Raw genomic sequence first — 72,089 nt, forward strand, 5'->3', positions numbered from 1 at the left:
GTTTTTCCATTGTGGTCAAAGTACTTTGGAGAATTCAAACATAAGAAAAACAGTCTCAGGACACTTGGAGATCCTCACTTTTTTCATTTTTGTCTAATACAGTTTCACTGCATTGCTTCTATTGGCTTTATTTCTTCTCAACAATGAAAATCAAACAGAACTGTCTAGAATAAGTTATTCAAATGGTTCCTTTCAGACTTAAAAAGTTTAAATTCGTAAACTAGACAAGCACAAGAGAGCAACGTATCTTTAATACCTTGATCGCTTCTTCAAAAGTATTATAATTTTTTCTCATGGTATTGATGAGCTAGGCCAGAGCAAGTAAAGAACAAAACCATTAAAACCACTATCTGCACTGGCAATCATGTAGTTTAAGTGAAGAGGGTTAAATTATTAACTGAAGAAAATTCAGGCCACTAAGGTTCAAGCATTCATTAGCTATATTTCCCAGTGAAGTCTTTGGTGAAAACTATGTGTACAAAAAAAGACATAACAAGGTAGAAGATGGCAGAACCAGGAATTGGGATAACCTGATTATTTTCAAAGTCTTAGATACTTCTTTTCTCATATTCCAGCTCAGAAATTTTTCATGTTTCTATTTTTTTTGCAAACATACAACTCATTTTAAGATTTTTAGCACTATTTTTATTTTGTTTAAAGTGACATCCAGGTTGGATGGGGCTTTGAGCGACATGGTCTAGTGGAAGGTGTCCCTTCCCATGGCAATGGGATTGAAATTAGATGATCTTCAAGGTCCCCTCCAACCCAAACCATTCTATGACTGCAAAATATATTTTCATAAAGAAGAGGACCAGATCACTATAGAAGAAGATATATGAAAACCAAGATAGCTGTTACACCTCATGGGATAAAGTAACAGAGTTATGATCCTTGAGTTCCCAAGATCTACAGGTTCAGTCAGCCATGTGTAAGCATCTCAGATATGGAAGCAACCTTGGCCAATGTCTGAATGCTCAGTTGCTGTACCTCATACTACAGGGTGTGGTAGTATATCAGTGTTGAAAATCATCTATGTCCTGAGGCAATACTTTTGAATAAATAGTGGGAAACAAAGTGGATTAAGTTTTAGAAAACATCTGAAAATATCCTGAAGCTATTTTTCTTCCTTCTGAATGCTCAGTCCTTTAAGGGGAGGTGGCTCTTCTTTGCTAGGTGGAGTCAAGTATCATTTTTCATTTAGTCCATACATTACCATACATTAAAATCCTGTTCATTCCCTAACTTCATCTTTCACGAATAAAAACAAACTAATAAAACTCCCTGGAAGAACTCACTGTGCAAATAAACTATTTCACTATTACAGAGGCTTATATCATCACTTAGAAATAAGTGTATGTACTTATAATTGAACTTATTAAAATAAAAGATCTTGTTACAGATTTACTTCACACACCCTTTTCCAAAGAACATACAAATTTGTTTCACTCCCAAGAGGCTGCTCTTGGGCAGACTTTTTTATTATTATAAGGATGCCAGTACAAAAACGCAAAGTCTCTACAATTTGGATTTGATAACTTTGCAATTCCTAGATTACTGTTGTCCTTACACTTTGTAAAATCTGTAGCACTAATCTAGGTACCCACTTTTCCTCTGAACCCCAAAGGCTTCACAAGTAGGTTTTATAAAAACATGACATGTTATAAGCCACCGGTGTGAGACTGCAGCTGGCAGTATAGATACCAAAATAATGGTAAATTATCTTAGAGCTCACATGACAAAAAGTTTGCTGGCACAGCTATGTTATCTAATGGGACAGTGTATGAAGGTGAAATCATAAATGCCAGAACTATGTATAACAGTTTCACACCATACGTTCTCCTGTAAAAGAATATGGGATATTGTCTCAACATTTCCATGACCTGAACATGTGATTTGAAATTGAAAATTAGATATTGGGACATCACACTTTATAAATGAAAGGGATTTCAAACAGGGCCCTGCATAGCAAAATTTGGGGACCTGTTTAAATGATTTGAAGAAATCTGGATGTCTATAATTTGCTGAAGATGGAAAAGAGGAAAGAGTAAAATGCACTGTTGAGGGTGGTAATGCAAAAATGGCAAACTTCAAATCAGTGGATGTGTCACAGACAACAAAGGAAATTACTTTCTGTCCAGTGAGACCTTGGACGAAGAACTCTGTCTAGTTTAGGCACAACACAACACATGAAAGATGTTGACAAATTAGAGTACAAAGAGGAACAATAAGACTGATAGAAAGTTTAGAAAATATGAACTTTGAAGACGGGTTGAAGGAGCTATGTTTGTTTAGTCTAGAGCAGGCTGAGGGTAGATATAACAGTCTTCACAATGCCTTTTGTAAAGAAGATAGCTCTTCTCATCTGCAAGGGAAAGAAAAATAAGATTTATATTGTGTATTTTCATAATAGTAGGGTAATGAAGCACCAGAATCTGTTATGGAAGGAGAATCTCCTTCACTGCAGCTTTTTAAAAACATTAGATAAATATCTTTTGCTATATGGTATCCTAATTATGTTCATTTCTGCCTCTGTGCACCAGGGCTTCACTGGGTTCTTGGTGATCCCTTGAACTTGCATGCTTTCAAGATTTCATTTGACATAATAGAATGGTGTAAGCTATGAAGGGATGAAAAGACATCCATCTGTAAATGTCACAGAGCAAAGTGGATATAAACCAAGGGAGATGGTGATTCAGACTCTTTCATGTCTAGCACTCCAACCACTAAGTAAAAGGGCATTATATGATTTGGTTGTGTTCTGTTGGGACAAACCATGCTTAGATCACTGGAGTGAGAGGTAGGGGAAACCTGTTTTCTGACAATTTTGTAAGAGTACAGCTGCTTCTTTGGCACTGTCAGTGCTGATGTGTATGTGACCAGTGCCAAAACCGTAAGCGTACATGGGATTTAATCAGGCTGAAGTGTTGAGAAGAGATTTTGAATGGCGGCTATACCAAAACACAGGATAGATGCTTAGTAAGGAATCCCATATCCTACAGTGACTGAATGGGCTTTGGTCTACCCAAGCTAAACAATATAAAATCTTTTTGGAAGATTTAGCTTTTTCATTGTATTATTACTGCAATTTTGCTGAGCTCAGACAAGCCTAGTGCTTCTGAATGAAATGAGATATGACAGCAGAAGAGACAGACACTATTTCCTTATCTGCACAAGCACAGTATGAACCACAGTGGCAATACTACTGCTAAAAGATTTTTCTCAGTTTTGAGAGAGGATAGTTTAGTCTTCAGCCTGAAGCAGAAACAATTACTTACAGAGACTGATGATTCTGATAAGGATGTCTGTCCACTAGGAAGTGAGATTGAAAGGAGTGCAGGCTAACAAACAGTTGTGACTAACATCTCAGACAGAATTTAAATCCAATATTTAGAAAAGAAATCTAACATCCACTGCCTGTTACTGGTCTGTTCAGCAATTCATTTCCTTTCTAAAACAATTTTTATAAGCAGAATTGTGTTATACACACAGTTTTATTTCAACAGAAGTAACGCTCTAATTTTAACTGAAAAATGCAACTACTTCCTGATTTTTACAGTACTTTTCAGGAAGAATCAGATTCAACAGTGAGTCAAACATGACACAAGCTCATCCGGTAATCTTTCTTGTTACGTATTTCTGCTGGCTCACATCTCTTTTCCATCTGTCAGACCTCAATGACAATAATTCAAAATGCTAAAGTATGGGCTACATGGATGAATGAGTATGTCAGATACTAGACACCTGACATCAAAGCTCTGGCCCTCCAAACTCCTGCTTATGACCTGCGTAAAGCATTCTGAAGTCCATAAATGCTTATGATTTTGGCCATTACATTCTGTTGACTAGATATTCTTCTTGTGATACAACTATAGCTACTGTATCACAGGAAGCTCAAAACTTCTCTATCATTTAAGTTCCTTCTCTATCATTTAAGCATGCTAACAAGACATTCTTTGGCTTATTTTGTTTGACATCTCAATCAAGAAAACAGCTTCAAACTTTCTTAATAAGTCATTATTTCCAAAAAGAATAGCTGAAAGATGTTTCTCATCCTAAACATGAGGCACTGGTACTTTTGGGGAAGAACCGGTAGAAAATGGGGCAACTATGCCCCCAGTAGACCAATAAGACTGTGAAATCACATGGAATCTCTGTGGCTTAATGGTTTGGGTACTCCTTTAGCATAAACTTATAGGCACCACTGCTAAATATCTGTACTTATCCTAAAGTCCCAGATAAATATATGTGGGCTTTGCAGTTCCAGAAGAAGGTTCTTATTGGAAGAAAAGTCTTGTTTTGGAAGAGGAAGGACACCACTAAAACAGTGGGGTAATTACCCTATTCCTCCCTTTGCTGTGTCTCAGCTGCATTAAAACTACAATGACCCCAGTGCTGTAAACTTCCATTACACCTCCAACTGGCGTTGTTGATTTACCTAGATTGGCCTTTCAGCTTTGGATACTGTGGTTTGATGCTGATGAAAACTCAAGCAAACACTCTAAACACTGAATGATGACTGCTTTTTTCAGTGGTTGTGGTATTACACCAGTAACACTGTGAAGTTTACAAAGATTAAATCAACCATTCCATAGTATCAAATCCATAATAGGAGCAATACATTGTCTTCATCAAAATATACATCCAAAAATCTAGACTAGTCACAGCTTTCTTGTGTTTAGTTGGTAGAGTTCATGCTACTGTACTAATTTTACCAGCTGAGAGATTTGTTGTCATTGAGTTTGGTGTCCTATTTCAGGTATAAACCAAGAAATATACCCTAGAAATATACCCATTTTTAGCCACTGAGTTTATCACCTTCATTGCCAAAGAAAATATTTTCAAAACTGAAAAACACACAGGCTTTATTTTCATACTTGTTAAAAAAATTTCCACTGCTTACACAAACACAAACACACCCGTGAGCACAAATCCTCAGTGAGGTAATGGCAAAGCTAGGAAGCAAGTCTGCAAGAACTGAGACCTGCTTATGTGGATAAAAACATATGAAATTTACAGGCTGGTGGCTGGCTGCTATCTTTCACAGGTGCTGGACATAATTTAGCAATATATATATATTAATTACTGCATTCAGTTTTTATTTTGGTTGCTTTTATTCACCATATATGCCTATCAGAAGCCTTTGATCTTAACTACAATCTTCTAATTACTCTTACTAAGCTCCTTTAATTCTAATGGATATCCATATTTGTGCCTGACAGTAGGAAAACAAAAGAGAACACTGTGGCTATGGTTTGCAACCATCATATTTGTCCTTATGTGACATAAAGGAAAATGTGGTCCTGGTTCTGTTAGTAAGAATAGTCTGTCTACTACTATAAGCACTATTTCCAAATCATTTTTGATCAAAAAAAAAATACTGTCTTCTTAGTGAAAAGGGTAAATGTATAAAATATTGGGGAAATAGAGTATTTAGTATTATTTTCAGTTTTAGAGATGTGCAGCTTTTTGCCTTAAAATAGAACTAGTGACTTAATGAGGGCAGAGGAGTGAAGAGTGGGAAACTCCTTTCTTTACCCTTCTGTTTTCACTGAAAATTTACTCTTTTCCATTAAGTTCTAACCTGATAATCTTACAATTCCAAAGGTACCCTCAGACAAAATGGCTATTACCCTGTCTAGAAAAGGAGATGGTTTAAAGAAGATTTTGCCTGCGTGTTTCATAAGAATGGATTTCTGAGAATGACTTAATGGAAAAATTCTGTGGACTTAGGAGCCATTTTGAGTTACAAAATGATACCAGTACTGATTATATTTGTCCATGGAAAATGTTGCCCTACGTCACAAGGCCTAAAGCAAGGCAAAACAAAACACACCTTTTTTAACAGAGAACTAGGAAGCTGGTTGTGAGAATAAGAGCTTAAGTAATTGAGTTTCTACCCACTCACATAAACAGCTTTTGGGATCTCTACCAATATTACCTAGATTAGACACCACACAGAAGAGGAATCTCTGATGCCTGCAAAGAGAACCAAAAATTGCACTTAAAAGGTATTAAAATAAATTCCATGACATGGACGTTTATGTACTTTTGGCTCTGCCCCAAAAATTGGCCCTGTAGAAATAAGACCACAATTTCCTTCTCTAAACAGCTATAACCCAATAGCAAATGTGACATAATTATTAAGAATTAGAAACAATAGCTAATGAGAGATGTGCACCACAGGAAAAAGTCACGGCATACTGAAGCTTCTAAGAAAGTAAGAGAGCCACTAGTGAGAACTTGTAAGGAACATTTTAAAAAGCACCAACAAACAAACAAAATAAATGACCATCATAGATGCCACGGCATGGACCAGAGAAATCAGTATTTCACAGAAGCTACAGAAATTCAGAGCTTAATTTTGTCCTTCCATTCAATAGGCTAGGCACCTTTCACTTAGGCTATTCCGAAGGTGGCCTTTTCCATGAGCATTTTGCGAAGGCAGACACATGCAGTCATTTTCCCTGAGATCTCAAGAATGATATCCTAAAAATGCTTGCTGTGATTAAAGACATTATCTCTACAGTTCCATGGGAAAGTAAATGGTTAGGAAATTGGGAGACAAAAGCTGTATTGCCACTTATATGTATCTGGTTGGTTTTGTGTCTACAGGAAAACAATACATTTTGACTTAAGAATATGTTGAATAAAAGGTAACACAGTCCTGAACCTAGCATACAGTGCTTTATCTGCCTCAGAGAAAATAATTTTTTTTTTAAATTAAGAACATTGGTGGTAAGTTTAGGATAGTGTAATTTGAAAATTATTTTTAGGATAACCTCTGGCTTTCTATGAAATCTATAATGATAGCACTAGACTAAAGGATTGTGAGCCTAATATGAATAAACAGAGAGCACATTAAAGAACAGCTGATTAAGCAAACACGAGATCTATTTAAAACTACATATACAATCAAAAACTGGCAGCAATTTATCTGTCTATAGCATGTCAGATAATTTCTAGGTTAAAACCAAAATGAAGGACCAGAATTCCTATGACAGCAAAATTCTTCATTATACTCCACTGTAACATAGTAATTTTTGGAATTATTATTGCATAGAGTAAATATTCTCCTATCTATCAGGGTTTCAAACTCATCAGTGAAGAGGCCTGTTTCAATGCCAAATAGAAGTAATGGAAAAACTAGGAGTGCCGTCAGTGAGAATTGAAAAAGTCCTTGGAGAAGGAAGTCTGTTGTGAATAAGGTTCCTTCCTTATGGTATGGGTTTCCTTTGACAAATGCATATGTCCACAGATAAAACTGTTTTTATAAGCAATGTTAACTGCTGTGGGCCTTAGTGAAGCAGACAAACTGAAGTCCTACATTACACGCTTTGCTCTGTGGCAAAAGTATAAGTACTACATGTAAAGTATTGGACTCAAAATTGCTTGCTCAGGGCCTTTTTGTAACATTCTTGAAAGAAATGGTGAGAAGAGAGATAATAAATATTTAGAACTTAAATGTGTCATTTGAATATCAAAGTAGAATACCAGGGAGAAAGTTGGAACAGATAATGTAAATCTTGCCAGTGTTTTCTACAGGAAAGATACCAGAACTGTTCAAGGTCATTAATTTCATATACATATACTGAAATAATTTTAGGTTCATTCTTTCCAAAATTATGCTTTCTTCAATCCCACAATACAACTGGTATTATCAGTTTGGTACTGAAGCAGTAGAATGGAATTGATGACACAGTAGGAGCCTTGTCTAAACCAAATGAGTCCACGTAATCAATTTTTTTAGCTAACACAGATTTTCCTGCCTCTCTGGTAATCCTTGCTATTCAGGCTATGTTCCTTTCTTAAGGAAAGAGATATTCCTTACACATTAAAAAAGGAAAAAAAAGAAAACCAACAAAACATAAAATGACTAATGCTTCTTTAAGCTTATAGTGGTTCTAAGCAGTAACTTAAATGAGAGGCTATTAGTTCATCTGTGACTGAAAACCAAAACCAGATGGATTATCTTGTTAGAGTTCTCACAAAATATAACTATGAGTTATAGTCATGGTTGGGAATGCATTTATTTTTCAGTTGCCTTCTTTTAAGCTTTTCATTCAGCTGTTTCATTACACTAGGCTTTTAGAAAATTGTTGCATTTAATCTCTTCTAAAAAGTCTTATTGAGTAAAACGAAAGAACAGATGTTATTTTCATATGTAAAAAATGTAGCTAAATGATGAAACAAGTTTGCGAGGGACAATTCATGAACCCTATGTGTTCTACCACTCTCTTCTGTCAAAGAGAAGCCAAATTTGAAATATAGTTAAAACAAAAAGAGATATTAATTTTATGTTAAATCCACATTCTTCTTTTTGAGTTTTTGCATGAATTTAGGACTAATGAATGAATATAACAGTGGCTGCTGCTCATTGGTCTCTGTGTATACACAACCATGCTTAGCAAAACAAATGCACCAAATGAATTTAGCATGAAGATACCAACAGTGTGAATTTTAAGGGGCACTAACGGGAAAGGGGCAGTTAGATGTCCTGCTTTGTCAGGACAGTATAATTTGACACATCCTAAGGAACACAATTTTACATACATATGGAAGCTTTAACTGGAAAATTGTATTAATTTCAGCTCATGATACACTTCGGTGCATTATAACAAGCTTCTGCATGGAGAGTACTGGCAGAAGTGTGCTTTTGAGTCCCCCTCCTGTTCAGACTGGAAAGGCCTCCATTTCTGTCAGGAAGGGAGTGGATTTATCAGGTCATTTGGCAAGTTTTAAGACTCCTCTAGCTCCTCTCAAACCTCTTTCATAGAATTATAGAATCATTAAGATTGGAAAAGACCTCCAAGATCATCTGCTCCAACCATTCCCCTACCACCAATGTCAGCCACTAAACCATGTCCCTAAGCACCACGTCCAACCTTTCCTTAAATATCCCCAGGGATGGTGACTCCACCACCTCCTTGGGCAACCTGTTCCAATGCCTGACTGCTTTTTCTGAGAAGAAATGTCTCCTCATTTCCAACCTAAACCTCCCCTGCTGCAACTTGAGGCCATTCCCTCTAGTCCTATCGTTAGTTATCTGTGAGAAGAAAATGAATCTGATAAGCAATATGGATATTCAGTCTCTGGCAGAAATTCATGAAAAGCTACATCAGGCTTTGTCATATGAACATCTTTCCAATACACAATATGTCTCAACCACAGTGGAAGAAATATCAGCTACTAGGGTAATTAGGGTAGTTGCCATGCCTGTTTGGCCTTTGCTATTGGTTTGCATACTGATGCTAACAACTAGTGTCCAGCTACAGAACTCTGCAGCTAGCAAGCTGAATCAAACCTAATTTTTCTCGTTATTATAAAACCTGAGTCTTGGATGCACAACTAGTGTGAACTTCATTGTTTTCTGGCGGGATGTCAATATGTATCTACAGGACTGAGATACCAAACAGCTATTAGATGAGAGTAAGTTTTGATTCTGACAAGCTTCACTTCTACTTAAAAAGGAATAATGATAGTTATGAGGACTCCCAGCTATTATAGATAGTTGAGCCAATTCCCATCAAAACACATGGAAAGACTGCCAGTGTCTTGTGAAAGGTGACCTAAATCCTTTTGAAGTTCTCAACTGAAACAAGACGTAATGCATATTTTTCCTATCAGCTAAACTCAAGGACTGAATTCAGCTGTCTAAATATTCTCCAGAGGGTCATGCTGCCATCCAGAGGGACCTTAACAGGCTGGAGAGGTGGGCTGACAAAAATCTCATGAAATTCAACAAAGCAAAATACAAAGTCCTGCACTATTATCAAATCTACACAAAAGCTTAGACTGCAGGTATCTAAAGCTGTTAAATCCCACCTGAGCAATGCCAACATGATCCTATGTGAACAACTCTTTCAGAACAGGAGAAAAAAACAAAATGTTTAGTTCATAAGTATGTTCTTTCTCAAAAGAACAGTTGAAGAAACTTCCATTTTATTTATTTCAAAGCTTAGAGATGAGCTAGTGTTAATAATATCTTCCACCCAAGACAAAATTAAAGCCACAGAAATCAGGTGGTCATAGAATGTAAGCAACAAGGGAGTCTGAGGAAATGACAATACAGAGAAATCACAGAGGGAATGAGAAACTATAAGCTGCGATCATGTACAGCAGGATTAAAGTCATGTATGATACTGCAGAAAAACTTCCAGCACTGAAGGTCACTGAAAGTTTTGTCTAATCCTTAAATAGGCAGACACATTTGATCAAATCCATTGAACCTTATACTCCATTGACTATACTGATAAAAAGAACTAAATGTTCTGCTCTTCTGTAACTCCCACAATGGTAAAAACAGCTAAAGAGTCTTTGGTTTATGGCTGACCACTGACACTGTGCTCAAGTTTTCATTTCTCTGCCAGTGCCTCCAGACTGCAATGTAAGGATTTTCTCTCCTCAGGGAACTCTCATGGTTCTCCAGCTCATATAATTTTCTGAATGTCCACCAAAATAACTAAAGCCGTGTCAGTTTAAGCATAGAATCACCTATCTAGGAGGGAGCTGACAGATTCAAAAGACAAACTTTTAATAGGATATCTAAGTTCCCTGTAAATTTTGTCTTTTGACTAGCTAACTCAGTCTGATCTTTCTTGTTGTGCCTTGAAAGCTGTATCTGCATTGTGGAGCTTGTACATAGTCTGCCAAATTTTAGCCTGCCTGCATAATAATGAGTGTAGTTATCAGCTGTTTGTTTAGAGGTTTCTTAAATTGTAAGGCATTTTCTTCAAGTCAGCCACTATACAAATTCAAGTTATGATCTTTCCAGATCATGCAAAGCAATGCAGGCTCAGAGTGGCTAAAATCCATATGGAAGCTGGGATCTCAGAACTGCCAGGTGCTGCAGTAAAACAGTGGTTTTTCAGAAGATAGCATCTTCTGAATGATGCAGGGTTGTGATTCTCGACAGGTTCAGCATCGAACTACTACCCGGTGTGCTTCAAAGAGGCCCTGTTCTGTTGTGAAAGATAAACCGGACTCTTGGTGACTTGTAGTCAATTAAAGATCTCATGGAACTTTTTGCAGGGAGGAAAGATGTTAACCTTTGTATCCTGGCCAAATTAAATGGTATTAATAAAGTCAAGTCCCCAACATTTTGGGTCTGGTTGTGCATTCCTCACTCATAGCTGGGTGCCAGGATCTCTCCTGGTATCCTTTGAATTCAAATGAGTTCCACGAACTTAAAGCTGCATAGGATTTGGCCCTAGAAGCAGTTCCCTTTCAGATCTGCTGTCATCTGTGCATTGGGAAATTCACCAGAAGCAGATGATTTTTTGTCTTGTTTTGGTTTTGATGCTGTCAGGTGGATGGGAGTTATTTGAACTCCAATGGAAGAAGTGGAAATAAAAAAGCAAGCTAAATCCCAATTGACTGCATCCATAAGCAGATGTTTTTAGAAAACTGCAATTAATAAGCCTGTACCAGAAAGCATCAATTACAATAGGAAAACAGATTGTTGGCACTTAGTGTATTCCAAGAAAATAGCACTATAAACAAGGAAAAAAGAAAACATTTTATGTTAGTGCTTCTAAATCATATTTACTTGCTAAATATTAATACCAGATGAGTTCTCATTTGTTGATCACATTTCAAAGTGATAAAGGCTTTCACCTCTCACCTCTCTCTTTTTTTTTTTTTTTTTTTTTTTTTCCTGTGAAACATTGCAAGATGTGGATTACTCAAAAGGGAAAGACAGGGAAGATAGGTTGGTTTATATATGAACAAGCAAAACTTGAAAATATCTTGAGTATGAAACGTAGGGACAAATACAGTCACAATTCAATGGATTGATGGAGCACAATAGGCAGACTTGACTGACTACTGTGGCAAAGTAACACTCGCACTAAGTGTTTGAGATACCAGTGTGAATATACACTGAAAACTCAACTTGTCCCTAAGCTGACATATACCTTTAGGAATATTTTTTTTCATTATTGTGTGGAATATTTTGCCATTCAAAAAACTTTTCAGCCTGCTATGAAACACTATACTATGAGATCATTACACAGAATTCTTGGGAAATTTAACTATAGATTGAAAAGGGACTGATCTATCTTCAACAAATAACATAATTTATTTGAGTGTTCATCACAGCTAAATCAGGGATATATAAGGTAAGTCACCTCTTCAAATGTGGGGAAAGAAGAGGGGGAGGAGATGGGGTAAGGAGGAAGATTCTTCAAGAAGCCAGATGAAAAGACAAAGGTGAGGTTAAAGAAAGTAGTTCTGCTGAGGCAACCTCTCAAGAACTTGGGGAAGTGAAAGTAGCTGTGATTAGATAGTGATTAGATAAGGAGTCAAGAGAAGTTGGTGTGGAAGAGGTGAAAAGAAGTTATGTCTCTGGAGACAGGATTAGGAATAAAAAGTGTGAATTTAAAGTCAGGAGAACAAGTGTATAATGAGAAGCCAGCAGTAGGAAAGGGTAGAGTAGTGTGCCTGGGGGAGTTAGTTAGAGGGAGCTGAGGGAGTCACACTGCAAAGTGGCAGCATTCTGCTCCAACAGCAAATACCTCTGAAATCCCACGTGGGAACAGTCTAAAATATTTCCCTTAACCCATGATGTTGCCTATAAATGAAATAAAGCCATTACTGCTTTAAGTTACTCTGTGATACATGGTATATGTAGTGCTCCCAAACATGGATCTTGCTGTAGACTACCATTTACTAGGATTTTGCAGAATGTAATTCTAATTCTTCAGTCTATTTAAAACAAACAAACAAAAACAAATACAAAATTAAAACATTGTCTTGCTCCCTCCTACACATGCATAAAAAACATTAATACACTGGAATTTTATAGCATAGGTTTATTTTAGGTAAGGTCTTACAGAAAGGGGCAGTAGGGAGACACCCATTTGTTAAAAAACTTGACTCTGAAGGACACTTATTTGCTAGTGTTAGGCTACTGAGCACAAACATTGTGTACTGGCATAAGCGTAAGTATTCAGAAGACTTTGCCACTCTTGTCCCACTGAGCTGAATATCCTAAATGCTAGACTATAGAAGCCGTCTGCCATCTGGACTTATGCATTTTTATGGTCAGAAATAATGGTGGGAGCTCTCAAAGACAATTGCCAATAGCTTGTCTAAAAATACAGTAGGAGATGCAGGCCAAAATCCATTCCAGATGAGAATGGTCAAGAATTCTGCCTCTTGCTTCTTGGATGAGTTCTCTGAGCAGAATATTGCTAAATAAAACATGAATACCAATCCTTGTCCTCCAGTGGTCCTTCTGAAGAGGAGCAGGCAAACATGTCCAAAGAGAACACTCAGGTGTCCAAGCACAGGAGCAAATTTACTCCTCAGTCTGTTTCACTGCAGTAATTGCCAGCCAGCAACATCACGCTTGGCCTATTCCTAAAATTTTCAGCTACCTCATCATGAGGAGTTCATCTCATCTGTGTTCCCCATGCCTTTGTGGCACAGTGTAATGCCAAGGACCACCTTTACAGACTTAGAAAGCTGAACCTACTAACAAAGGATTTGTGGATTAGTGTCATAAAGAACTGTATGAAGGACTCGGAGACTGAGTGAACACAAAGTTTTGTGACTCCTTGAGGAACAGAATGGCAGCTCAATGGAGATAAATTCATACGTTTGCGACCTGGCTGTTTCATTGCTGTTGTCCCTGAATAACAAGACACTGGCATATCCAAAAAAGAACCTGCTCTTCCAGCTGAGGCTCATCCCGCCACAAACATTTGCAGACAAAAGCTTCACGAGTCTGTGCACTGCTAAAAATGGAATTTTTGAATCCTTTTTTAATCTTGCAACAATGAACACCACATTATTTAATTTTCTTCTCAGATTTGATTTCAACTGCAAATACTGATATATTCATCTTGTTTTCTTCCATATGTAGTCACTGTTCTGACAACTCTGAAATGCAGCTGCACTATGACAAGTAAGGGATGAGAAAACAGGCATGCATGACTCTTTGACTAGTAAAATTTTCCAAAGACTGGGCCAGAAGCACACAGAAGTCCGGGGGATAGCACTAAATATGCATTCCCTTGGGTTTCTTGGAGTGGAGAGAAAGCAAGCATCTCTTCTTCCCTCCCCCTCCCCATCCTCCCCAATCAAAAAGACCCTTCGTTTTCAGCACTTCTCCAAATATATTTTGTGCACTGCAGTAATAAGATTCATTAATTTCATTAGGCAAGTAATTTCATTAGGTAATTATCTAACTTGGAGTGCCCTTCTTTTCTCTGGTCATCATCAAATATCTTTAACAGATTAGTCTACCTGGTTAAAGCACGTTGATAAAAATATTTGGTTGAGAATACCAATTAAAACATTTTTTTCATCAAGAAAATCTGTGGGAGATGTCAAGCACAGGGAAGATCTTGGCCTTGAATGGAAGAGGACTGTGAAGCAGACGTGAAAGAGCCCATCTCTGCCTTTCAGTGTGGCTCGGTAATGATGCACAGAATTTCAACAGGCAGCCATGCAGAGGGGGTGGCAAGCAGAAAGCCTTGTCAGGACTGCTAGTGAGTTTTCACAGATAACCATGCATGGAGATGAACCAGAGATATGTGATTAATGAGCTGGAATAACACGATCTTGATGAGTATTGCAGTTTGTGCTACAGTGTTTCTTCCCACTGCACACATCTGTCACAAACAGGCTCATGAAATCATTTGCTGTTTGCTTTATCTGCAGAGACATTCTTTGTGTGCTGACATCATATAAATCGTGCCAGGGTAAGCAAATAAAACCCTATGGCAAACAGCTTCATCTAACAGTGACACCTGTCTTCCTAACTTGCTTGGGCCAAGTATTTCACAGGGCTAAGCTGACAAAAATGCTCACAGGTCAGGTATGACAGTCTAACAACCGTCTCTTTGCAGTCCAGCCCTTTTGCTCAGAGTTAGGCTGGTGCACATTGTTGGAGACTTCCAATTTGAAGAGTTGCAGAGGTGGAAGGATGTATGTGAGCAAACTGCTGGTCCCAAATCGGTGCTATCTAGGGTGGGCAAGTGTCAGTTCAGCCTTGTCCTATTCTTCTCCAAGGATCTGTTGTAAGGCACAATAAATGAGAGGACACCATCCCTCTGGACTGATCTAGTAATACCGCACTTACGATCTTCTCTTCTTGAATCACTGTTCCCCATCGTTTCGGCCCCCATACCATGGCTTATGAGTTCTGCTAGTGGCTCTCTTTAGCTGTCATTCAGCCTTCACAGGGAAAAGTCAGGCACCACTCTAATTTTCCTCAGATGTTGACTTAGCCTTTAATTCCCCATAAGTACTTCTACTTATCTTCTAGGACTCTAAAGCTTCCAACTCTCATAATTTTACTGCAAATCTTGAAAATGTGGTGTTTCTCTTAAAACATTAACTCCTGCAGTAACTTGAGAGTCTCCATTCCATAATAAAACACTTTTTCCAGCCCTCACTTGATGGAGAGAAGCTCAAAAACATAACTTCTAGGCTTATAAAAAGAAACAGAATAAAGATTATTAATTTTCAAATTCATAATTAGAAAAGGGTCAGGAGTTTGGGAATTTGATGTTGGCAGTACTCCTAAACCCACCTTTCCTCATCAATCTTCCTTTGGACTGATTAATGAGATAAATTTGATGAGAAAAGCAGCCAGTTATATCGTGGCTTTTTGTGTACCCTAAGCAGGAAATATTCTTATGGCAAATCTAATATTTTCCAAGTGAGATTGAACCATTTGTCCATTCATGGATTAAGTAGAATAAAGATTTATTCATTAATTTAAACTACTTACCTTGATTTCTATAATTTATTCTAAATTTGTTTCTGTAATTAATTCTATAATTCTGTTTCAGTCTTCCAACCCTCATCCCTCTTGGCACCCATTTTGCAGACCCTCTCACAGAAGGATTGGCTGATATCCAGTGACATCGACACCATCCTGCTACAATGCCAAGTCATCATAAAAAGATCCATAAAATCTGCAGGCCCCTGAATCTTGTTACACTGTCAGGGAGGAAAAAAAGCAGTCACAGAAAACGGGATGGTATCAACAAGAAAAATTAGGGAAGAGAAGGGAAGGCAAAAGGAAATTAATTTTGTGATGCTTTAGATAATATTCATAGCTCTATATCTAATAACTAGTGATGCCAATAACAATAGCCACACAGAGAGTAAGTTCAATTAAGACATAGAATTGGCATATTTAAAACATAAACTCATTTACAGGAAGCCTTTTCTTGCTGAATAGAATTTCATATAATACACTTGCTATACCTCTCTTTACAGTGCATCCTCCTTTTGGCAAGATTCTCTAATCTTGCCAATCTTTCAAGGAGATAATACATGCCATCTGGAGGAAATGTTTCTCTTTCCCCCACAGTCCCATCTGTTATTTATTTCTCTTTGATCTCTCCCACCCCCAGCATTTTATCCTATGATCATCCCTAGACCTCAAACTCTCTTGAATGTGCTCGTTCACATAGCTGTACAACAATTTTCACTTTCAATCTCAATGTATTTCTATTTAGGTTTTGCCTTGTGGTTTTATCACACGACTGAAACTACTACCCTACAATAGTCTTAACTGATTTTTTTTTTTTTTATTCTCCAATTCTAACCTCTTTCTTCCTTTCTTCTTGAACCTCTGAGTCAGCTTCCTAATTTCTTTGTAGGGCTTCAGCTATCTGATTATATACTCTTTAATATGGCAGATTGTATGCATTAACATCAAAAACTCAGAAAAAAAAAAGTAAGAAGGCAATTCAACACTCTACCTAGTAAAGGCAGGGTCAGTTCTTTATAAAGAAGTTCTCAACGTCGGCTATCTAAGCTTTCTTATACAAAAGGTCTTAAAAAAATGGACATTCTACATCTCCACAAAAGTCAGTTCCAGTGCTTTGCTACCTTTTTATTTTAAAAGTTCTTCCTAATATCAGTCATAAACTCCTAGCAGCATTTTGAGCTTTTTTCCTGTCCTACACCAATGAACATGGAGAACAGCTTGTTACTCTCATCTTTCAGCAACCTTTTACATATTTAAAGACTCTTATCATGTCCCCTTTTTGTCTTCTTTTGTTTAGACTAAACAATTTCAGTTCTTTCAAGCTTAGCTTGTAAGACATATTTTAGATCCCTAATGATTTTAAAGTTCTGGAGTTGTTCTCCAACTGATTTCCCCCCCACACCCCCTCTTTTTTTCTTTTTTTTTTTTTAAAGTGGGAGATGCAAAACTGGCAGAGAATTCCAACTGAGACCTTATAATCAGTGAGGAAAAGAGAAAGATTTCTTTTGTTGTTGTTTTTAGTAAGAGGTACGAAGGATCTATGTATTTCAGTACGGTGGAGAGGTTTGATGGCTTTGATGTTTTTCACCCTCCATCATGTAGACTGATGGCCTCTCGTAAACTTGAAAACTTTTATGGAGAACTGTATTTAGCCTGTCATTCCCTGTTTTATAAATGGGTTGCTCATTACTTGTGCCAAACTGTAGTACTTTGCCCTTGTCATTATTGTATTGCATCATATTTATGGAGAACAATGCCTCCAATTTGAAAAAAAAAAAAACAAAACAAAACAAACAAACAACAAAAAACCACAACATTTTATGTGTCAATTTTTCTATTCTTTTATCTTATGGTCAACTGTAGATTTAATATGAATAGTGCTGGACTCAGGCTATGCCCCCATGGAAACCCTTGACACTACATCCCAGGTAGATAATGAAGGAAGGATGACTTTTTGGACAACAGAATTACCAGAAATTATACAGCATGAATTTTCACACGATTTAAATTTCACTATTGGCTTACAAAAATAGTATAATAAAACACAGTATCAAAAATATGAATGTATTTATTTAGGTACATTTATGACATCTACAGCTTTTATCCTCTCTACAATTCTATTTTTCAATTATAGAAGAAATCTGATTGGTGAGACATGATATGTTCTTAATTATAATGACTGTTGTATTCCACTTTATTGTCTTCTGGAGGTTTACAAGCTCACTTTATTTTCACTCTACTGTGAACAGCACTTCTAAGCTGCTTCTGAAAGTTCATTAAGTGCTTCCTAAGGTGAATTTTATTGGGCCTAGATGAATAGAAAACATCTAAAAGCGACTCTGTCATTTCTACTCAAATTCATTCCTCTTTCTTTAACACACATCAGCAGGATTTTGCAGGACACATGCATTCATAGAAACACATCAGATGGGATGAGGTTCGAAGCATTTTCTCAGCAGTGAAGCAGAACACAGAAAAACAAAACTCCATTTATATTTGTGTGTTTTCCTCCAATCCACTCTAGCTGTTTATTAGAAGAATAAGGCATTTCTGTGACTCATGATCATTTCCATTCGACTGCTGGTTCCACAAATTCAAATCACACACACAAATCTATGAACTAGAGGAGACTGTGGTGCGGTTCTGGCTATGTGTCTTGTCTGAAGAACCCACAAAAGCGTGGTTTGAATTGAAGATTTCTTTTTCTTTCAGATAGCCCCACACATGCTAAACTGATAGCAGTTGGTGTCACAGGATCTCTCTTTGGCGAGCTCATAGGAGGCAAGGCAGCAGCATTTTTAGAGAACTGCAAACTCACGTATTCTGGTGAGCAGTGCCTTTGCCATCAGTCTGCCCTGTCCTCCTAACCCCTCTCAGCTGCTAACTGAGCTTGCTTGTTGCATCTTCAAACCTGGTGCAATGTCTCTTACACTCTTTAAAGAGTGGCAGAGTGGCACAACCTGATGGCCGTATTCAAAAGGCTCTTCACACAACCCCTGGGCCCGACTAACGGAAGTCCCTATAGGAGGGTGTATGTGAAAAAGTCTGCATGTGACAACAGGTTTCATATTTGTTTTCATTTTGCTTCTGCACAAAACAAGGCTTCTAACACCTTATATAAGAAAAATGAATCTTCCAGGACAAATTAAAAAAATAACCACAACACAAAAAAACACCAAATTCAAGTCCTTGCTATTGACCGGAAAGATCAGATAATTGAGTCTGAGTTTTCTACATTTCAGAAGAAAATCTCCAAATTTTCATTCTTGGATATCCTGGAGCGGAAAGACAAAAGGGTCTTTTCTTTCCCTTTTTCATTCTCCATCCTTATCTCTTCAAACATATGCTTTGACCAGATCTACCTGTTTTCTTATACATACTGTCACACATCAAACAGCTCTTCCAAACACAAGTTTTCTTCATCTGGATACCCTTCATTTTTGTGAATCGGTGTTTTCTAACAGAAGTGACTTCTTTTTTTGCCCTAGACATCTCCTCAAATACACACCTACCTTTTCATTGCAGATCTTACATTTAATGATTAAAGTTTGAGATGGAATTCCCTCTCCTACAGTTAGAAAAAGACTTATTAAGACTGTGAAAGAATTTAAAGTGTATGATTTTTAGGCCAGTTCTGCTATTAACGGTCTGAATTTCCTCCCCTTAAGCATACCAACACAAACTGTTCTTTTGGCTAGAAATATTGAAGAACAGAGCAGGCTGTGGCATTTCCTTCAAATAATCCCATGTCTGTGCCAAAAGCCTACCTTTTTTTCTCTTGCACCAAGTGCAATGAGTTCAGACTAGCTGTCTCTCATGTTAAAGGAGAACAAGCAATTGATTTTTTAATTTGCTTTCAGGATACTTTGCAAAAGAATTGCTTGAATGCGTGATTTGGACTCATCAACACTTCCAAACATTATTTATTGGCATCAGTTTGAGCAGAACATAGAGAAGAAAAATGATGCTATGATTTTTAACTGCTGTTAGGGGATGGGAGAAAGAGAAAGAGATTGTCCTTAAAAGTATATTTCTAAGACACAGCTTGCCTGGCTGATGAAGGCAGCCGAGAAAGTTCTCGCTTTGTTTGAATTGATGTGTTTGTGGAAGTCTTATTTTTTTCCCCCACCCCTATTTTTCTCCTGCAATGTCCAGTCTTGAAAACAAACTGACAGATGTTCCATTGGATCAGCTTGTGAGACTTGCAATGTCAGGAGTGCAAACAGACTTTAGCTGTTTAGTTCGGGAAATGAAATGTGGACAATCTGATAAACAAACAGTGCTTATTACCCGAGCTTAAAGTGTGCTTTGGATTTCTTTTCAAAATACTAAAAGGAACTGAGAATGAATATTAAACATGTGCTCCTAATTTAGAGACCTAAATGGAGAGGTCAGAGTGGTCTTCAAATTACACAATTTGTATAGCGAGGTTATAATATAAGTGAATGTTTCTAAACTCTAACAATGTTAAGGAAACAGTAACAACAAATTTTAATGATATAGAAATTCACTCCAAAGAAGCTTCTAAGACTTAGGTATATGCAGAGATGAATTAGAATAATCGGATTTAGGAGAGTGTGTGGATTAGAATATGCTCTGATTTAAAATGAGAAAAAGAGGCAGACAGACAAACAGATGTTTAAATTAGCTGATACTTAACTATCCAGTTTGGGTTGGGACAAGCCAGAGTAGAAAATATTCTTATACTCAAGCCATTCAGTGTGCATTTAAATGCTTACTGGGTCATGCATTTAGAATTTGCCAACAACTAAATGGCACTTTCTTTACCAGCAGCATATAGATCCCTATTGCAGCGCTCTGATGAGGCATTATATCACTATTAATTCTGTGCAGTGTCACATGCTCTCTTACTTTGCAGCCATGACTATGAGGACTACACAGCACAGAAGACATCAGTATCCATGTCTCCGATACATATCCCAGGCTCCTGGATCATAGGAGTCTGGAACATAGGAGCCTAGGAACATATATATACCTGTCCTGCATATACACCAGGAGGGGAAAATAAACTGGCAAAATAGCACAGTTAATGACATAGAAAGCCAGCGGGGATTATTTTCCTAATCTGAGAAAAGGAATAAGAGGTTTTAGAATGCAGTAGGTAAATTTTGGAGCGAACTCATGGTGTTCTCTTAAGGGCAAGGCAACTACATGCTTTCTTGATCTTTGGGGTTTGCATGAAACCACAATTTGGCCCTTAAGGGAGAGGACCCTTTGAGTCATCAGTAATGTTTCCTTCATTGCTTTGGATTTGTATTGAGGCACCTCCCTTCCAGCTATGCAGTAAGCATCATTTTCACCAGACGGAAGTGATTCAGAACCCATGAAACAGTCATTTTTCCAAGTGATGGAGAACTCTTACTGAATGAATTATCATTTGAATAGGTTTTAATACCACTTTTGACTTTTTGCATGAATTAAAATTCAAGTGAAAGGCATTCAACAAGTAGTACTGAGCCATGAAACCTCTTACTCACTTTTCCAAAGAAGAGCACCCAGTACTTGACATAATATTTTTGTTATTATTATTTATTTTTTCTAGCCTTGCTCTCTGTGTCACTCTTTTTGAGGGAGAATAATAATTTTTGAAAGATGAAAAAAAATAGTAGCAGAGACTTAAATATCACTTACTGTTCTTGTTTTGTCTCCTATAATAAACAGGAGCCTAACACATACCCCTCAAAATATAACTAATGTTTAGCCTTAACAGTAGAAGCTTCTCTAAAAAACTGCATCTGTTTTATTTTGGCTATGACAACAGGCAAGAGAAAATACCTTTCAGATTTATTTTCATTCTAAGTTAATAATATGCAAACCAATAAGACATTTACATAAGATTCTGTGAATCTCTTTACACTCATCCAAGATCACAAACACATCAGCTGAGTTTGCTCTATTTCTCTGTCTGAATTTGTCCTGTATTTCCTATATGTTGTCTGAAGTCTCCAAGAATGACTACAGAAAGAGGCAACCAACAGGAATGTCAATACAGCTATGAAAGATTCCGTAGCCTAACAGCAATAGCTTACAGACTGCTATTTGTAATTTGAAACATTTTCCTCAACCTCTTCCTTGTAACTGTCATCATAAATAATGAAAATATTCATGTTTCTTACACACAGAGCCCTTGTTTCCTTCTGATCTATGTTTCAGACCTAACACTTTTAATTTTATGAGTCTCCTGCCTCCTTAAAGGGCAAGTTTGTATCAAAACATAGACATTTTTCATATTTTATGTACTGCTTTATAAGTAAAAGTAAATCTTACCTTTTCAAAAAAAAAATGACAAGATGTGTTCTACAACAAAGCTTTACAGTTTTCCCGCTCTGCTCTGCTCTGGTGCAATCTCACCTAGAGTACTATGTGCAGTTCTGAGCACCACAGTACACAAAGGATGTGAAACTGCCGGAGAGTGTCCAGAGGAGGGCTATGAAGATGGTGAAGGGCCTGGATGGAAAGCCATACAAGGAGCAGCTGAAGTCACTTGGTCTGTTCTGCCTGGAAAAGAGGAGGCTGAAGGGAGACCTCATCACGGTCTACAGCTTCCTCATGAGGGGGAGTGAAGGGGCAGGTGACAATCTATTCTCTTCAGTCACCAGTGACAGGACCTTGGGGAATGGTGTCAAGCTGCGGCAGGGGAGGTTCAGGATGGATATCAAGAAGAGGTTCTTCACTGAGAGGGTTGTTACGCACTGGAACAGGCTCCCCAGGGTTGTAGTCACGGCACAAAGCCTGATTGAGTTTAAGAAGTGTTTGGACTGTACACTTAGTCATATGGTCTGAATTCCTGGGTAGACCTGTGTGGTGCCAGGAGTTGGACTCAATGATCCTTATGGGTCCCTTCCAACTTGGGATATTCTATGATTCTATGAGTTTTCTTATCACAAGGCACTTAATGTCTTTAGCTATCACATTTAACATTTTTTTTTTCCCTGTAAGTTGGACTGCAGCTGTCTGGAGAATCCAGTCCTGAACCACTTCTGTCCGTATAACACAGGAAACAACAAAACACTAACTGTGGCTGGGGATTCTAGAGTCTGCCTACTGCATTCAAGGTCCTTAATTGGAAGACAGCAACAGCATTTCTTCCTCGGTATGACCCTATAGCCACATGCAGATGATCAATAAAGTGTAGTCATCTATTGCTGACTTACACGTGGTTCATGGGATCCCATCAGGAGATGTCCGAGGCACAGCCTTGCAGGGTTCAGTATGCTGTATCCCCAACATGAAGAGTGAACTGCAGCTAGAAGTGAAGAGTCTGTCATACCCAGTGAGTAGGGCTTGCTTATCATGTTCCGTGTGGTTTTTAGATGAGTTATGTTGGAAGTTTTTCTGCTTAAGTTAGGGTAAGGTTTCTAGCAGCCATAGGTAAATTAAGTAATTTGAAAGCTGCAACTAGCTACATGAGAGCATGTGTTTTGTTGGTAAGGATAGTGCACATCAATAAGTTTTACTCTGTCTATTACGAAAACTGTGTCAGCAGCTAGTTAACACAGCCTGGCAGGTACTCTCCCAAATGAGAATGATTCTGAACACTTTGTAGTAAAGGATAGCTGAAAAAAGAAAACAATCACCCAAGGATTAGGCCTTCGGCAATACTTCCCGTTAATATTACATTCTACAGAAGCTACCAAATCTTCTGTTGAGGTAAGTTACAATGGAGAGCCCCACAGATGCCCTTCGTTGGGGGAAGGTGTCCCGGACAACTTGCCATCACGCCATACAAGTGATCATCTGGCGGAACATCCAGCCGTGTCCCTCTCTGCTGCAGACGGGGATTCACATCCAACTACTACTGTGTTTGCCATCAAGGCAGGGGCTAAACCCCAACCACCCTTTTGTGGCAGTGGGGACAAGTTCTTATTAACGCTGCCAGTGTTAACGTCGAGCGTGAGGGGAGACACAATGGCTGGCTTCCTACCCCCTGCTCTTCAGGGAGCACAACCTCACGTGTACTCTCACACAGACACCCGCTTTCCCTCGACCTCCTGCCGCCTGAGGCTCGCTACAGCCGGGCTCCCCCTCACCCTTTCCCCACTTTAGGCTGGTGATTTCCCAGCAGGAGAGCAGCACGAGCCAAACTGAGGGGAGCGGACCTTCCCTGCTCTGCCCGCCCGCTGGGAGCCGTCCCTCCCCGGCCGGGGTGGGGCCTGGCGGTCACCGAGCTCCGGCGGCTGCCGCTGGAGGCGGCGGCGGCCCGGGGCACGTCCCCCATAAAACCCCCCTTGCTCCTCTCGGTCCTGCTTGTCCTCACTGCTTTCCCCGGCCACCTTGCGCGGCGGCTTGGCCATGGCTGGGCGCCTCAGCGCTGCCAGCTAGTGCCGGGGAGCAGCTGGGCGCCGCGCCTCGCACGGACGGAGCTGGTCTTCATCCCGCAGCCTCCTCCTCCTCTCCGCTTTTCGCTCCTCCTCGGGGCAATCAGGACTTTCCCACCCGTGTGTGCACCAAGCCCGACTTTCCCTTCCCTCACTGCACCGCGACTGCACTTTTTCCCCTCTCTCCTCCTCCTCCTTTTTCCTTCCCCTCGGGCCGGGCAGGCTCGCACCCCTTCTCCGCCGCCGAGGATGCGGGTGTCGCTGCTCAGCCCCTTGCTCCTGCTCTCCCTCGGCTGCAGCCGAGGCTCCGCCGAGCTCCCGGCGGCCCGAGCCAAGTGCCCGACCCGCTGCGATGTCTCCAAGTGCCCGAGCCCCAGCTGCCCCAGCGGCTACGTCCCCGACCGCTGCAACTGCTGCCTCATCTGCGCCGCGGGCGAGGGGGACTCGTGTGGCCGCAAGGAGGATCCCCCCTGCGGGGACAGCCTGGACTGCCGCTACCCCATGGGCAAGCGCTTCGCCAAGGGGGTCTGCCAGTGCAAGCTCAGCGCCCAGGTGTGTGGCAGCGACGGCCGCACCTACGACAACGTCTGCCAGCTGAAGGCGGTGAGCCGCAAGGCACTGCAGCACGGCCTGCCCGCTGTCGCCCAGGTCCAGAAGGGAGCCTGTGAATCGGGTAGGAGCATGGCGGGGTCTGCCTGGGGTGGGTGGTGTGGGGAGTGCTGCTTGACAGGCCATAATGAGGGGCTGGGGGCTGCAGGAGGGCTTCGAGGCTCCCCAGGGGCAAGGCGGCTCATCCTGCTGTCAGCATTCACTGTGGTGTGGTGTAGGGGTTTTTCGGTGCTCAGGTCCTCTCAGAAGGGATCAGATCCCCTTCCTCTATCCTCTGGATGGGCTTAGAGCATTAGGAAGGTTGCCCTGTGGCAGCACAGCCACAGGCACCTCAATGCTGTGCATGCTGCTGAGCATGAGACAAGCACGGTTTGTCGTGTGGCAGTGACCACAGGCGTTAGGCAATCAGGTCAGTCACCCCTTTTCAAGGCACGCTGTCCATGCTACAAGCTTGCTCTGATATTGCCAGCATCATGTTTACTTCATAGGCTTGGTGCTCATTATTGATGCTTCTCAATGGCATTGCCTCTGTGAGCTGTGCTGCAAAACCATGGTGCCATGTCCTGCACAGAGTGCAGAGCTGGAAATGACTCTGCTCTGGGATTGTCCCTGCGAATGTTATCAGAGGTTGCTTTGATTCACCTGACAGGTATCCTGGCAAGAAAGTGCCTGCTAAAGTGGTGTATCTCAGACAGTGCAAAAAAAAAAGCACCAGGTAGTACATAAAACATCTAAACATAGTTTCTTGTCTCTTTTATTTTCTTCTCACAAGATGTTTTACAGCTGGAGTCTTACGGAGTTTTAAGGGGAAAGGATGCCTGTAAACCTTCCTTGTGGTTTAAAATGATGACAGTCACGATATCAAGCAGTCTTCTGTTTTGCAATAACATACCAAGGCCTTTGCTTGACCTAGGATATTGTAATAATCAGCAGTAACTTCAGGCTATAACATCAGAAAGCTTAGTAATCACCTATGTTGGAGTTCTGTTGTTTTTTGTTACTAAATTTGGTCACTTTATATAAGGGTTAACATTGCTAGTTTCTTTTTCCATACTTCCTTGTATGTTATTTTTAAGGGTGTGCTTCTACTAGCTTTCTAATACTATTCCTAGAAAGAAAAGTCATATGAATAGTGGTGTTTTAAGTCATGTATTAGGGCATCCATTATGTCAGGTGAACCACCAACCGTTAGCAAACATAGATAGCAAACTTTCTAAAAGCTATTGGGAGGAGTTAGAGGGAAAAGGGCAAGCGTTGCTGGCCTTTTAAAACCTTTCTGTGAATAGGAGGGCTTTCATATATCCCACTTTTCTGAGAAAGCAAAGGGAGGCAGAAAGAGGGAGGGGGTAAAATGATATTCCTGAAGTTACTTCTTGGCTTGTCAGAGCCAAAAACTGCTCCACTGCTAGTTGGAGCTGTGATAATCAGTCTCTCCAGTGTTTAGCAATCAGAAACTTCTGTTTGTCTGTTCATTTTCTCACAAGCATCCGTTAGCTTTAGTACTCCTAATATTTGGTTGGAACTGATCCACTCAAAATAACAAGAATGTTTAACCAGAATGGGTGAGCTAGCCTGCATCTTAGGCTTACAGAGTGCTTGGGGTTTGGTACACATGACATTTTCTTTAAGGAATCCTCCTGAGTCTACTGTTTAATAGGCTTAGGAATTCAGAGCAGTAAGGTAGAGGTATGATTTTTTTTTTTTTTTCCAAGCAACTATTTTAGTGTTCACTTTATTTTGGCTTTATTTTTTGTCCCAGTAAACCACAGCTTAGATGAAGCATCTGGTTCTCTGTGAAGTTTTAATTTTTTTATTCAATTCTACAGCTGCACAAACTGAAGCTCAAAGAAACCAAGTGTCTTGCCCAAGGTCAAACTGAGTTGGTGGTTGAGCCAGGAATAGAACTCAATTATGTTCTGTGTGTTTTTTTTTTCTTTCTTTTTTTTTTTTTTTTAACAATAACATGCAATGGCTGTAATGAGAGGCTTTAGAAGAAAATCGACAGTTTAAAACTGCTGTTGAGTTTTCTCTATTTTCCCTGTTCATGAAAGCAATCTGGCCTCAGATGACTCAGAGGTTGGAGACCTAAACTAGTTACAAAGTAAATCCAATTTTAGTTAACCATACATACATTAAAACAATCTTAGATAATGGTAGCCTTACATAGCATGACTTAGGTTGTTTTCAGAACATGCAATGACTTGGAGAGCAGCTCTTGAAACTTCTGCTTCTGCCCATTTCTAGTTTCTTACCTTGATGCTAAATTAGATGCTGGTTCTGATAAACCAAGGTAAGCTAAAAAAATTTAGCCGTAGTTTCATGGTGACAGAAATCTGGTGAATGAATGCATTAAAAAAGGAGTAGTAGGTGCAGAAAGGGAGAAAGGTGTCTAGAATGGCAAAGCAAGTGATATTTCCAAAGCTTACAAACCTTAAATTTTGTTTTTTCCTTATTAAGGACCTGTATTAGCTTGAAGAACACCATGCTACATTGAGAGTTTTAGATGCAGGGAACTGCAAGGTGGTGGGCACTGCATGGAGATGCAGGAACTCTGTTATGGGTTTTCTTCAGTCTGCCTGTGTGCTGAAATGGTTTTTCATGCAATCAGCCTTATGCATCTGAGCAAACCCATGAACTTACTGAAGACACCAATGGAAATTGTATGCAGAACTTATGGACATATTTGAACTATATACTACATATAATTGTGTGTTTGTTTTTTCCTTGTTCAACACAAGGTACCTTATGATATGGTAGCCTTCTGAAACAGCTAGCTTTTACCTGCCTTTTGTCACGTTCTGTCACAAAGACAAAGCAGTATATGCTAGCATGTAAGTAATGGTATAAACATTGATGGAAGACAACCTCTGTAGTCAAAGACCCATTCTTACAGAGCTCTGTTTACCACTGTAGCAAATGGAAGTTTTAATGTCACATATCAGTCTATTAAAGGGTCAAACTCCTCACGCAAAGTGTTCATTAGGTCACCTGTGATTTATTGCCAAATTATGTCAGATTTTTTTTTCTTGCACAGAGGGTTGTTTATCAGCTCTCAATACAACATGCTCAGTACAGTTAATAAGTCTCTGCAATGTTATTTTGCTAATGGTTTCTTGGAAGGCAGGTCATATGTCAAACAATTTGGGTTTTCTCTCCTAGGATGCAGAAGCAAAGGGGAAAAAAAAAAGAATTTGAAAAATAAAGGTGTTGTTTCATCAGTGCAACAAGGAAAAAAAATAGAAAATATTTGAGGAAATAAATTCAATAAATTCCAGGTAACAAGACCCATTGGCCTTAATACTGATCTTTTGCAGGGTTCTGCCTGAGAAAGTCTGCCCTCTGCATTGTGAATTGAAGTCATAACTGAAGTCACTGTCAGAAAGCAGTCATGATATAAAACATTACCCATGTCAGTCAAATCTTTGCAAGCGAGGAGTCTAGAAGTTTCACTCCTGAAAAGAAACACTTGAAAATACAGTTAAAGTTTGAGCAGGGTCATTGCACACAGTTCTGCCTAGGGCATTTGGAGTGTGTAAGAGTGTAACCTTGAAGATGCAGAGGAATAACTGAGGACATCATTACTTGCATTTCTGAAAAACTGGCCCAGTAAGAGATACTGAGGTCTCCTAATGGTATTATTGTCATCAGAACTTTACACCTGCCTCCAGCTGTATTTAGGGAAATGCATTACAGGGTATTAGCTGGAAATAAACTCTAGTCACATTCCTTTACTGATTGTTTTCTTTATGTCTGAGTTTGGGTTTAGTTCCTGCAGGTGAGGATGAACATAGTACAATGTTTGGTATATATTCAGAGTGTAGCACTTCACTGTTTTCATAAAAGATATTTGTCAGGAAAGAGATGTTCTTGTGTCTCATCATGAGAGTCACTTGGGAAGAAGGAATAACAAGCCTCTGAAGTCAGTGATGAGGTGGTTAGGTGTCTGTGCTGGAAGGCATGTGCCAATCATTGTCTGGCTGTTGTGACTGCTGTACTGCACAAGAAAGCCACTTTGGTGTTGGTTCACCAAATTGTTTTCATCTGTGCAGAGTAGACATCCACTGTATAAGCAAGTTGCCTGAACCATAAAGTGGCATTAAACCCACCAAGGCTTTATGGTCAGTGCACAGCTATGCAACTTGATCTTAATGCTGAATTCATCAGAAAAGCTGCCCATGAACCTATGTTTCCAGCAGATGTTTCTGTTTTTTAAGCAGAGACATTATAATCTTTTATTTGTCTTTCATTTCTTGCCATGAAAGCATAGTAGGGACAGTGTTTATCCCTGGTGATCTGATCTGCCAGGTTGCAGTCCTCCCTTAGACATAATAATTTTGCTGAACATACAGATCCTTTCTGACGCTAGTTTTAGAAGGGTAATGGCAGAACAGCCTCAAAAGAATGGGTTTCCCAGGCTCACAAATTCCTAATGAATATAAATTTGTGGATTTTGATAAAATTTATTGTCTTTAAGAAGGCGTTGAATACAATTTGGTTTGATTCCACAGGGAACAAGTTGGCAGATATTCAGAAATTTTCAGTCTTCTGCAACTGTAAACAGTTCAAGTTTTATTGTCTTCAGTGGGATAATGACAATTTATTTCTACTAATTATTATTTTTTTCAATTCTTTTCGTACTAGCTAACTCCACAAATTTGTTGGAGTTGTTCCTGATTTACAGCAGTGCTAATGTGATTGGAGGGGGTCTATTGCCTCTGCAAGAAAATAGATATAAAGCTATTAAATAAACTCATAGGCTGTAGATAATGCTACTATCCAAATCTTCAGCTGATAATAATGGGCTCTTACCTGATGGTCACTTAGGTTTAGCCAATTGGATGTAAATCCATAGTAGTTGGAGTCCATAGAGCTGGAAACGCAAGATCAAATTTAACAGACTAGACTGAACATCTTTAACTTCAGTTCATACACTTATACCCAAATCTGGAATTTGAATTCTCCATGAGAGGTGCCTGAAAGCTTATCAAGATTATCAAGATTTAATGACTTGATTTAAATGGTCGGGTGATACTTCAGATCTGCTGAATCTGGTTGATTTGTGGGTATGGATTGGAAAAAAAATCTAGCTATGTTGATTAAGAAAGATGCAGAGAGCTAAAGACTTTGACAATATCAGTTTGTTTTTGTTTCAGGTACAACCTGCTCACAACACTTTTCATGTCTTGGCTGTTCTGCAGAGAGTTACTTGCATCATATTACGCCTTCTTGCCAAGATAAATTAGCTTTGACTGATGTGAGATGATCTTGAACATGCAGCAATAACATGGAGAAGAATGGATGCTATTAAGAGACCTTTAAAAAAATATGCAGCAAATCTCATTAGGTCAATAGGTCAAAAACCCTGAAGCTGCTGTAAACGTGGAGCTTTTACATTCTCAGTCCAGCAGAGGTCTGAGAGCTGCATGAAACTGAGAGACAGCAAGAATGTCTGGCGGGGGAGAGGAAGGAATAAGATGTGATTAGTTTTATGTTTTAGTAAGAACAGTAGCTAGTCCTTACCACCTAATGCAAATTAAAGGATAGATTAAAGGTCTGACATAAAACCCTGATTCTATTACTCCAGCTGTGACACTTCTTTGAGGATGACTTTATACAGCTTAGGCAATGCTGTATATTCATTCCCCCTTTTGTTTCTCAGGCTGCAATACCTGCCTTTTAAAGTAGATTGAAAACTTCTGATGAAAATCAGTGGCTTAACAACTGTGCAGCATGCTGCTATTGATTAGTAATAACCAACATAAATTCCCTTAAATCAGTCTATACATCTGAGACCAAGTATTAGTTGCCAGTTACTTCTTCCTGGTCCACAGTTTGAGCTTCTTTGGATGCCATCTAATGTGGCTAAAGCTTCTTGTCACTCCCAGCTTGCAGAAAATGATTCAAGAAAAGTCAGTTTCTATACAGGCATCTCAAGATTGGCAGTATTTAGCCCCCACCAGAAACTAACAGCTCATCTCTCATCAGGCCAGGAGATCTTCAGCTAGACTTTGAAGAAAAAGTTTGCTATTCTTGATCCTCCTTTGTTTGAAATTTCCCCTTCCTCCAAGGAAGGCAGGTTTGGATTCACCTTCAGGTCTGAGTGTTCATGTTTTCTGACCCCAGCACCAAGGTTCTGGACTTTACTCAGACTGAGAAATGCTTTCAGTATACTGTGGAAAAACGAGATTTGCTTCAGTTTTACTCTCTTCTCTTTTACTGCATCGTATTTTCTTCCACTCTTTCAATATTTACATTAATCCACTGTCTCGTTCAGATTTTATCTTTCTGCTTATCCCAAATTGTACCTGGAAAGCCACTGCCACCCATGATGATTGCATGGTGGTGGGTCAGGAGTGGTGTGAAGATGAGTTCTTTGGCAGGCTTCCTCCTCTGCTTTTGGCAGAGTGCAGTGCTGTGACAATTTGGCACGAGTGGAACAGTTCAGCACTCAATAGATACAAAGCATTGTAGTTGCCCTGACTCACATAGTACATCACTTCACTGATGTACACCAACTGAAAAAAGCTTTTCACAATGCTTTACCCCCCACTTCTCTGATAGCTCATCAGCTGAGGGTCTAGCCAACTGATTTTCATAGATGTGTAGCCATTTCTATTATAATAAATGTGATGATAATATTATATCCTGTCAGTGTACACTGCTGTGTGTGCAACCATTTAAAGTCATGTTAGTAGACTTCAAAGGATATACTGCGTAATCTGGCAAGCTGCTTCTGAGCTGAAGGTAAGATCAATCTTCAGTGCCCCAGAAAGCAAAATAAATAAGTGTATTGTGCTTACATGTGTCTGACCTCTGCAATTCCTGTTTGCAGTGTTTCTTTTAAACCAAATACTGAAAGAAGTATATTCAATTGGATGGAAGGATTTTTCAGAGTGCGTGAGAATGTACATAGAAATAATAGGCTGAATCTGCTGCTGCCAAGTTGTTCCATCTGTTTATACCGTACCATATAAATTTAGCTTGTAAATGTAAGCATGGTTTCTTTACCCTCAAAAGTAAATCCCATGTCCAGTAACAGGAAAAAGAACTCATGGACTTCTATGGAGAAATGCCTAATTGTGTTGATCTGGTTTCTTTAATGCTTTCTTCCTTCATACTGGTGGTGTGTCAGTTCCAAAGTTCCCTTCTTTGCTACAAGTCTCTAGATATTGTGGTAATGAAAAGAGTCTCACTTTCTGACTTTGCAGGTCCTTTAACACTTTATTGTGAAAGAATTCTGAAAGACTATGTGAACTATGACAGCTAGTTAATTAATCTTAGGAATTAATTCAAAGAATAGGTTAGATCAGTGAGATGTCTTTTTTCTTGTAAATAGGTTAAACTCCATGGTGCTGTAGTCTCATAACTCATAAACAACTTGAATACAAAGGTTTCGTGGTCAGTAATACATATGTAGATATGGATTGGTGAAAGTGACCTTTAAATTAAGAACTATGCAGCATACCAAAATGCGCGAGATCTCTTTATCAAACTTCTCTCCTTCTTTTCTGTGTATCTTTCCTTTTTGGGTGATTCCCCAGGCCCCCTTTCCTTTTAAAGACTTGGGTAAAGGGCATCTGAAGAAAGAAGTGTATACTTTAGAAAGACAGAATCTTTATCTGTACCCATTACTATGTTATGTCATCTAGAAATAAGCAAATCTAGTACTCCTGAAGACCAGGTGTTGACTTGGAGTACAAGACCTACTACTGTGAGGTCATTCTTCAGTAGGAGCTTCAGCTTAGAGCAAATCATGGTGGCACAAAGCATTGCTTCTAATGATCTGATGTCATTTAGAAATTACAATGTAGAGCCTCTCCTTCATCTGACCTACTTAGCAAAAAGGGTATTGTCTTATTAACATATCCAATTCTTTCTGCTAGTATAGGTCACCTACAGTCCAGCAGCCCAAGATATAAATTCAACTTCATAGCGGATGTGGTGGAAAAGATTGCACCTGCAGTTGTGCACATTGAACTTTTCCTCAGGTAATTCTTTTAATTCTTTGGTATGTAATTGCATTGTTTAATGAAGGTCTAAAGATTTTCCTTTTCCTCTGTTTGCAACCAAGTTAAATGGTGTGCTAACTTGTGAGTTCTTGACATTCACAAAAGAATCTGAAACATTACAGACGACTCATTTATTCAGAGAAGGAAGATACAAAGATTGTGAAATTGAGGTATCACATGAATAATACAATTCCCATTATGTGTTTTGCTCCTGTTTAGTAGATCTACTATATTGGTTTTAGAGTCTTTAAAGTACTTTACATAAAAAATAAGTCTATTTCATCTTTGGATGTCTCTTCAGCCTTAACTAAGATGTGCTGCTTATTAAATTATGTTTAATATCTCCAGAATTAAAAAAAAAAAAAAAAGTCCAGAAATAAGCTGAAAAAACATAGCACCTTGGTGTTTATTCCACTTTCAGTGAGACATAATGTCAGCTGGTTTTATTTTGTCAGGGAGAACACTAAGAGCCCTGTTGACCATCTCTAACCTATCTAAACACATGAATGATTTCTGTTGGGGAAAAATGATCTAAATTTGCTGACCAAGACATACCGATATTCAGTGTTACTCAAGCTGAGGAGCCAGGTTTGATGTTGAGTATTCAAGCCAACCAGCTGTCAGAACAAGTTACTGCAAATATTACAGATGTTCCATTACCTGAATATCTCTCTACCCAGGAGATATTTTTACAGGCTTTTTTGTTATGCAAAATCAAGATAATCAAATTTTCTGAGACCTTGCTTTATGCACATAGTCTTACTGGTCTTATGAGAGAACATTAAAATTGAATGTGTTTAAGATCTTTGCTTTCTATATGTAGTCAAGATTGTTTGTTCTTTCCCTATAAGTAAATGTTTGTCCAGCAGCCTGCTGGGTGCTAATTGTAGCACTGCCTTCTGCCTGGGATCGACTCCAATTCTTTACTGCTGAATAGCCCAGAATTTTCAAACAATTTCCTAATACGGATCACATCTTGGAAGAAGGAAGAATTTGTGGACCTTTTCTCATCTTCTGCAGCATTTTCCGTTCCCCTAACAAATTTAAGGTCATAACGTCAATTGTTCACAGAGAAAAGTCACAGTACTCTAAACAGTTTATAAAGTCTTAACTGTCTATATTGCAACAAATGTCATTCTCCACCAAATCTTACCCACTGTTAGTGTTTTTCATTTCTTTTGTCTTTTGTGTTCCTAGTCCTTTCAGTCTCCAGACATATTTTTTCCTGTCTTTCTACACTTGTGCTTCATGATTCCCTGAGAAGTCATCTCTTCCTTTGCTCCTCTGTCCAGCTGCAAGGTTCCTCTTTGTCCCTGGTCAGCTTTTTCCCATTAGAGGATAAGTCCATTTGTCAGCCTTACTATTTTCTGTCATCATTTTCTTCCCATATGGAAACAGCAATTAGTGGGTCAGATGGGCTCCTTCTCCTTCCATTTTTGTCACCTAGCCTCTCTGCAAGGAAACCTATAGGATTAGAAACCAAGGGAAAAGGATCGTGCCAGCTATCCAAAAAGCTCAGTTTCTATCTCCCTGGCTGACTACAATCAGTCTGCAAGAGATGCTTTCTCCATCAATGTATTTTTTGTTTGTTTGTTTTGTGGGGTTGTTGTTTGTTTTGGTAAGGGTTATAACATCCGTGATCAAATGCTTTGTTATTGGCTGAAAGATGGTAAGTGATTTCTGACATAATCATCTCTACATTATGTTTCCCTTATGAATTACAATTACTTGCTTCTTGCACAGGCACCCCCTCTTCGGTCGAAATGTCCCACTTTCCAGTGGATCAGGGTTTATTATGTCTGATTCTGGTTTAATTGTGACTAATGCCCACGTGGTGTCAAGTACCAACGCTATATCAGGGAGACAACAGTTGAAAGTGCAGCTACAGAATGGAGACACCTATGAAGCAACTATCAGAGACATTGACAAAAAATCTGACATTGCAACAATAAAGATTCACCCTAAGGTGAGTAGCATAAAGACCTTGATGAATTAATTTGGTAACTTTATCTCAATTTCATTTAGTGCAGACATATTGACTGGCGTATATGCTTAGGGATTCCTTGGGAATATAGAGACAACAATGTACTAAACAAACATTTTCTATTGGCCTGAAAAAAATTTCCTACCTTAGAATTAAATTACCTTGTCTTCTGTACTAGAAACTGCTTTTTTTTTGAAAAGGTGGTGGCTGGGGGAAATATAGTTCAGCTAGTATGTGGCCAGATTCTGCTGTCCTTACCTGAAGACACAGGACATCTTAGTTAATCATTCTAGCTTAGTGCCAGTACATGCTCTGGCAGGTAATGCAGGGGGAGTGGCAGGCTGATCTACAGCTGGTTTGTATGCTGTTTCCAGGAGGAGGAGGTAAAAATCTGCTGGAAAATGGGGAAATCTGGTTCAGAATCTTGTTAACATTTTTCTGGAATTACTGCTGCTAGCAGTTTGTTTCTGAAGACAGTTTAAGGCAGTAATGCCATGCTGTATACGAGTGGTATCTGATGTAAGTTTTGGGCATATGCTAGTGAGTTACATTAATGTAATGGAAAGTATGCGTTCCGAAGTACATGCTAGTTTATCTTTCTAAGCAAGTTACTATCAATATAAACTAATGGCTGTTTCTTTCTGTGTTTTATTTAAGAAAAAATTGCCAGTATTGTTACTGGGTCATTCTGCTGATCTGAGACCAGGAGAATTTGTGGTGGCAATTGGAAGCCCTTTTGCCTTACAGAACACTGTGACAACAGGTATTGTCAGCACTGCTCAGCGAGATGGCAAAGAACTTGGCTTGCGGGACTCTGATATGGATTACATTCAGACAGATGCTATTATCAATGTAAGTACTAGGTATAAGAGAAACTGGGCTTCACAGTCCTGGGACTTTTAAATCCCTCCCTTTTTAACAGATAAATCCACCAAATGAACTCTGTGTTTGAAATCAGTGATAGGCACTTATTTTTATGACTACACAGTGTCTGTTAGTTGCACTCAGGCATTAATGTCATAAAAGGGATGTTAAATAAAACGGACCTCTCTGAGTTTGTCCATGAAGATGTTACATATGACAGACCCATCTCACTCTGTAGATCTCGTGCAGTAAGACATGATTATATAGACCCACAGTAAATCAACACATTTCTCTCTGTGCTTGTTCAGCTGGTCTGGCCCAGCATACTGTAGAATAGAGCCAAAGTTTCTTTCATCTCCATCCATTAGAACCAGATGGAGCAGTCAAGTTGATATCATCTGCTTGAATTTAATGTGAGAACACCAAGGTAGGAACTTAAGGAAAAGGGTTTTTTTTTCTGTTGTTTTTCTTTAAAGAGACATGGGGGGAGGGAGGGTGTCTTCCTGTTTTGTTTTCCCTTTGAGCATCACATAATTCAAATAAAAGTCTAGATGTAAAAGAAATTAAACTTTGAAATACCGTACAGAGTTAAAGCCCCCTAGTGTTGCCTGTTGTATAGAAAAACATGAAAATAATACTCCTTCAGAGCTTCAGCTTGGAAAGATCCAAAGTGCTTTAGTGAAGTCCTTGGGTGTGCATATAACTCGTAGTGATTCTAAAATGAGCACTGCATGCATATCTGAGGTTTTACAGCTTAAATCTGTTATACATTAAAAGAAAAATACTTTCAGCATTTATTTGCTGGACCTCGATACCAAATTTCACATAAACACTAAGCATTATGACTCATTTACACATGCAAAGCTCCTGACAAATATGTATCGTCACAGAGCTATTGAGAGAAATTTTATGAAAAAAACAAGGTTAACTTTTTGTGCTAAGATATGACATAAAAATGAACTTTTTGAAAAAGGCTTTGTACGATTCAGAAGCTGAAGGTCCTAAGACATGTAATTAGAATTAGTTTCTTCAGTTGTAAAAAGAAGATAGGAAAACTTATGCAAAATGGTTTACTTGGAAGCACACACTGAATTGGTGGCAGAGGCAAAATTAGAACATGGGATTCTTGACTTCACGCCTGTGCACATTCCTCAAGATCAGACTGCTTCCTTGCATATAGTTAGGCATTCACTGCACTCAAAAGCTAGTGGACAAGTTTACACAAGGATAACAGTACATCAGATAATACTAGAGCAAATGGAATACTGATAGTAGAATAGGTAAGGAAAATGACAACGTGTAAGTTGCCATCGGAGAGCACAAAACATGAAGATAGTCCCTGGCATAGGGATGCTGTGTACTTAGCTAATGCACTAGTTTTCTCCTGAGAATGGGAGGAGTTTGAGTGCTGGTCTAGTCAGAGCATTCCTGTGGCTTAGCCAAGATGTTACTGTAGGAATGTGCATGCAGCTGCCTTCTGAGAAATGCTAGGACAGCAGGAGCGGGAGAAAACAGGACCGTAAGTTCCTAAATGGAGCTATATTGCATGTGCTAAAGTTCTTTCACTGAGCAGATCCTTCAAGCAGAGGACAAGTGGATCAAAGATGGTAGGCTGAGCAAGTCTGAAAAATGTCTCAGTTCTTTTGAGTCAGTGAGACCAAAAAAAAAGTAAGCGTGTAACCTCTGATCACTGAAAAGATACATTGTAAGAAACTGATCTCTTTGTTTAAACGTGAACTTTGAAGCTTATTTTAAAACGTTAATGTCTGTTTTACTGTTCTGAGAATCTATAAGGTTTGCTCAGTGCTATCTAAGTGTAAACAGTTTATATGGCTCACGTTGCTGTCATGCATCACTTAGCTTTTGTTTATTTTGAGTGGTAAGTTGCTGCTTTTGGCTGTTCAGTAGACCTACTTGAAAAGTCTGGCCTTGCTCAAAAATGAACTTGTTGAGCCAACATGAAGATGGACAAGGAAATTCTCCAACTCCCACTTCCTGTAGTCCTGTTGGATGTTTCCTTTGAAGGACATTAGGTATTAGGTCATTCCAGATTGTTCAGAGCTGCTATATGCTCTCCCTAGAGGGGAGTGCATCTCTGTGGCTAAATCAGTCCTTATGTAGAACCTGCCTCATAGGTGATTAAACTTGCAAAGCACTGTGTTCTCTTCCAGTGGAGAATGAGAGATTGACAGTGCTACAAACCAAAGTGATGAATAAAACTACTTAAAAATGGTGCATATGTTGAATGTACCTCCTTGAAATATAACTGTAACCAGCAATTACTTATTTCAAAACCTTGTTCTAACAGTATTTAGAATAATTGAAATACCCATTTTTAATCAGCAATTTAGTGATTCTTCTTTAAATTTAAGGCAGAACTATTTTGAGTTTTAAATTGCTGCTCCTAGCTTAATGCTGGTTATTGAAAAGAAAAAATAATAATAATAATCATAAGAGGTGTGAGCAGGTAGTGTAAAACCTACTTGCAATACCGATCACAGAAGATTACATCCTTCAATGCTGCCTAAGAAACGCCTTGTTCTCTTTCAATTGCTTACAAACAAAATACTACTTGAAATGCAATCTTTGTTTCCTACAGTGGAGCACATATTTATTGTTCCCTTATGTCATTTTTACAGTATGGCAACTCTGGAGGACCTCTAGTTAATCTGGTAAGTCCAGGTGACTTGTCTTTTTTAAGAACTAGTTTGAAATAAGTTGGAGAATATTTCTTTGTAAAGGTTCATAGACTATACCATCTTCCAGCCATCCAGCCTAATGGTGGGCAGATAACCTGAAGCTAATACAAGCAACACCAATTGAGCTTCAGTTCATACATCTTTGAGAAACATTCCATTGTTGGGTACAGGAAATTATACACAGCAATGAGGAAAATGGGTTCTGGTAGGAGCAGTTCTTTCATGCTCTGAAACCTGGGGTACAAGGCAAAGATGGAACTTGCTCAATCTACACAACTGCTTTTAAAATAGATTACTTAAAACCAACACTGATTTTGTAGGTCAGTGAATTCTGGCTGTAAGGATAGTTGTGACTCTGCTGCCTGCTTGGCAGAGAGGAAATCTTGATGAGTGGTTGGATGTACCTTGGATGAACAAACTGTACTGTAATCTCTCTGGCCATCACAGTTAAATGTGAAAGGGATTGTGAATCAGAGCCCAGATCCTCCCTTAGAAGTAATGTTTATTTCTTCAGTGATTACAACACTCTACAATCACTTACACCAGACTTTAAAATGAAAGGCTAGGTTGTGAGCTGAATTCTGTCACTTAGGAGCACATTAATTGAGTGCTGTCTCCCAACAGGATGGTGAAGTGATTGGAATTAACACCTTGAAGGTTACAGCTGGAATTTCCTTTGCTATTCCATCAGACCGCATCACTCAGTTCCTTACAGAGTCACTTGACAAACAAAATAAAGGTAAGGTCTGCAAGATACAGTGATGATGTTATCTTCCAGTTATTATCCTAACCTGAAGTTTGGGCGAAATGCAAAAAGGCACAGGTCTTGGATCCTACTGCTGAAAGAAGTAGCATTATTTTACCATATGGAACACCTTGAACTTGAAAATAGAAGACTTCTTCATAGAAGAGAGAGTGTTGCTTTACTATTAACAGCCCCAAAGAGTAGATATTACCTGTGAAAATCTGGGAAAAAGGAGCTCTGTAGTCACAAATGAGTCATGACAGTCTGAAACGATCTTGAGACCAGATGGTGACTCAGCAAGTCTTCTCTTTCACATTGTCCAAGCAAAAAGGAGATTAAGATGTACTGTGGACAATAACGAGCAAACTCATAAAATATTTATCCAACAATGGTTTGTAGTGTGCACATTATCTGTGGTTGATCTTTCTTTTGTCCTGGTCATCTATATCTGTGCTACGTGACTGAATATTGTGATAGATCCTCAGACCCATGGGGAAGAACAACTACGTGCTAGTTCACAGGAGAGGAAAAAAATATCTCAGAACCAAAGAACATATACTTCTAAATATATCAGCAACTGCAGTGCTCTGGGGTTTTCATATGTGCCTCATGTCTAACACTGTACTAGTAGGTGTCATAGTATGTGTTACACAGCCAAAGTTGATCTAGCAATACTTCATCCAGGCCAAACCTTCTTTTCTCTCGTTTGCCAACTTATCTGTCCACACCCTACTCATCTTGCTTCATGACTGCTGGCTGTTGCTTTTCTTGAATCTTTTTGATTTTAATCTCATCCTCCTCAGTTCATCCAGTTTCTGATGCCAGAACTGCTTCCCTGCACTGCTGTCTTCTATGTTCTGTCAGACACTTTTAATTCAGAAACTTCCCTTAGAGAATTCAAAGTTATGCATCTGCCTATATATTTGAGACCATCACTATTCTGACTGGGTTTCCTTCATTCAAGCTTTGCTACTTTCCCCAAATCAGGTTGCTTTCCCTTGTTGATTTGGAAAAAATTGTCAAAAATAGTTACTAACTATGTACTGAAAAGTGCATTTCAAAGTAGCTCTCATAATTTTACTTCAGTCAACAAGTCAAAAAAAAAAAGTTTCTTTACTCAGTTTACCAACTGTTCCATTTCTGTTGCCTTCTGACAGCAGCCGCCTATATTGTTGGTGATGCTGCCCTGCAGAATCAAACTGCTTGCTCCAAGACAAGGCAGAGTGATGGTGTACCCTGCAGGCTATTGAGGCTGAAATCCTACCACCTGCCAGCAAATTCTTGGTCACTGTGTATGGAAGGTGAAGGCTGGATATGCCACCACTGAAACAAGTCCTCTTGTTTCCTTAGGCACCCTCAGGCACCTTTGCTTCTCCAAAGTGGTGAACCTGCTAGGCCCAGCTAGAGGACCTAGATGGTGCTGTCTATGGACCCCTGAAAAAATATAGTGAAAGATTTAAGCTTAGATGTCACGTGACACTCATTATTTTTGATCCTTCTATTTACCCTGTGATGAAAGAAAAAGGATTCACACTAACTCTTAACATCAGCAAGCTTCACTGTCTGACATATGCTCTTGGCACAGGCAATTTTTACAATTTTTTTTATTTCTTACTTATTGAAGGACCTTGTACTTTCACTTCATGCATTTAGAGCCCTTGATGCACAGAGGAGGAGAACTTCTAGCAGATATTTTCATAATGTCTGAAATTTAGTTTGCATTTTTTAGGCATTTGGTAATAGTTTTAATTTTTGTTTTATAGACGTTATTTCTTGTCATAAAGAATTTATGTAAGCAGGATTTTTGGGATGTTTTTATCATGCTTTATTTTGCTCCAGTTACATTTCAGTAGTTTCAGTGGGATCCACCCTTATGGTACAATTAGGTCATAGAAATAAGTTTAAGGCTATTACCATCTTGCTGTAAATATCATATTGCCTGAAGATGATAAAATTCCCAGCGGAAACATCTCTTCAGAATCTTTTCAGATTCACTTTGGCCTATAGGAGATACTCAGGGTATTATTAAATAAGTCTGATTTGAGTCTTTTAAATCTCAGTTGATCAGTTAACTGCCAGTTTCATGTAGAAGGCATAAATTCTCGAAGTCTCATCCATTATATACCTGGAAATATACAAATATATAGTCTACCTAAGTACGGGGCAGAGGGGAAGTAGAAGAGAATGGCATTTGAATGAATTATCTAAACATTCTTTGTTACCAAATATATTGTATGGTCGATCCAAAATAATTTCTAATGTATTTTTACCAAAAACATACCGTGCTTTGTACAGGTCATGCTTACTGCTTGAAAGGTCTGGAACTTTGCTAATTTTGAATTCAAGTCATAATGTCAACCTACTTCCATAGTTACGAATTCATAAACTGGTGCATGAAATTAAGTGTTTCCATCTATGTCTCAATTTTAACCATGTGTTGTGTTTTTACATGTGGAAATCAGTCTATATATTTTGGCATCCACTGATTTATTATATATTTCTTATTTTTTACTTCAGTGCCTTTTGGTAGTGTCCAATAGGAATTTCTTCCTACTGAATTAATTAAGCTCTGCAGTTTATATTGAAGATACACTACACATAATTCAGCATTATAGTTTGGAGTTTTATTTCCTGTTTTTTTTTTTTTTGTCTGTGGAATATCTTTTGTAAATGCTTTCAGGACTGCTCATGCAACCTGCAAGATGATGTAAGTGTAGAAGTCGGAATTTTGTTTGCCATTTGAATAAAGAGTGCAGGTTTCGTTCCTACAGTCACATCTTGGTGATATCCTGGACCCACTGATATTAACTGCTCATGTGACAGATGTTCATGTCCATGAAGAGTCTGAGTGACTGACTCCTTAATTTAAATTTATCGGTTATTTTTGTCAGTTTATAAACATTTCTGTCTTCAGCCTGTTTATTGAGCTGGTTTGTATATCTATATACAATCTATATAGACCGTATATCTATATACAATCTATGTATATTGTTATAAGCATCAATTAAAAACAGTTTAATAGTAAAATAAATACTTTCCTTACTGTGCAACAGAAAGCTCCTTAAATAATGAACTGAATCTAGATACTTGATGTCAGCTGCTTGTCACTTTCTATTAACACAAAACAGATTTAATTTTAAGCTGATGGCTAAGGCTGGTTTACTTGACTTTGTACCACTGGAATCAGTGTTCAAGCTGACCAGGTGTTCACAAAAACTAAATGTGATTTGAATCTCTCCTTCTGCCATGCTCTGCTAAAACTCGACGCTGCAGTGATTTCACAATTGTTCAAACTGACTGTTGTAATATATTAACCTTCTTTTAACCTGTGCTGGGACTTAACCCTGGTGATGTGCTTATTAAATGTATGACCTCCCTTTATTCCAGTTCTCTCAGTTATTTTTCTTCTGCCTCATGATTGCACAAATTGACAAAATGATAGGTTTTGAGTCTTTTTATTTGCAGAGGAAATATATGACAGGTAGTTCCAGGTGCTGCATACTGTTTTGCAAATGTGACTCAATCGTGACCCATCACAAGGCCCCTTGGGATGATAAGACAGTACAACTGGTTGTCTGTGTCCATTCAGTCTCTGTTGATATTTCCAAAAAAAAAAAAAAAAGACAATTTTACTTGTTGTTCATGAAAACTTAGTGTAAGACTTTTGACTTGGCTTAAATTGGATGGACTTGTGCAAAACAAAAGGCTTGAAGCTTTCTTTACCTTCCTTACCTAACATGTTCTGGTTTACAAAATGACAGTGATTGGGAAGGGGAGGAATCTAGATTCTGCAGCTTAAATAACTTATGCCTCATAGCTTATTGTTGGTATTCTGCATTGCACAGGCAATGACTGACAGCAAAGTGTTCAATACAGACAGGAAACTGTCCCCAGAAAATCTGTCATCTATGTGATCTAAGGAAGTCTAAGGATGACAATTTCATCACTTAACTGTCCACATTGCAGAAAAGGGGGAGGGGAATTGTTTGTCAGGTATCGGAGTTACCATGTTTGTTGATTTATTTATTTATTTATTTTATAGTGGACATTTAAGTATTTGTATATGCTTGTGAAGCACTGTGAGTGTGCTAGTTCATGGCTGTGCCCAAGGCTTATGAGACTTCAGTTTTGAGTAATAGGACATCTTTGTGATACTTACACTAAAGCTGATTGTGATCTCATTAGTTTCACTAATACAATAAAATACATGAGACAGAACATTTCAGGGAAAAGCAGAGATGACGGTTACAGATATGACTGTCCAGAGTGTCATAAATTCCATGTTTTAGTACTCAACATTTTCACTGACATTAATGGGAATATTGGACATGCTTAATATTTAGGACTAATTCTTTTACTTGGGAATATTTTTCTTGGAAAGAATAAGAGTTAGAGGAGGCTCTACATCTCCTCTTCAATCTTTTTCCTCACATGAGAATATAGAGAAGCTCAAAGAAATTGTGGAGTAGTTATGCTGGAACAAGTAAGGGGAAATATTGTTTCATACCGGAGATAACTAACTACTGAAGCACTCACTTCAGGAAGTCATCAGACTGCATTTGTTCACAAAACAGCTGTGCAATATCATGACTGCTAAAAGGCAAATACAGAAATTTGGTGCTGTTCCTGAAGGAGTGAATTTGTACCATTTAAAAATCTGTAGAGTCCTGGGTAAGGTCTATGGTGTCATTTTGTTATTTTTTTTAACTTACTTTTCATTCTTTGGAGTAGAACTCGTGAACCTTTCAGTTGTGTCTTTATAAGGCTGTCTTTTCTCTGAAAGGTGGAAATTTTCCTTTCTTAAATCCCATTTCTACAATTTTAATGAGGATACTATATGATTAAATTGTTTTGACCAGTTTCAGATGAAATGGTAGTTGGTTATGAAATCTATTTACTGAAGTAGTATGATATTAAATCACTGAATTTTTCCTAAATTTCCTGAAGGAAAACTCTTAGAAAGCATAAATGAGTTTCTCTCATACTTGCTGGCAGAGAGCAGGATTGTCATTCCATATACCAAGGTTAAGCGAAAGAAAAGATGACCTCAGCGTAGATGTGTATGACTCGTTTTTAGATTTATGATACTTCCTGTTTTAATTGACAAGTACTTTAGGGGAAAAAATAGTTATTTTTTGCAGTATTTGTCTGAATTTCTTCAATATTTTTTATGTTATTTTCAGATAGCAAGAAGCGTTTCATTGGCATCCGAATGCTGACAATAACACCTGCGTAAGTATCTTGGAAAGGTAATTTATGACTGTGCATAGCATGTGTGGCAAGATACGTCCAGTTGTGGTTCAGAACTTCACCATTCAGCTTTTGCCATAAGTCTCCAGAGAATCGAGAAGTGTGTGGATTACACAATTAGCTTCTTGGAAGTCTGTTAACAATTTAATTGTATTGGTGAAATGTGTGTTCTCAGACTTGAAAAAGCTGTCTGATAAATACTGATAATGGTAAATGACTTATTGGAAGCTGAGGGAAATTAGGGAGGGCTTGAATACTTCCTTTCCTTCTTGACAAGGTTGTCTGGAGTGACACCAGGTTATTTAAACAAGCTGCTGCATTCAGGTGACTCTGAGTGCCAGTAGCAGATTAGCTGCCTGAAGGTTTGTTGATGTATTTTTCAGTGCCAGTAGAGGCTATATGATATGAGATTTTATGTCTAACCACTAATTGGGAAGAAAGTAGTTGCTAACATTCAAAACTATGCTTACATGTTAACAAAAGCAGGATATGGACACTTTCCTCCGTTGTTTTTTTTTTTTTTTTTTACTTTTTTCTTTCTCGTACTGCTTTGTGTCTTGCTGTTATTCGGACATATCCTGGGATTACAAATGAGGGTTCTTACACTTTTGTTCTTTCTCAGCAGTAGGCACGTTTCCAAAGTGGCAGTAGACTAAAAAATTAAACAAGACAATTTCCAGCTGGGGTTGTAGTAAAGCCATCTTTATTTATTGAGTTACACTCTTGCAATCCTCCCCAAAGAGTCAGATCCTCAGCTGGAACAAATCAGTGGAATGGCATTAACATCACTGGACTGCCACCAATAAAGAGGAACTCAGAATGTTTCTCTGTGTAGCTATGACATGAACACAATGTGAGATTTTACTGGTTTTGAGGTGTGTAATGAACCAGTGTAAGATGTCTCCAGGCCTATTTTCAGGAAAAGGCTATTTCACCACATGTGTTTGCTTTAGTCATGTAATTATGTTAGCTTCCTTAATAAAAAATAAAACAAAGTGAAGCTCTGTGCAGCCATTTCGGCTTTCTTTCAATCTGAGGGTTTTCATGACTGACAGCAGAGAAATCCATCATTAGTTAAAAATTCTCTGTTTCTGGAAGTGGGTTTTAACCCACACAGTACACAAAGCTGAAGCATCTCAGAAATTAGAGGATGTTTTTAATGCCTCTATTTTGCAGCTGGTTCCTGTCTTCTTTCTTTAAAAAGACAAGCACAACCCATTTTATATGTGAGAAAATTTGAGGAAGATGAAGTTTCCCTGGAAAACTCACAGTTCTAATCTCCTACATGATGACTGAAGTTGTCAAAAGCTATGTTGTTCTATGAATTTAGACTATCTTGTAAAATGTAAAAACGCAAAAACATTAGCAAATTTCTGCATCATTGCCTGTGTTAGCTCTTTTGGGCAGAAATGTCTTTTGCTTCTGTAGTGCATAGGACACAGTGCTACTATTTCTGTGCTGCATTCATTTTTAGTCACAAACATTTGAGAATAAATAAATTTGAGGTTATATATGAATTTTTGAGTGCTGCTGCTTTTGTAGTGGATTCAAATGCTATATAAATGTGTTCTTTTTAGCTTGGTGGAAGAATTGAAACACAATAATGCTGATTTTCCTGATGTCAGAAGTGGAATTTATGTACACGAGGTTGTTCCAAACTCACCTTCTCATAGGTATGTAGAGCACACTATTCTCTTCACCATAAACAAATTTCCAAATAGATATTAGTAGGTAGTATTCCTATTCATATTCAAGTACATCATTATAGCAGTCTTGATTTCTGTTTAAACAATTTAATATAGTGCCTGTGGGTTTAAAAAAAAATGTGCTAAGATTCTACTGCAATGAAATATTTTGATATCAGAACTATTCTAAATGACACCAGGCAGCATTGAATAGTGTGCAAATTTAAATAACACTGTACATTTAATGAACCAAATTTGTGTTTGAAAAGTATGTTGAATATTTATAAATAGAAAATTGGACTTAGTTTAAACAGGAAACAAGATAGCACTCACATAAGATACTGTCTGAACTATTGTCTGAGACAATGCTTTATCTTAGAGGAAAAGACTATTTTACAGAAAAGCTGGAAAATAAATAGCATTTCTATAAATTATTTCAGGAATGATTAAAAAGACGCAAAAGCCAATAAAAGTGGCTATTGTGGCAAGAGAAAAACAATTTGCCTATTGTTCAGTTGGTACACAACTGCTTTTCTTGAAATTTTGACAGTGTTTGATTTGCAATGCCTGACACTCTAGAGATAAAAACATATTCTTGTAAATGGATGGAGTAAGGGAGTCTTGGCTAAAAGTCTTTTCTATTTCTTCTCTGCTGTAGTTTTGATGAAGACAAAGAAAACTATACTACTTTAGCTGTTTTCTGTTTTAGAAGAAAATCCTCAATGAAATATTGTAAGATTAACTGCATTTAGCAGTACTACAGTTTATTCTGTTCCAGTCAGAAGGGTGAAATTCCCTTTCAGTGGAAACTAAAACACACAAAAATTCATTACATCAGCCATAGAGGTGGTGAGTTTTGGTACTTCTCTACACAGAAAGCAAGGCATACTTATTGTGTGTTTCTTCTGTCTTTGCAGAGGAGGGATCCAAGATGGAGATATTATTGTTAAAGTCAATGGGCGTCCTTTGATGACTTCCAGTGACCTGCAAGAGGCTGTGATGAATGAATCACCTCTACTACTTGAAGTCCGAAGAGGAAATGATGACTTGTTATTTAACATTGAGCCTGAAATTGTCATGTAAATAGAATTGAGGAAGCTCCCACCATAATTAAACTCACTTATTCTGGAACACTAGATACCTCCTTTACAGCTACAGTAATTATACTTCCTGTTGACTAATGACAAGGTGGACTAACTTAATTGCCTGAACCATTTCTGTACATAGTAGCTAGAATAAATTCAATTATGTCACATATTGCAGGTTTGACTTTCAAAGCAATTTAAGACACAGGTTCTGGGGTTGGGGAGGAGGAAAGTAAGTTTTGGGTAGCCAATGGAAACGGGGCCTACTTCCAGTTTGAGGAGATTTCAGAGCAGGTTTAATTCTTTGTTCTGAAAGATGAAAATACAACTGGAAGCTAGAAAACACACCAAAGGGGTAAATTATTCTTAAATTACAGTCATAGCTGCAGCAGAACCAAGCTATTGCAATTGAGCTTTTTTTATATATAACTTTTTCAATGTGAAACTACTATTGGCAAAGCTTGTATTTGTTCTTAGTGCTTGTATGCTACATGTCAATGCAGGTAGATTAAATCTGTAAATATCGAAAGGAACAAAAATGGTATCAGGCTATAGAGTGTTACACCTAGGTCATGCGATTTTGGAATATAGTAAATGATTCTTATAGAATTAATGCCTTATATAAATCAAAACAATGTGCTGAACAAAGTTAAGTTTGAGAAAGTGCACAGTTTTTTTAAAAAATTGATACAGATTAGTTTTGCATTTTACTGGTAAGCTTTGCTGTAAAATTGTTATACTACTTTTGGCTTGTACTGTGTAAGTTTCTACTGTAAGGAGATTAAAGTTTACACAAATAAAGTGTTGGTGTAAACCTCTTTTTAAACAAGTGTTTTCTACCTTCCCTATTCTATCAGACTGGAATAGACTCTCTCAAGCCAAAATTTTCTTGCGGAAAATTGGGCCCTGATGCTCTGAAACCCCTTTGCGACCCTATGGTATAATTATTCAGCCCGTATTTAGGCTATGTTTAGAAATGCTTTGTACACAAGTCATTTATTTACACTATTTTTTTCCCATATTTATGAATCATGCTTTGATGTAATTTAGAGACTATCTAGCTGGGTTCCTGTTATGCTCTATTCTGCAAATACGTGACAAGAAGCAGAACGGAAGCACTATTAAGCGCCAGCTAGAGCGTGTGAGATATATGTGTAATAAATACAGCACAGAAATTGCTGAAAGCTAAATCATGATCTCATGTTGAGGTTTAGGATACTTATCTTCTTTCTTAGTGAATATTGCTACCATTACCAAAGAGGGACAGCGAGTTTTTATCTGGAGCATTTTATACATCTAGCTGTGGTTTCTAGACTTCTATCTAGATAACTTGTGCCTTTAAGACATTTTTTAATCATTTTTTAATCATTTAATTTTAATCATTTTAATCATTTTAAATCATTTTTTAATTTTAAAATCCTTGGGGCAACTAGAAGCTCCTCTTTAGGTAGCCGTCAACTCTAGACGTGGGCTATACCAACTAACTTGTGACAAGTCTTGTGCCTTTGTGTTCGTATGATGGCAAGCATGTGGAAAAGAGAAATCTTCTTGTTACACACTGGCTATCTGTGACTGCAACTATACAGTTGAAAAATGGGTCATATTAATCCTGAAAGTGAATGTGTTTTTTCTTCCTTCTCATTATTGCCTATGTCTTTGGTAATGGCATGACACCCATGTTGTCACTAAAATGTGAGCTGTTGACCCTGTCAACAAATGAGTCTTTGTTATATCTGTAGAGTATTCACTGTTCAGGGGGATTAACTACGTTCCCATGAGTTACAAAATTTGCATCTAAGCTCGCAAAAAACATAAGTATGATGAATTTAAGATAACTGTGGCATGTAGAAGGATACTGTCACAGCTAAATTCAAGCCTATACATAAGTGTGTACCATGTTAGGACTACCATATTCTAGTTCATGAAGGATGTTGGACTGTTTGTATCCACTTATTAATATTAGACAAGTTTAAATATTTCCAACAGTTATTAATTTTTCAAATTTTTGATAGAGTATGTGGTAAGATCAACTGAGTGATTAGCCATTTCTGTGGTGCTTCTTGTAACAGAAGCCTTATGGCTTCCTGATAAAACAACAATGATTTTGAAATAAATTTCTTACAACTCTTGTTACAATAATACTGAACAGAGTCTGAAAGTGACAGAGCAATGTTAACATTTAAGCAGTGCACTCTATAGAGTGCCTTGGCCTTTCAGTCATCACACTACAGAGGAGAGGCACTACTCATCTAAAACTCTTGTGTTCCACCAACATTTCCCGTTTTTCAAAGCTCTGTCTGAAAATCTTGTGGAGCTTACACATCCAACAGTCTCAAGTGCCTTTGTATTGGGGGGGATTTTACTCTGATGAAATAAGTGTCAGATGTGGTTCTCTTAAGGAGAAAAAAAAAAGTCATTTCCTTTGGACACAATAGCGTCTGTGTCACTTCAGCTGTTGTGTGACCCTTTACTGCTGAGATATGAGAGCCTATTTTATTAATTGCCACTTGTTCCCTGAATTGCTCTGTCATAAGACAGAGTCAGCATCTACTGATGGCAGCAGTTAACGCTGGATCTATAATACAGCCTTATTATCTTTCTTTGTTTCTGGGCTAAGACCTTTGGAGTAAAAAATGGCAGTTGGTGTCTCTTTACAAAAAGAAATGTTCAGGCAACTTTTCTGCAGTATGCAATTACTGTCTGTCTCTCGTTTAAAAAAAAAAAAAAAGTTAAATAAATAAATAAGCTACAGAAGCCTGAGCTCAATCTTTCAAAGAAACTGTCAGCTACAGCTTTTCCTAGTCAAGTTTTAACTAGAAAGATGAAAATTTTGGTGTTAATTTGTCCAACAAGCCTTTTATTACCACAAAGATTTCTAAAGCCAATTCATTGTTTCTGCAAGGCCCAATGAGCAAAAGTAAGGAAGTAGAGAGATCAGTAATCACAGAATAACAGAATTGTAGGGGTTGGAAGGGACGTCCAGATATCGCTGGGTCCAACCCCCCTGCCAAAGCAGGTTCCCTAGAGCAGGTTGCCAAGGTAGGTGTCCAGACAGGCCTTGAATATCTCCAGAGAAGGAGACTCCACAACCTCCCTGGGCAGCCTGTTCCAGTGCTCCGTCACCCTCACCGTGAAGAAGTTCTTTTGCATGTTGGTTCCTCTGCTCCATTTTGTGGCCATTGCCCCTTGTCCTGTCCCCACAGATCACTGAAAAGAGGTAGGCCAACTCCCTCTGTCTCCCACATTTCAGGTATTTATAAACATTGATAAGATCCCCTTTCACTCTTCTTTTCTCAAGACTAAACAGACCCAGGTTTCTTAGCCTTTCCTCATAGGGGAGATGTTCCAGGCCCTGTATCATTTTTGTGGTCCTCTGCTGGACTCTTCCCTGTCCTTTTTGTACCGGGGAGCCCAGAACTGGACACGGTACTCCAGGTGAGGCCTGACCAGGGCAGAGTAGAGGGGGAGGATCACCTCCCTTGACCTGCTGGCCACGCTCGTTTTTTATGCACACCAGGATCCCATTAGCCCTCTTGGCCACAAGGACACACTGCTGGCTCATGACCAACCTGTCATCCACCAGGACCCCCAGGTCCTTCTTCTCAGAGCTCCTCTCCAGCAGGTCATCCCCCAGCCTGTACTGATACATGCAGTTATTCCCTCCCAGGCGCAGGACTCTACATTTGCTCTTATTCAATCTCATTTTGTTTCTTCCTGCCCAGCTCTCCAGCCTGTCCAGGTCTTGCTGAATGGCAGCACAGCCTTCTGGCATGTCGGCCACTCCTCCCAGCTTTGTGTCATCAGTGTACTTGCTGAGGGTGAACACTATTCCCTCATCAAGGTCGTCGATGAAGATGTTGAACAAGACCGGACCCAGCACCGACCCCTGGGGAACACCGCTAGTCACTGATCTCCAGCCAGACTATGTACCACTGATCACCACCCTCTGAGCTTGGCCAGTCAGCCAGTTCTCAACCTGCCTTACTGTCCACGCATCTATCCCACACTTTCTCAGTTTTGCTAGCAGGATGTCATGGGAGACAGTATCAAAAGCCTTGCTGAAAGGCAATCTGAAGGACACGAGCGTTTTGGGAAGTTTTTATGCTGCAGCCCAGCAAGGCCTACAAAGCACAGCACTGTAGCAGGCTAACCCCTGACTTCAAGCTCCCTCTCACCCACCCTGCTTACCTGTGGCTGCTGTGGGACTGAGGAAGTTAAAGACAACTTTCCAGGTTCAGTGTACATTAGAAGGCAGGAATGGGATGGTATCATGCATAAAACAGCGTTAGTAAATGGCAATGGTGGCTGTTACAAAGTATGCATGAAGTAGACAACAAGAATAAGAAAGAGCATGAAATAACAAGAAAAAAAATAGTCCCTGTAGGAGATAAATCTTTTAAAGACAAAAAATCTTTTATATAATTATATAGGCGTGACACTGGGCCAAGACTACTGTACAGCTGCCTCAACTAGGTATTTGAAGACCCCTCTCTGCAGGGTTGGCATCTTATTATTGTCTCAGTAACCTCATAGCAGTTTGGTTCAAGGGAGAGGTAACATCCCTAAACATGCACAATTCTTCCTGAGAGGAACAGGTGATAGAGAGAGAGACTGCAGTCAGTGGGGCACACACCTTCTCACTTTTCCTAAGCCCCATCCTCAGCAACAGCTCCTGTGGCTGATGTTTTCTGCCTATTTCCTCCTCCACTATACAAGTGCCCCGTTGCACTTGTACTTCTGATATCAGTTCAAAAATATGACGTCAATGGAGAGACAGGCTTTTTCTATTTGCAAGCAATGAAAAACAAGGGAGTGCCTTTTGCTTACAGAGGATTCTGTAGCTCTGTGAAGGAACTGACACGAAATGAGGTGCATGAGTTGCAGCTGGCTGCAGTTAAAAGGCAGGCAAGGAAAGCTGGTGATCTGCAGTCTGTAGCTATACATCACAATGCAGTCGTACCTGCTGCAGCTCCAGGAATTTTGGCCTCTGGGGATCTGAAAAATCTTGAAAAGGTTGCAGAAATATGAGCTACTGAGGAGCTTCAGTGGTCACAAAGGAAAATCAGTGCATGGCAGCTCTTCTGCAGAGCCTGTTCCTTGCTTGCTGTTCTGTATTTGTTCTGCACAACCACAGCCAGCCAGCAGTCCCTCCTTTCTATATACCTATTTTGACTGCTCCTGAACTGGCTCCTCTCTGCAAAGCTCTTCTGCATGACTTCTTCCACCATAGCTGTTCTGCACTTTCACATTTTGCCCTCTACAGCTGCTGCTGTGTTTATTTTCTCCACTGGTTTTGCACCAGCTATTCTGTAGCACCATATATCCCAGACAGTCATCTTACACTCTTTTAATTTTGTTTTGACTGCTTGTTTCTTGCTTGGGGGTTTGTTGGTTTACCAGAAATCCAGAATAAATAGGATTTATCTATTTATTTCTTCATAAGCTCTGAAGTCTGGAGTGCTTTGCTGAGCATTTCAGGTCTGTAACATAGTCTAGGGTAGTGGTTTGGTGATTTTTTATTTTTTTACATATATAAACTGAAGACACTACAGGATATAAAAGATGATGCTGTCTCTGTTCAGGCACTGCTAGCCAGGAAATGGTGTTCAAAGACATGTGAGACTGAGAGTTTATCCCAGAGGTGGTGTTATGGATAGTATGGGTATGCTCCCTGTACCCACGTCTAAGACTAAAGTCTGAGGATTACTTTGAAGTGGGAAGAAGACCAAAACAGGGAAGGAAAAGGGGATGTAACAGCATGTTTATTTTATTTTATTCCCTTTATTTACTTGGGTTCCTGTAATCTTCATTTAACTGAAGGTGCCTGGGGAAACAAACATCCAGGTCTGTGTTCGTTCCCATCCCTCTTCCCACAGTAGCAGATTATTTTTGCAACTTTGGTGTTCCACAAATAGTAGATTTGGTCTTTTATCCAGACCTTCCCAGTGCTTAGATCAGCAGACACAGCTTGGTGGGGTTGTGCAGCAGAAAACTGTATTGGCTATTCCATGGAGTGTAAACCTAGGCTGAAAGAAGCAGAACCACCAGCAGTTAAAGCAGAGCTGTTTAGAAAAGATTGTTGGCCGGTCCAAATCTCTATCTTTTGGCAAGCATGCAGGGCAACGCTATATTGCATTTTTCTACCAAAAAGTGCTCAGCAAAAAACAAAACAAACAAAAAAGAAAGAGAGAGGGAGAAAAAGATATTTATTTTTTCTCTTTTGATTTTTATCCTCTGGAGAGAAAGGTCAGACAAAGCAGGTCTCCCCCAATCCTCTTTCCTCTTCCCCTCCCTCTCTATCAAAGGGCTCTTCTGGAGACTGTGAGAATATGTCAATATTAAACAGCATTTTCCCTGTAAGGGTCCCTGGAGAATAACAGAAGTAACTGCTCACTCTTTCTTTCTTCAACAAACACCAGCCAGCCTTCACAAACAGCCAACTGAGGCATAGTCAGGAAAAAACAAGTTCTTAAAGGAAGCAGTCGCCAAGGAAAATAATTGGGCAGCATGAGGGGTTTGGTGACGCAGCTGCACAGCTGCGAAGTTCAACGACTTCTCGATTGCATCCATCTGAAGTTGTGCTCCACTATGAAAAGATCTACCTCCATAGCTATAAATAGTCGGGCATGATGGTTTGCTGCTTGAAATCCCAGATACAGCTTGGGAAAAATAAAACAAAATCAAACCCTGACAACTAACCCAATGCATAACAAGAAAATAAGAAGCATTCAACATCTTCTCAGTAAGATCCTAAATGGCAGAGACAATGAAGCTGGAGAATACAGTGCTAATGTCTTCAAAGATGATTTTCTAGCTTCTCATCTGGTCTTGAAGATATGCACTGATACAGCAGCAATGCCAACTTGTCTGCTCTCCTGGGCAGGCGGAAACCCACATCAGGGTTGATGTCAGGTAGACTGGCTGCCAGTTTTTCATCTGAGCTACCTGTCTAGATGTCCTTTAGCATCAAGATAAAGAAATGGTAGTTTCATCTTTTCAGAAAGTGTAAAACAGATCCAAAAACTGTATCCTAAAACTATTTACTACAAGCCTCCTTCCTGTAAAGAGGGCCTCGGGTGACTAGAATTGATGTACATGTCTGGGTCATACAAATCTCAAGGTTGGTGAGGTGAGTTTCAACCCACTGATCTTACAGCAGGCTGTAACGAAGGTTTTGCCTCTGGTTACCAGCATACTTTCAAATAAGTAAAAAAAAAAAAATCTGAATATTGTCTCAAGTCCAGGAGAAGTAATTCATAAAGTTCTGGGGCAATCGGAAAAATGAACTCTGAGTGTAGTAATAAGAGATGTTTCATGGTATAGTCTAGAAGGTATATTTGCAACAGCATTGGATACCTTTTTTAATTGAAGGTAACAAAATGATTTCTGCCTTACACAAAATGTTATCTGACAAGTTATCTGATCAGAGTCTGAAATGCATTGATTACATTCATCTTTCTAGCCATGTTACTTCTCAAGCAGTTTCTTTCCCATCTGTAAGTCCAGATGTAAGGAACATAGGAAATATAGATTGAAACCACAAAAAATACTCCCAAATACCTTTTTTATGTACATAAAAATATCTGAGCTTGAAAGTGCATTATGTTGGTAGTCTTTGTGATCAGACACTAGTGCTGTTTCCCATTGCAAGTTGTGCAGGTCACCTCCTGCAAGCTGTATATTCCCCTGAAAAACCTGCTATTGCTTACATTAGGGGCATAAACTGCCAGCTGTGCCTCTACAGAAAGATTTCAACATTTGAATTACATTACTCCTCTGGGATTAAATATTGCCATTCTGGTGTACTAAAATATTGCCATTCTGGCCTATAAATCTTACAATGAAATCCCATATTCAGGGGAAAGCAGGAAAAATGTTGTGGTCGGTCAAGGGAGTTCTGATATTTTGAAAAGCCCTTTACAGCTTCTCAGTGGTTTGGGTTGTCAGATGTTATATGAAGAGAAGAAATCAGCGGGCAGAGTGTGAGAAAGTGATGAGAGGTACAGTGATAAATGTATACCATTGTTCCACGTTTTCTTTCATCAGAATGTATGTACATATGGTCTATGTTTTTGCTGTTTTTGCTTTTTGTTTGTTTGTTTGTTTTTTAACAAATTATCTAAATGCTAGTGAGATTTTTTTAAGTAAAAGTTCTCTGATTTCTTGCAGACCAGTACCATTAGTGTTATTGGTATGAGGCTAAACAACCACAAACAGAAATCTAGCATGGTATGAGGGAGCTGAGGGAGCTCTTTCTTTTTTTTTCTTTTTCTTTTTCTTTTTTTTTTTTTGGCCTCACATCTGCAACAGCAGCTGCAGAAAAAAGAAAGACATGAGTAAATCCTGGCAAATCAAAAAAGAGCAGCCTCTGAAAGCAACCTGCCTAACTCCTGTAAATCACCACCAGCCCTTTAAAATACAACAAGGTTTTCTACAAATTAGTTGTACCACTGAAACAATTTAATATGTGTTGAAAATTAAAAAATGGAATCTGTACTCGTTTTGCACTGATAGGCATTATGAATTTACCTTAACTTGGGACAATATTTACAAAACATACTTTTTGAACAACCATATTCCAAAACAGGATAGGTAATTAAATAAAATTGGAACAGAAAAGTGAACCTTGTCTAAGAGTATTTTTTTTTTCATTGGGACATATTTTCATAACACATTTATTTTGCATAGTACTGAGGAAATTTGACCCAGTGGAGTTAATTGCTAATGCTGTCAACCCTAATGGCATGGGGTCAGGCTCTGAAATTAAAGATTAAGGCACAATGGATCTCTAAAGGACACCTGAAAATCATCCCATCAACTAGCAAAACCCTCCTTGGATTTTGGGTAGATTACCATAATTCTGTGGGCTGCTGCAGGTGAGGCATACCTTTGCCTGATGCCAATAGGTAATTGTAATGGTTGTGGGGGTTTGCAGCAATTGCTATTAATTACAACATCTGGGCAGAAATTATGTCTCCCAGCTTGCTCATACAAAAGAGGTTCCTTATCCATCTCCATCTGCCCATGTTCAAGAACGTGCTTCTGCAGATGATAAAAGGGTATAAAATATAGCATTTTCCAAGAAAACCCTGTTTCCCCTTTAATGACACTGCCATTCCTCTTCTGTAAGGTAAAAATTTTCTACAGTTATCATCTTGCTCAGGTCAATGAACAGACAGCAAGGAGTTTTGCTGTTTAATCCTAGGTTTTGAACAGAAAAGATTTTTATGTTGATGCATTTAAATTTTGTATGTGCAAGCATGGATTTATGAGTCATAGATGCACCCTCTGTGAAATCAAGTCTCTGTGGTCCTGGTTTTTTGTTTGTTTTATTTTGTTTGTTTTTGTTTGTTTGTTTTACAGAAGAAAAAGAAAGGAAGAAGTCTCTGAGCAAAAGAAAGCAAAAAAAAAAAAAAAAAAAAGAGCTACACAATGACCTCTTTCCTCTGTTAACATGGGTGAAGAAGAAGAAGAGGAAGTGAAGTGTCAGTAGGCTCTGCCTGGGATTAGGAGTAGCTGGATGATGTAGAGATTTATTTATCTGTCTGTGTCTTTATGCAAACCTATTCCTATGGTATTTGAGGTCCAGGTTCTCCAGAAGATGTAGGTGGTATGTCATGAATACCTTATAGATTATGTGATTCATCATGTGTGGCTCATGGGTACTATATTTGCTAGAGACTGATCATAAAACAAAATTTATATGTGTGTGGCAATTTCTGACACCACAGCACTGGTCTGTGTCCTGATTCCGGGGAGAAAATGTCAGAATGTAAACATCTTTCCTGGAGTTAAGATTTCCCACCAGTTCATCTTGACAATTCCAATCACACCAAAACATTTCAATATATGTATTTGTCTCCCAAAACCAGAGCAGTAGCTCAGACAGAAATTACAGTACTTTACAATACAGAGCTCACAGAGAACATGGATTGAAGATAGGAAGAAAGGAGGCATTTTTGTTTTTTGTATGGGTAGTTATTATAATGCACAGAAATTTGTTAATAAGTATATGATTAACTTAATCCCACACTATGTGTGAGAAGTAGGTAAAGAAATCTTACCAATATTTGGTCTCGCTTATACAATCAAGGAAAAGAAAACCATAATAGTCATATTTTGACACTGTATGCAATTTATCAGGATTTTAATGGCAGGTATATATTAATAATAAGGAACAAATGGAGTTTCACTCTAATAAAGGTCTTAGGATAAAATTACACCATTCTGAGAATCTGCTTCAGGTCCAGTTTTTAAAGTTACACAAAATAGGAAAGAACTGCATGAAGTTAAGCCTTACTGGTTAAAAAACACTGTATAGCAGAAGTGTTTCTGCTGTTAGTACCAAAAATGATTCATCCCATTCTCAGTGATAATTCCCCACCTATTTTTTGCCAAGATTAACAAATAGAAAGTTGTGTGGAATGTAATGCGCTACACAGGTAGGGTAGGTTTGGATTGAAATTATCCCCTCAAAACAGAAACAAAAAATCCTGTCAATGTGCTATTCAACTCTTTTCATCCGTGCGTGCAGAGATTAGGAAAGGGGATTTTAACTGCACAGAGGGCGTTTTGGATTAAACCCAAAATCTAATCCCATGTCTGTAGCAATAGTATTTTGAAAAATCATTTTTCAGCTGCTATGGTAAATGTTTCTAAAAACAGAGGAGAGGTTTACAATCTGTTACAACAATGAATCAAAATAACTCTGCTCGTTTTCCTCATGCAGTCTCAAGAGCCTTGGGAAGCACCACCTTGACTCATTTGAAACGGAAGAATGATTGACAAAGTAATATAGCTCAGAAACTGAAAAAGAAAACAGGTAGATTAATTATCCATTAAATTAATACTCATCTGTTCCCAAGAGTTCCAGTCATTGAAGCTGGATGTGCTTAATAAACAGTATGTCTGTGGCTCCAGTATGAGTGCACCTTAGAAACCTAGGGCCTGATCCTAAAATCTGTGAAGCAAAACATATGCTAGAAGTTAAGTACATGATCAATACATCAGTGAACGCTGTGGTCTGGGCCATCCTGCAATTCTCCTGATGTGAATTTTAAAACATCCCTGCAAATTTCTGCAAGTGATTGATCGCAGTTTGCTGTTCCAACAAATATTTCGTATGCCACTGGTAGAAGGCCTGTGGTATCACTGATCTTATGAGTGACAACACAGCATACAAATCTAATTAACCCCAAGTTATAGATACTATAAAACATACAAGATGCATTCACTTTTATTCATTTCACATGCATGTATACAGTCTATACATGTATAACAATAAGGGAGATGAATATGCAGAAGAATAAAAGAATTGCAGAGGTATTTATCAGGGAAATGCAAAGATGAAAGATGAATTCTGTGCCTTGCAGATGTTAAAATATCTGATACTGGGAACTTAAAAACAGCTGTTCTAACTGGTCCTTGTCAGATAAAACACCCTGCTCAGAGTATTGGCAATAGTGCAGAAAACACATCGTCTGACAGATATTTCCTTCTGTGATTTGTGCAGAGGTATTATCAAATGAGATTACACCACATGTGGTGATCAATAGGATGGTGCTGAAATTCTTTGTAGTTTAATAGTAACTCAGGGTGCAGTTAGACAGCTATATCTAGAGCTAGTTTTGTTTTGTTTTATTTATTTTTTATTGTTTTATCAGCAGATACAGATAACTCTTATCCAGCCGTTTTATAGGCTGTCTAATGATTCATGTTAATTTTCTGTAAACCTTTGAATTGTAGCGATGCTCCATGGATTGCTTCAGGTGAGACTGGAAGATCCCTGACATTTTTAAGGCCTTCTAATTAATAAGCATATAAATAAGCATCCAAGGATAGATTGTGATGTGATCTTTGAGTCATGCTAATAACTTAGCAGCTCATATAATGAGTTGAAATTGGAAATGATAAACTGATCTGAATGTGTGGGGGAGGAAAAAAAAAAAAGGATTTTGTTTGCATTTTATGCAGACCACAGGAATGAGTTGTGTGACAGTATGAAGGCAAAAGAGGAGGTGGCTAAGGTAAATAAACTGTAGTGCAAATAAAATGTTTTCTGCAACTCATTTGAAAATTAGGGGGTTTGCAATTCAAATATATTCCATACTGTGATGCTGGATTAGTTGTTCAACGTTCCTTATGCTTCAGCCCCATCCATTTACTGTCACTGGTTACTGACATGAAGCACTCAGGCAAATAATATTCTGCTATCAAATCACAAATGCTGTCTCTGTGTGATTAAAAAAGAAAAACACCACCACCACCAAAAAAAAAAAGAGGCTCAGTGAGCCTGTGTGGTCTACAACAAGATAGACGTCTAAATGGAGATTGCCTCCTCTCTGGTTTTCAGTCTCGTCACTGAAACCATAGTTCATGACTGTGAATATGTGCTTTTATAGATGTCTGAATTCAGTGTCTCAGCAGGGCAAAGGCAACGTGCCCAATTACCCAGGATGATGTATCTAAGCCTCCCAATGTTTAATTTGGACTGCATTTCAGCTGACAATTTAAATTTCATTGATTATTATTATTTGATCTTGATAAGCCACAATCCATTGTCCAATGTCCAGCAGGTTTTGTTTTCCTGGCTTCATTTCATGCTCTCTGTTTCTCCTTTGTCAGAAAACTAACTTTTTTTTCTTTCTTTTTTTTTTTTTTTAATGTATGTTTGGTTTGTGTCAATTTTCAGCCAGAAAACAGGGTATTAAGGCTCTTATAATTTTAAGATAGAATAGTAAGAAAAATAAAATTATCCCTTGGACCTTTCTTTTTTTAACCTCTGTAAACTAATGCAGTTCATAGGAAAAACTCAGAGCTAATGCCAAACAAGATAAATTCAGCCTTGGTTGAAGATCTTCCACTTTCTTTTAACTTTGTGAGATGAAATTTCTAGTACTTGAATAAAACCTGGAAGCAGTCAAAGGGGAAGGATGGACTCCATTTTTATAGGACTTGGAGGGAAAAAGTCCCAAATGAAATTTCCCTCCAATGGGAAATATTTTGTGAAATGTGACCTGCTGGTCTCTTTCCTACATGTTATGAAATATTTAAAGAAGATTGCATTAATATTTGGAGATATAGATCCATTAATATGATCTGTTACCATCCAAGAAAACAAAAGGGCACCAAGTAATGGCAAGTTCTCGAAGTCTATGGCCTTAATCACATCTCTAGGCTGTGTCGAGGGCTTGAACATGGTGTGTCCCTCAGACTGATCTCAAGCAGGTAGAAGTGTGACTCTGGCCAGTAGCAAAAGGGCCTGGCTGACTTTGTAAAGCGTTTTTGTGCAGAAATTGTGTCTGTGCTGACAGATCTTATCTGCACAATGATCCGCAACAACAAGAGCAGACGCTTGTCTGAAATGGTCGGCTTTTTTGGCAAACAGCCTTCATTATCGGCCATCTGCAAAGTATCTCAACATGCGAACAACCAGGAACAGGAAAAAAATCCTCATAAATATCTGCGCACGTTAACAACGCATCTGATTCTGGAAGGTCAGAGACATCTGGGAGCTGTTTGGAAAGCTGGGAGTGTTTGCGCTATGAAAAACAGCTGACAGCTTTAAGGTGCGCTGGAAGTGGCTAACTACGAGTCACCTGTCAGCCTCCTCGTAAATCTGTTAGAAAGCAGATTATGCACAAACTGGCTGGTATTCTTTATTTCTATGCACAGAATGATATAGCAACAGGTGACTTTAATATAAGTCAAGTAATTTGTGCACATTATGCAATATAAACTCTTCAGGCAGCTATTTTGATACTGGCAAGACTTCTGAGCAAGCCAGTTTTCAGGAGAAAAATAGAAGACAAGATTTATTCCGTTTTCTTTGATTCCTCAAGATGCAAGAAGGCATCCAGCCTTCCTACTACTAAAGCATTCAGAAGACCCATTAGAGATCATACTAGAACTATATTTCATGTGCTTCACCACTTACGTTAGGTCGTCAAATTAAATAGCCTCTAGCTTTGTGAACCCTGCCTTCCCACTCCCAACAATTCCTTTTTGCCAAACCATCTTTTCCAAATAATTGTAGTAAAAAAGCATGGGGAAGAATCTTGCAAAGAAAGGGATTATTTCAGAACAGAAAATTCTGAGAAATTCTGACTTTTTAATGAGAGTTTCTACATTGTTATTACCTGCATTCAATACTGTAAATCTAAGAGGAAACTTAGTAAGGCATTATTCATTAGCTCTCATGAAAGGAAACCACATGAAAAATTTCTTTTAGCATGGAAAATAGTAAATTCCCCAAAATAGACTTTTTTTTTTATTATTTTTTTTGGGGGGGAGGGCAATTTAGGGGGAAAGGTAAGCTGATAGATACTGCTGAACCAGAGAAGTGATATGAAGAAGCCAAAAAATAAATCCAAACACCAATCAATCACTTTCCTCTTTCTTGCAACTACAGACAAGGTTTTGCCTTTGTGATTACAATAGCAAACTGCTGAGAACTGGACTAAGAGCAACAAACTCCTTTTACATTTGTCACAAAACAGCTATAATTTTACATGAAGGGGTGACCTGGATTTGAGCCAGCTGACCAGCTGGAAAATATACAGCCAGTTTTAGGATCTCTATAAATTACTACTTTGCCTCCTTCTGAAGAAACCAATCTAAAAGTGTTCAGATCCCTTTGAAACATTGCAAGAATCAAATTGCAGATAAATCAAATTAAATGTGGACCACTGGCTATTCTATTCTATTCTATTCTATTCTATTCTATTCTATTCTATTCTATTCTATTCTATTCTATTCTATTCTATTCTATTCTATTCTATTCCAATGAATAAATGAATAAATATGTGACTAAATAAATAAAATGTCTGTGCAGTCATAGCTTGTTATTCTCTGATTCTCTCCTCAGGAAGAACATGCAATCAATAAAAGTAACATGATTAAGCAATGATCTATAGTTTTTTAGCTAAATCAAATCAAAAGAGTTTTACTCTGATCAGGATGAATTTCAGATTAGCTTAAGAGTTTCCTTAATTATAAATATACTTAGCTCAGATATTGACAATTGTGAAGTAAAGGGATCAGGACCTTGAGCTTCATTTGAAGTATGTGGGGAGTCAGTGTTGTACCCAAGTTGTCACTGAGACGGACTACAGTATTTTGCGTTAATATTTCCTAATGGATGAAGGCTTTTAGACTAAATACATAAACACTGCTGATGTTGAAGTGAGAAATATAAAAGCACAAGTAACTGTGATTACTTGAAAGAGAAATTAGAATAAGTTGCAATAGCAACATTTGGTCCCAGTCTCTATTACTGTGAGAGTTTGTCAGTCTACCCCAGATGTATAAACATGGAATAAACAGGACAGGATTTCCAATCTAGATTGCTGAAGCAAGATAAAATATGAACCAATAGGAAAGTCAGTTTCATAATGGTTTTTGTGGAGTAGGATATACGAACAGAAAGATTTGACTTCAATGACAACACTTAGTCTGTTACAGCCTGGAGACACATTTCTTATACATGTTGAAATTATTTACATGCCATCTCTTGCAAGAGTACCTTATTGTTCAAATAGGTTTTGAGTATGAAATAGATGTATTTTTCTAACTCTATGAATTTGTGACAACTGTTTCTTTACAACAGATGTTTTGTTCCCCTGGGAGAATCTCACAATTATTGGTGACCTTCTGCAAGACTGTTTTTAAACAAGGTTTCTAAATCTTTGGCTGAAAATTGAAAAAATAGCCCATAGCATTTTATTGTTGCCTTGAATATTGAGTCTGTACTTGCTTACTTCTGCAATTAGATCAGCCTTTTTTCTTTTTTTCTTTTCTTTTTTTTTTTTTTTTTTCTTCCTGTTACTTTTCTAAACCCATTTATGGTGATGCAGAAGGTAATATGGCCAATAATGGAAGATTTAGAAGGCTCCCATAGAATAGCTTTAATCTGATCCTCAGCAGAGTGTAATATAATTCTATCCGTTAGTAAAGAGCTATCAGATCTCAGAAAATGACCTTGACAACCCTACTTTCCAGTTCTAAATAAAGTAGATGTAGTTCTGATACAACTGTTACAAGATTTTTTTCCCCCTTTTCTTTCTGGGACATAAATGAATACAAATACTACTTTGAAAAAATAGACAAGTAACTGCTCCATGCACTGCACTGAATTGGGTCTTCTTTCCTACTGGTACCTCTTCAGAGCAGCAACTGACCACTCTGTGCATGCACAGCCTGTAGTCTATGGTCTGAGCCCAGCTATTACTGAACTCTAAATAAGTGTATTGACTCACACACTCACTCTGACTGAGCCTGGATTTGTGGTTTCATGTATTTCCCAAAAGCTTTGAGAATTTAGGCTGAGATTGTTTGTGTGCCTGGCATATGGCTTAACGCACAAACAAGAGTGTGGGAATACATTTTTTTTTCTACTTCTCCCTCATCAATAGTAAAAGACTTCATCTGTGAAATTTCCTAACACCGACTATAGTACAACTACAGAGCTGCGGAGGTAGAAGCCACTGAAAAGAAGTTGTCATGGACTGAGCAGTTCTGGGATCGTTCCTACAGCTTGCGTGCAAACTCTCATCTCCATCTCAGCTTCTCTGATGTTGTGCTGAAGACCTTATCCCAGTGTGGGCTATAGGGAATATCTGTCAGTCCACCCCATACAGCAGATGTGCTGCAGTCAGGTCCAACCTCCCTCATTAAGAGCAGGAAGGGACAGGAATTGCCTCACTTTTGTACTGAGTGGAAAACAAACATTATGGAAAAGGTCTTTTGTTGTTGTTGTTGTTGCTTTTCCATGACTTTTATTTCTTCATTTCTGCATAGGAGATGGAATTAGTTCATTCAGGCTGATTGACCTTTAAGTTCTCAACAGATCCGTTTCATGAATCACAATAAATATGTTAGCTGATTGCACTAGGAGCAAGAATGGGGAAAAATGGAATTTCTTACTCAGTATCCTGTGAGCAGGGTGTGATTTCTGCCCCAAAGAAAAAAACAAAGATCCAGTCTGATTAAACTAGAATATGAGGAACAGTTTGATAAATTATCTCAAATTATGTCTTAACTGAGATTAAGTATTGAGATCCAGTATCACAATATTGAAATCTCTCTAAAGTGTCATCAATGCTGAGAAATGTCTAAACTCCATGCCTCTTTTTTAAAGGAAACAAACAAAAACATACACACTGCTAAGGATCATATTAAAGCTATTTTATGGGAGTCTTCTAAATCTTCCATTATTGATCATACTGCATACACCCTTTCAATACAGTATACTTGTGACACTGCTGCTTGTCCAGGAAATGTGAAATCAGGCTTTGATTCAATTCTGTGATTAAGGGAGCTCAAACTCGTATCTCCTATCTCCCAGTGAATCGCCCTAACTAAACCAGTATTGGAGAAATGGTGAAAAAGGTGTTGCTGTGACAAAAAAAGATTCAAGAATTGCCATGGATGCAATGTTCCTGGGTTAATTTTGGCTTTAGAGTCCTTTCCTATCTCCTGATTTTTTAACTGCACTGAGTTTCTGGCTGTTTTTAGTGATTTTTTTTTCTTTTTTTTTTTTTTTTTTTTTCCTAAAGACAGTAGAAGTGAGCACTGAATGGGCTCTCCTGATGGAACAAAGTCCTAAATCAATGTGAGATGTGCTCAGAAAGAGGTTGTCCATACACATCCTTTCTTCTTTGTGGGTGGCTCCAGGGAATAATGATGCTATTGCTTATACAGAAGCAAAGGGCAAGAAAGGGGAAAAAAGCTGACCCAATGGCAACCATTACTGCAAGCAGCTCAGAAGGATGAGAATAATGCAAACACAGTTCCATAAGATGGAAATTGCTTTATTAAAAGCATCTGGCATGGGATATTTTGGCACCATCAGAAACTTTATCAAGACCTAGCCATGTAAGGCTGTGTTGATTGTTATTTATAGCATTGGCTTAGAGGGGGTATGGAAATTATACCAGGAACCTCATTAGTATCAACATGAGAGTCATGGCCAATCTTGCGGCTCGAGTGATTGTGTTCATTCCATAGTGCAGATATTGCAAACAGCCAAGGAAAAATCTTGGTGCCTTTCAGCTTTATTATGGAGGAAACGTGAAAATGGAGTGACTACAGTACTGAACAGACAACACCTTTCAGGGTCCATTAATTATTTTCTAGAGCCAAATACATATTCTGAAATATCCCCTGTCTGCTAGCCTCCAGGGAAAAGTAGATTTCTATTTTCTTCAGAAATAAACCCAGTGGAAAGGGGAAATTTCAAGAAATAAAGCTTTAAAAAATCAGTGATTTTTTTCCTTAAGATAAAGTGTAATATAAACTGAAGTTGTCAAGGGATGACATATGCCATTAGCAGATTTGCAAGTTATCTGTTGCATGCATTCAATGTGGCAAAATCTGGCATGAAGTTTTTTTAATGTAAACCTCTTATCAGTTTGAGAACTTTTCAGTCTTGCAGGCACTTTCTTTAAGTGGATCACCTGACACTCAGTCAAGTAAAAGAGATATCTGATTTATTGTTTAAAGCAAGATGCTGCTAATTACTAACATTAACTACATAATACACCCACCCACTATAGGTGTTGGAGCCCTGACTTATCTCTAATTTTCAGGCTGCATGTATCTGCTACAGGCTCATTTTGACTGTTTGGTGTGCTTGTGGCTTTTTTTTAAAAAGAAAGCCCTTGTTGAAGTCCAAGCAGCTGGTGTTGCTGTCACACTAGCTCTTGTCAAGGGAGAAGCTGAAAAGGTTTCGTTTCAAAGGATCTAAAGTACTGGTACATGTGCTTGCTAACTGCATCACCAGAGTTACAGAGGGGAAAGGCTGAACTTAAGGAGTCTCCATGTGTATAAAGAGCAGAGCTGCAAAAATGTTATTGAAAAGAAAAATCATGGCTTGAATTGTAGAATTTTCCCTCTGTGCTTGCTACTGCTTATTGTCTGAATTTAATAACATATCCAGATTTTTTAAATTCAAACTGCTATGCAATCCTACTTTAATCTACTAGTTTTATATCAGGTAGACGAGTGGAAAAAGACATGCAACAGTACTCAGTACTGTATTTTGAAATTTTGCATTCCTGTGGGTGTCTGTTAATTTTCAAAGGTTCCAGTTTAAGCTGGAACAACTGGGATAGAAGTTAACAGTCTGAGAGTTTTAAGTATTATACCTTAGCTGAATCAGATTTTTTTTTTTTTAATTTTTAAATTAAGGTTGACTATAATATATTTTATTTGCAAGATTCTTTATTAGCAGTAAACTGAGTGATAAAGTCCACATGAAATACAGCCATGTCAGTAACTGAAACATCTGATTTAACTTGTCTCTCCAGTTTGGTGCAGCCATTCCTAATTGCTTTACCTCTGAACTTTTCTCCTCTGTGGATTAATTACCCAGGAAAACTTATCAGCCTTACTAATATCTGGAATTACATTCTGTTTAACCAGTGCCTCCATCCGTTATTTATTTTTTCCCATGGGCTGAATGTCAGTTTAGTACATTCTCTTGTCTTTGGATATTACAGGAAAATCTGAAACGTCTAGGCCTTGGACATGTTATTTTCAGAAGGGATTTTTATACGCAAATTCATTTTCTCTTCTTTAATAACTCTCTGTTCTGATCCATCCTTTGCAATAGTTCCTTTCCAATCCTTATAAGAGGCAAATAAATTTGCTATAACATATGGAAATCTGAACTGCCACTTTAAAATTTATTCTTATATTTTTTTCTTTTCTTTTTATATTCTATTCTTTCCCCTTATTATTAAAAATTAGGTAGCCAAACAACACATATCCTCAAATGACTACATGGAATAATTCTTACTGCCAGTGCAGAGATTGTTGTGTGTCATTTATCCTACAACATTGCTTCCTCTCCTTGACATTATTACATTTGCAGACAAATTTGAGGATTCATAAAAGGATTTTTTTACTGATAAATTACCTGCAATACGCATTTGTCTGTAACTTCTGAAAAATGTCTCTTATTTCCTGATAATGTTTATGCTGCTTAGTTTAAGATTAGACTCATGCAATCAGAAACATCCAACCCCCAAATAATTTTTTAACTAATTCCCTTGTAAGCTGTTGATAGGTGACTGAAGTTATATAATCTTGTTCTGTGTTTTTTGTGCCACAACAGTTGAAAATGGAATCACCCTGTTGTTCTCAAATGAAGTTTAAATAATGATAGAGGATTGCATGGTTTCTGGTAACTCCACTTAGAGTGCAGCAGACAGACGTTAAACATCCTGTGCCTCCATTTGTATAAACACTGGTTTGGAAATCAGTAGGCTCAGTAGTCTTCAAAATCCTCAGTAACCACATGGCTACCATTAGAAATTAGAAGTACAAGCCTGACTTCAGGACACAAGTGACCATTTGGGAGATGTGGGTTCAGGATCATGCCCAGGCTATGACTAACACCTGAGCTGGCGTGACATCTGGCAGCCAAAGGGATGCTCTGTACACATCACTTGATAAGCGGCAGAAGGAGAGGAGCAGAACATCAAAAGGACCACTAGCAAGGACCAACGGCTTTATATTTATACATTGCAAGTCATCACCCCTTTTCACTCCTTAAAAATTTAGTAGGAATACATAACCACAAAAAAAGAGGTTTCTGTTTTCCTAGAAAGAAATTATGTTTCCTGCATGAATGCTTTTAAGGCTTCAGTATCACAAATTTTGGATTATTTAAGGATACTCACTGTGTCTAGTACCTGTGCCCAAGTTAGAAAAAACATTATTCTCCACTGACTCTGTGGGAAATGAGAGCTTCTTAAGGTAGTACCGACTATTAAGATATGAATATTTCCCTTTGTAACTTGTTAGGCATCCATTCGATTTTGGTCAGGGAAAGAGCAGTATTATGTTTTAACTTTGGAGTCCAGAAGCAAGAGTTAGGGACACAAAATAATTATGAATATTATGGAGAGGATTTCACAGAGATCATGACAGCTGAGGAAAGAATTTGATCAAGAAGAGAGGGAAGGAAATGCTATTAGGCAGGTAGGAAATCTGGGGTAATGTGGTGAAAAGGAAAAGTCTGAAGAACAGATGAGTGTCTGGCAAATGTTATATAACTGGAGTTATTCTGGACAGCTTTGGGTAGAGAAGAGCCAAAGCCCAAAGCAGGCTTTGGTAAGGACCGCCCAGAAAGAAGTGAAATGGAAAAAACTTGTGAAGCACTTTCCAACTGTCCCAAATTCCTTCATCAGTAACGTTGAGTGTGCTTTACCAGTCACCTTGGATGGGGCTGGAGGTGATGAGGTAGCGTCTAAGCTTCAACATATACATAGCAGCTTTCATGCACACTCAAGTTGTACTGGAGAAAATAAAAGATGAGTACCCAGTACTTTTACAGGGGAAAAAAAAAAAAAAAGAAAAGAGCTCGGCTTAATTACTGAATTTTGCTTAGTTCGCCTACCAGCAGTAAGCCACTGTAAGAACATTCAGCTCATTGTCTCCAGAGAAGACGTTACCAGTGGAGCAGCTGTGATGTTTCATGAAGCATCTAAAATTAAATCACATGAAGCTGTTTAATTTCTTATTTTCCCATTCCAGTAAAGCCTGTTTTCTGGTTCAAAAACATCTCGAATGCCCTCAGCTTTTCATGACCTACATTCCATGCGTTAGATAGTCTCACCCTGCCCCCCGCCAGTGACAGACACCCAAGGACTAAATGTCAATAATATTTTCCCAGAAATAGAGATGATGCATGTCTGAGTCAGGAAAGGAGAAACCAACGGGTGTATAAACAATATGGGTCCAAAAAGAAGAAAATAATGGAAAAGAGAATCTGACAGAATTTGTCTTCATAATTTTACATGAACGCAGAATATTCAATATCTAAGTGATGCTATCTACCCTTCAAAGACTTGGAGATGAAATAATCATTGCGTCACCATTTTAAAGATGCAGTTAAATTAGGCTTCTAATTTATTTTTTTATATAATTCCCTATTTTGTAAATTGATCTGGGCCATGTTTTTAATGTGTATACCTCAAATATATGATGATGCAATTCTATATTTTTTTTTATTTAGATATTTATTAATGACAACTATTAGCATGACATATGAAGGTTGTAACTATAGATTAGGTATATATTCTTGAAACATGTCTGAACAGTGCTATTACTGAATTTGTGAAGCAGAGGCAGAGAGATTTAAAGATATGACAATTTTTAGGACTACCCAGGGAAACCAACAATGTCATAGACTGACACTGATGAAATCCTTCTTAAATGTCTTAGCCCACTTTTCTATCTTGATCCATGATTACAATCTCATGATTTGGAATATTTGGCTTTCTTAGCACTATAAGATTAAAGACTGTGATCCAAACCTGGCAGTTTTCAGCCTGTTGTTTTTTTAAAACAAAACCCCAGATGATTAACTTAATAGGGTATGGAAAGAATAAAGGTATTTTTAGCCAAGTATCCTATATTTTAAAATGGCCAGTAACATCTCATAAAGATATAGAGTAAGAACAGGGCAAGTAATCAGTGACGTTTTGTGCTTGTGTTATATTCCCAGAAAAATATTCCCCTGTGATGAGGGGATTTTGAGCTTCAGGTTATATCTGTATTTTTGTGTATAGTAATATTCTTTTAAAAGACTTCCCTTTCCTTAGTTTACCCAGCTGCTGTAAGAATATTAGTCTACGTGCTCCTTCTTTAACATATTCTCCCTAAGCATTTGCAGAGTATTCTCAAAGACAAAATACTAGACTACATGACCAGAGCTGGTTCTCCCTCTGGAAGGGTGCCTTCCATTCAGTGATAAATTAGTAGGCTTCTTTGCTTAGATTGACTCATGGCTGCAAAGTTGTAGAATCTTAATTCTTGTAAGGTTTCCAAGATTAGGCTGGACAAATACAGGTGACTGGATCCAGCACTGGTGATTATCCTGTTTCCAGTAGGAAGCTGGATCTCCAGAGGTTCTTTCCAATCAATATTTCTATGATTATGATATAACTGATGTGGTTGAGATAATCTGAAACAAGTTTAATTTCTTCTGCTTAAGCATTTGTAACACTTAAGAATGTAATTGGAAAATGTGGATGAATCTAGTATAATCGTATTTGTCTCTGTAGTCCCATTCACATTAAGGAGAAGCTATAATAGATTGAGCTAGTTCAACCACTAGCATTAGCAAACTAGTTGCACAGGCTTCAGTGGAATATGCTGGATGGCTCCTGTGGGTGGATGGAAAAGTGTTTAATCAGAATTGCAAAGTGGCAATGCTCCAGCCAGTGGTTTGCTGTGACTGTGTTACAAAGGTTCTTTATGCCTCCATTTCTGTGTCAAAAAAAAAAAAAAAAGTGTTTAGATTCTGTAATATCTTTCGTAAATATTCTGTAAATATTAATTGTTGGGGTTTTGTTTGTTTGTTTGTTTGTTCTGATGGTAAGTCTCCAGGCTGTGAATGTTTTGGATAAGCCAAGTAAACTGAGAAACCAAATTTTGTTACATACACAGGCAAGAAACTTCATGATATGAATCTATCCCAGAGGTACCTGAGCTGGTTTTCTATGAGGACTTTGGTACCTTTTGACACCAGCATTTTTAGTTCATTGACCCTCTGAGGGGTTTATGAAGTACATAGGCTTCCTTTGAAGAGCAGAAGGAAAATTAGATATCTTGGATAATACATAACACGTGCATTAAGCAGGGAGAAGGTTAATGTTAACCAATAGGAAAAATTAAGAACAGGGACTTTATATGTTATAAATACTATCCCTCTCCAGAGCATAAAGTCTGGATTCAAGCCTACAGAATGGTGTATCCATTCATTTTAGTGCCTAGGGTCTTCTGTGGCTAGACATTTACATCTGTTTTTTTTTTGAGAGAATAAGGCTCATGAAAAAAAAAAAAAAGTGTGGTGCTCTTGTTCTTTAAGGACTTAACAGGAAAACAAGAGACCACTGGTCCAGACATGCACTGACTGTAAGGTGTTTGACCATATTGTTCATACAAGTGGCCTGGCCTCATGGGCTATGCTGGGGGGAACTGGAACTTTCCCTTTCCTTTCCTATTGTGCCAGATCCTCTCAAGGTCCAGAAGAGAACAAAGACAGTTGGGTACACAGCTTGTGCCCAGTATGGAGGGGAAAATCTTTTAGCAGAACTAAAATTTTCAATGAAAATTATTTGAGCAGAATATGGGAAGAAAACCTCAAGAAAATATAAAAGCAGTAATCTGGTGTTTTTGTTGTTGTTTGTTTGTTTGTTTGCTTTGTTTTGGTTTTAGTGTTAGGATTTTCTTGAAATTACGAATCTCTCAGAATAAGCTGCCTGGGCCTCTGTGAACATAAGCAGAGGAAGGAGTTGTTCCTTCATCCCAAATGAGCATGGGGCAGCGTGTGGCCCCAGCTGGGACAGCTCTCAGTGCTAAAAAACTGTTCAGGCAAACCAAGTGCTGCTCTGACAGCAGGCACCAGCTAGGCTGAGGTTTGGGGGCACTGAGGCCTTTGTTCCACCAAAATCCTTGCTTTATGTGCTAAATACACAAGTAGTTTCCTGTATCTGGACTGGGGCAATCCCAAGCACAAATACAGGCTGGGCGGAGAATGAACTTAGAGCAGCCCTGAGGAGGAGGACCTGAGCTGGTGGTTGAGAAGCTCAACACAAGCCAGCAATGTGTGCTTGCAGCCCAGAGAGCCAACCGTGTCCTGGGCTGCATCAAAAGCAGCATGGCCAACAGGGTGACGGAGGGGATTGTCCACCTCTGCTCTGCTCTTGTCAGACCCCACCTGGAGCTCTGCCTTCAGCTCTGGGGCCCACAGAAGGACAAGGGGCTGGAGCAGCTCTCCTGTGAAGACAGGCTGAGGGAATTGGGATTGTTCAGCCTGGAGAAGAGAAGGCTCCGGGGAGACCTTACAGCGGCCTTCCAGTACCTAAATGGGGATACAGGAAAGCTGGGAAGGGACTCTGTCAGGGAATGCAGTGACAGGATAAGGAAGGGGGAATGGTTTTAAACAGAATGAGGGTGAATTTAGATAAGATATAAAGAAATTCTTTACTATGAAGGTAGTGAGACACTGGCACAGTTTGCCCAGAGAAGATGTGGATGCCCCATCCCTGGAAGTGCTCAAGGCCAGGCTGGATGGGGC

General features: G+C 38.5%; 1 protein-coding gene and 1 long non-coding RNA gene across 2 annotated transcripts; both read left to right on the forward strand.

Annotated features, from left to right (window-relative positions):
• Positions 1-23,899: 23,899 nt before the first annotated feature.
• HTRA3 (HtrA serine peptidase 3) lies at positions 23,900-47,800 on the forward strand. Its single transcript, XM_021270005.4, has 9 exons — positions 23,900-24,742; positions 32,567-32,666; positions 34,431-34,653; positions 35,329-35,523; positions 38,175-38,207; positions 38,859-38,973; positions 44,163-44,211; positions 45,807-45,902; positions 46,832-47,800. The coding sequence occupies exons 1-9, from the start codon at positions 24,319-24,321 to the stop codon at positions 46,995-46,997; spliced, it is 1,401 nt and encodes a 466-aa protein (XP_021125680.2). The 5' UTR covers positions 23,900-24,318; the 3' UTR covers positions 46,998-47,800.
• An 8,198-nt stretch (positions 47,801-55,998) lies between these two features.
• On the forward strand, positions 55,999-57,057 carry LOC110352101 (uncharacterized). Its single transcript, XR_002400523.4, has 2 exons — positions 55,999-56,129; positions 56,363-57,057. It is a non-coding gene; the product is annotated as an uncharacterized lncRNA (long non-coding RNA).
• Positions 57,058-72,089: the final 15,032 nt, after the last annotated feature.

The sequence above is a fragment of the Anas platyrhynchos genome, chromosome 4 (assembly GCF_047663525.1).
Source record: "Anas platyrhynchos isolate ZD024472 breed Pekin duck chromosome 4, IASCAAS_PekinDuck_T2T, whole genome shotgun sequence".
Classification (NCBI taxonomy): Eukaryota; Metazoa; Chordata; class Aves; order Anseriformes; family Anatidae; genus Anas; species Anas platyrhynchos.

Excerpts from the sequence above, each read along its gene's own strand:
- HTRA3 (XM_021270005.4), top strand. The coding sequence starts at position 24,319 with ATGCGGGTGTCGCTGCTCAGCCCCTTGCTCCTGCTCTCCCTCGGCTGC. Across the intron at positions 32,667-34,430 it reads CACATTGAACTTTTCCTCAG|GCACCCCCTCTTCGGTCGAA; the intron begins GTAATTCTTTTA and ends CTTCTTGCACAG. Across the intron at positions 38,208-38,858 it reads GAGGACCTCTAGTTAATCTG|GATGGTGAAGTGATTGGAAT; the intron begins GTAAGTCCAGGT and ends GTCTCCCAACAG.